The sequence below is a fragment of the Macaca nemestrina genome, chromosome Y, assembly GCF_043159975.1.
Source record: "Macaca nemestrina isolate mMacNem1 chromosome Y, mMacNem.hap1, whole genome shotgun sequence".
In the NCBI taxonomy this organism is placed as follows: Eukaryota; Metazoa; Chordata; class Mammalia; order Primates; family Cercopithecidae; genus Macaca; species Macaca nemestrina.
The window spans coordinates 7,501-65,000 of record NC_092146.1 but is presented as its reverse complement, the minus strand read 5'-3'; the positions used below and the strand labels follow the sequence as shown (position 1 = coordinate 65,000).

General features: G+C 46.5%; 1 pseudogene; it reads left to right on the top strand.

Moving 5' to 3' along the window:
- Positions 1-8,399: 8,399 nt before the first annotated feature.
- LOC105466258 (large ribosomal subunit protein uL23 pseudogene) lies at positions 8,400-25,428 on the top strand (annotated as a pseudogene).
- The last annotated feature ends 32,072 nt before the right edge of the window (positions 25,429-57,500 follow it).

The following is a 57,500-nucleotide window of genomic DNA, read 5'->3' as shown; positions in this document are numbered from 1 at the left end:
TTTGCTCTGTCATCCTGGCTGGTCTTGAACTCCTGGACTCAAGTGATCCTCCTGCCTCTGCCTCCCAAAGTGCTCGGATTGCAGGCGTGAACCACAGTGCACAGCCAACTTACTTGATAATGTCTTCTGATGCATAGTTGTTAATTTTGAGGAAATTATTTCTTTTGTGGCTAGTGCTTTTGGTTTCAGATCTGTAACACCTTTGCCAAATCCAAGGTCATGAAGATATATCCCTGTTTTCTTCTAGAGTTTCTATTTGTAACTCTTATATGTAGGGCTTTGAACCATTTTTAGTTACTTTTTCTGTGTGGTGAGGTAAGTGTACAGTTTGTTACCTCTGACTCTAGGTAGTCAGATGCTAGCAGCGTTTGTTGAGTTTAGTGGTCTTGGCTCGTGTCAAAACTCAGTTTGCTGTAGAGGTATAGTTTTATTTCTGGACTGGACATTCAGTTCCATTGATTTATATTTGTCTCCTTATGCCAGTATTATGTTGTCTTGATTACTATTCCTTTGCAGTAATATTTGACAATGAGAAATGTGAGCCACTAAGTGGGCTTTTCGTTTTCAGGAGTGTTTTGTCTATTCAAGATCACTTGATATTTATACAAAGGGTTACGGTCAGGGGTCAGGGTTACAGTTGTTAGGTTTAGGGTTGCTAACATTAGGTTTGTTAGTGTTGTTAGGGTTAGGGTTGTTAGATTTAGGGTTGTTAGGATTTTAGGGTTATGGTTTTAGAGATGGGGTTGGGTTAGTGTTAGCATTAGGGTTGTGGTTGGGTTTGGGGTTGGATTTAGGGTTTGGGTTGGGGTTCTGTTAAGTTTAGGGCTAGAGTTAGGGTTAGGGTTTAGGGTTAGGGTTTAGGTTTAGGGTTAGGGTTAGGGTTTAGTGGTAGGGGTTAGGGTTAGGGTTTAGCAGTAGGGGTGAGGGTTTGGTTCAGGGGTTAGGGTCAAAAGAAAAATCTTGAAAATCGTAAAAAATCTCCAAAAATATTGGTGAGAAAAAAGCTTTAGCCCTCATATGAAGAAGATAAAAACTTGTTCCATTTTTTCCGGAAACACAGTTATAATACAAATATAAAATGGGGTAAAGACAAAACCCAAGTCCTCTATATAAGCTGGTGAATTTTGTATTATTATAATCACATTAGTCAGGGTTCCCCAGAAAGGCACAATCCGTCGGATTTATGTAGATAGACAGATGAGAAAAGATTCATTAGGGAAACTGGTTCACATAATTATTGAGGCTGAGAAAGTCCACAATAGGCTGTCTCCAAGTTGGGGAACTAGGAAAGCTGGTAGCATTGCTCAGTCCATGTCCAAAGGGCTCAGAATCAGTTCAGCCAATGGTGTAACTCTCATTCTGAGGCCAAAGGCCTGAGACCCTGAAGTTCTGATGTCAAAGACAAGAGAAGGATGTTTCAGCTTCAGAAGGAGATAATTCACCTTTCCTCTTCCTTTTTGTTCTATCTGGGCTCTCAAGCAATTGGATGGTGCCTTTATTAGTCCATTTTTGTACTGCTATGAAGAAGTACCTGAGGCTGAGCAATTTATAAAGAACAAAGAGGTTTAATGGGCTGACAGTTCCACATGGCTGGATGGGCCTCACAATCATGATGGAAGGGGAAGCAAAGATGTCTTTCTTCACATGGCAGCAGCAAGAAGTGCTAAGTCAAAAGGGAAAAGCCCCTTATAAAACCATCAGATCATAAGAACAGCATGGCAGTAACCACCACCATGATTCAATCGTCCCCCAGTGGGTCCCTCCCACAACATGTAAGGATTATAGGAGCTACAATTCAAGATGAGATCTGGGTGGGGACACAGTCAAACCATATCAGTGCCCATCCACATTGGGTCAGAGTGGATCTTCCTTATCTCAGTGTCTTCCAGAAACACCCTCACACTTATGCCCAGAAACTGTGCTTTACCAGCTATGTTAGTATCTCTTAATCCAACGAAGCAGACATCTAAAATTAACCATCAGAATATTTATGCCTGATTCGTGGCTAAAATTTCAGGATGAAAGCTATGAGATCTCTATTTGTGTTTGTATGTCTATTAATGTATGTTTTGTATATTTGATTTTTCTTAACTCTGGATAGCATTGCAAATTTCATTTATAAAATCCTCTAAAAGTGCTCTATTCTAACTTGGCTTGGAAAAAAAAATCATTCATAAATAAATATTCCCAAACTCCTAGAAATATAGGAACTGATCCAAATGTTTTTCAGGTTAATGTGATTTGGATAAAACTTAAATAAAATAAAGGCCGGGCGCGGTGGCTCAAGCCTGTAATCCCAGCACTTTGGGAGGCCGAGGCGGGCGGATCACAAGGTCAGGAGATCGAGACCACAGTGAAACCCCGTCTCTACTAAAAAAAAAAAAAAAAAAAAAAAAAAAATACAAAAAAAAAAAATTAGCCGGGCGCGGTGGCGGGCGCCTGTAGTCCCAGCTACTCAGGAGGCTGAGGCAGGAGAATGGCGGGAACCCGGGGGGCGGAGCTTGCAGTGAGCCGAGATCGCGCCACTGCACTCCAGCCTGGGCAACAGCGTGAGACTCCGTCTCAAAAAAAAAAAAAAAAAAAAAAAAAAAAAAAACTTAAATAAAATAAATTTAATATTTTTTGTGTAATAAAACAACTATGTCTTCAGAGTTATCACTATTAAATATAAAACAAACAAGTTTTTTTTTTTTTCCTTGAGATGTAGTCTCTCTCTGTCACCCAGGCTGGAGTGCAGTGGTGCGATCTTGGCTCACTGCAAGCTCCGCCTCCCAGATTTATGCCATTCTCCTGCCTCAGCCTCCCGAGTAACTGGGGCTACAGCTGCTCACCACTACATCCAGCTAATTTTTTTTGTATTTTTTTTAGTAGAGACAGGGTTCCACAGTGTTAGCCAGTATGGTCTTGATCTCCTGACCTTGTGATCCACCTGCCTCAGCCTCCCAAAGTGCTGGGATTACAAGAGCGAGCCACCGTGCCTGGCCCCTATAACAACTCTTGATGTCTGAGTGGGTTCCCACACAGTCATCTGTTGTAAGACTTTCTGATTCCTTTTTTTCCTTTGGTCATTATGAATAGAGCTTCTGTACATAATTGCATGGTAGCTTTTGTTTGGAAATAATATCAAAGTAGCGGTCAAAATACTTACGAATATGATTTTTGGATTGTAAGGTGAGACTTGTTTAGCTTTGGGAAAAACTGCCCAACTAGTAATAGGGGAGGAAAAATAATTTTCTCTCTACCTTTACGGAATTCTTAGATGGGACCCTCTGTAACAAATTACAGATTAAAATGAGAAAAAAGTAGATGAGTTTAAAAACATGTATACCTTATGGATACATGGGAGATACTTAGGGAAAAATGAGTAAATCCCCAGTAGGTGGCTTTCAATTCAAGTGTAAATGCTATCTTCAACTTAAAGAAAGAAGATTTGAGGCTCAGTAGTGGGGACATAGCAAGCAAAAGCACAGTAGAAAAGGGTAAGTTTTCTTATGCAGACTTAACTCCATGCGTTCTCTGTTGATAAGACTCTTTTAATGATTTAGTTATCCTCTTCTTGGTTAGTGCTGAGAGAGAGAGAGAGAGAGAGAGAGATCTTTTAAACGGGGATTTCCTTTATAGATGTAAATTTTCCTTACACAAGGGTAACTTCTCTGTTTTCAGAACTTCCTTTTTTAGCATTTTTTCAAAGTAATCAGCTCAGAATAATTCTTATGCCAAAAGGGACATATTTTTGGGTGGCATATTCTGGTCTTACACACTGTCTTCTACCAGCAATGAAAAGAGTTCTTGTTTTTCCTCCAGCAATTTGTCATTTTTTTAGAGTTTAGCAGTTCTAACAGATACAGACCAACTGTGCTATCTCATTGTGGTTTTCAGTTATCTACTATGTTGAGCATCTTTTTGTATGTTTACTTACCATCTGTAGATCGTCTTTGGTGAGGTGTCCAGATCTGTGTGCATTTTTAATTGGGCTGTTTAACTTACTGTTTAGTTTTAAGAATTTTGTATGTATTTTGAATACAAATTCTTTCTCAGATCTGTATTTTGCAAATTTTTTTTTCAATATGTGGCTTGTCTTTTTGTTCCCTTAACAAGGTCTTTCCCAGAGTATAAACTTTAAATATTAATAAATCCACATTGTCATTTCTTCTGTGTATATAAACCTTTTGTGTCATTTGTTAAAATTCATTACCAAATCCAAAGGCACATAGCTTTTCTTCCATAGTTTCTTCTAGAAATTGTATAGTTTTGCATTTTTAGTATAAGGATGATTTTGAGTGATTATTTGTGTAAGTTGTAAAGTTTTCATCTACATGCATATCATTTCCTATGGTTTCCCATTAATCTTTCCCTCACTATTTTTGGGAAAGACACAGGATAGTGGGCTCTGTTAGAGCACATAGATAGCTAGACATGAACAGGAGGGGGAGCTCCTGGAATAGGGAAAGTCTGGGAAGGCTCACCTAGAGGGACCACCGAAAATTCACATATTAGGGGCATCTCTAATGCTGGAGTGGATGGGCACTTGTCAATTGTGAGTTGGAGGGAGAAGAGGTACCTATGCATAAAGAAACACCCTACAACTCCTCTTAAGATGCCCCAGTCATCATTCACTCTGCAGTAATAATGTCACAATACTGCTGGCTACATGCTGATAAGGACAAAGGGGACATTCTTAAAAGAAACCTGGCACCATAAGTACAGATTAGGGCAGAGAAGGACATTCAAAAGAGATAGGCACAGTAGATGCAAATGTGACTGCTGTCAGCCTGCCTGGGATGGCGGGAAGGAGCCTGGTGCCAGAGTGAGTTCAGATTGATCACCACACATGTGCCTCAACCAACAGTGAGGAGGTCCCACAAGCCTAAGTGGGGCAAGTTGGGGACCCAAGGCAGTAGCAGGAAATCCAGACAAATAAAACAGGTGGAGACTTGAGACAGAGGCAGGAATGTGAAGAAGTCCAAAATAAAATTCCCTGCACAGGACTCTTAGGCTGCTTTCCTGCACGATCAGCCTACTCCTTCCTATTTTTCTACAATAAGCTCTTCACACTGTATTTTTTTCAGTGAAGTTATCTGCCATCTTTGTACTGCCTCTTGGTGAAAATACTTCTTCCAAGTTAGACAAGAACCGGGACATCAGCTCTCCCCAGTAATAGCTCCGTTTCAGTTTGAATTTCCAGAACTGATGGCGCTTAATAACTGGCGCTCCAACGTTAAGTGGTGCAGAAGGTGGCCAGTAGGGGGCGCCAGCCATCACACCTGGAGCAAGAGGGCCCTGCATAGTCCCCATCTGCCTGCAGGTGTTGTGCTGCGACGACACTGCCAGCAAGAGGGCCCGGCAGTGTCCCCAGCTGCCAGCAGGGGGCGTACGACGACTACATTGTGAGCAAGTGGATCCTGCAGTGTACTTAGCTGCCAGCAGGTGGCGCACGGACACCACACTATGAGCAAGAGGACCCTGCAGCGTCCTGGTTGGCAGCAGGGGGCGTGCTGCCACCACACTGAGCAAGAGGATCCTGTAGTACCCCCAGCGGCCAGAAGGGGGCGTGCCCCCACTACAAGGCAAGCAAGAGGGCCCGGCAGTGTCCCCAGCTGCCAGCTGGGGAGCCAGCCGCCACTTCACTTGGAGCAAGAGGGCCGGGCAGTGTCCCTAGTTGCCAGCATCGGGAGTGCTGCCACTACACTGTGAGCAAGAGAGCCCTGCAACGTCCCCAACTGCCAGCAGGTGGCGTGCCATCACTATACTGCGAGCAAGAGGGCCCTGCAGTGCCCCGGCGCCAGCAGGGGGCGCTGGCCACCACTGCAAGAAAGAGGGCCCTGCAGTTGCTGTAGTCGCCAGCAAGGGGCGCACTGGCACAGCACTGTGAGCAAGGGGGCCCTGTAGTGCGCGGCTGCAAGCAGAGGTCACCGGAGCCCGGCTTTTCAGATTACTGATGTTTCGCCCGTCTCCGCCGCTCCCCTCGCAGCATGCGTCTCTGCGCCTGCGCCGCGACCCTCCCCTCCCTCCCCCCCACCGCGCAGGCGTGCGACTCTGCGCTTGCGCCGCGCTGGCCTGCGACTCTGCGCCGGCCTGCGCCGCGCCTGGCGCGCGACTCTGGGCCTGCGCCGCGCCAGCCTGCGACTCTGTGCCTGGGCCAGCCTGCGCCGCGCCTGGCGTGCGACTCTGTGCCTGCCCCTCGCCTGCCTCTGACTCTGCGCCTGCGTCGGCCTGCGCCCGCGCCTGGCGTGCGACTCTGCGCCAGCGCCGGTGCTGCACGTTTGTGAGGGCGGAGCTGAATTCTCCTCAGCCCAGACACTGAGAGCATCGCGAGGGCGGAGCTGTGTTCTCCTCTGCACAGACCTCGGGGGTACCGTGAAGACAGAGCAGCGTTCTACCCTGCCCAGACCCTGGCGTGGGGGGCACCGCGAGGGCGGAGCTGCGTTGTGCTCAGCACAGACGTTGGCGGCACCGCCTCGCTTTGGGACAACTCGGGGCCGCATCCACAGTGAATAAAATACTTCCTGTTTCTAGCCCTGAATAACGAAGGTCAGAGACTACTTAGAATGGTTCAGTGTGGAAAACGGGAAACCGAAATCCCCTCTGAATCCTGCGCACAGAGGTTCTCTCCACCCAAGGGTTAGGGTTAGGATTTTAGGGTTAGGGTTTTAGGGCTAGGGCGAGGGCGAGGGTGAGGGTTAGAAGGTTAGAGGTTAGGGGTTAGGGTCAGGGTCAGTTTCGGAGTCGGGGTCGGGTTAGGGGTTAGGGTTGGGGTTGGGTTAGGGTTAGGGTTTGGTTCCATGTTAGGATTAAGATTCGAGTTAGGGTTCGGGTTCTGTTTTGGGTTAGGTTTAGGGTTAGGGTTCGTGTTCGGGTTAGGGTTCAAGCCGTTCTCTTGCCTCAGCCTCCCGAGTAGCTGGGGTTATAGGCACCCACCACCATGCCCAGCTAATTTTTTTATTTTTGGTAGCGACAGGGTTTCACCATGTTTCCCAGGCTTCTCTCGAACTCCTGACATCAAGTAATCCACCTGCCTCCGCCTCCCAAAGTGCTGGGATTACAGGCATGAGCCACCGTGCCCAGCCTTCACTTTCTTCTCTGAGTCAGAGATCTCTAGCAAGATAGCCTTTTCACAACTTTTATTGCAACGGAAGTATTTCAGAACTTGTCAGGTTAAACTGTTAAGGGTATGTCTGTTTTTCTATGATACACTGAATTTAGGAATATATGACTCAGTAATGAAAGTTGATCTGGCATCACCCTTGGCATTTGAGTTCCTAGATGGAGAAGGGTCTGTTTTTCTGGCATGATCATGTCTTACAGGAATGCAGCACCCCAAGAGGACCCTAGCAATTGGGAGAATTTTGTTTACATGACACTAAACCCCAAATAACCTTAAATTCTAAATAAAAGTTCCAAGGGTAATTTGTATAAGGGTCTTGTTTTTTGTTTTTTGTTTTGAGATGGAGTCTCACTCTGTCACCCAGGCTGAAGTGCTGTGGCATGATCTTGGCTCACTGTTACCTCCACCTCCCGAGTTCAAGTGATTCTCCTGCCTTAGCCTCCAAAGTAACTGAAATTACAGGTGCCTGCCACTATGCCCAGCTAATTTTTTGTATTTTTAGTAGAGACGGGGTTTCACCATGTTGGCCAGGTTGGTCTCAAACTCCTGACCTCGTGATTTGCCCGTCCCAGCCTCCCAAAGTGCTGGGATTACAGGCGTGAGCCACTGCACCCAGCCAGTGCCTTGTTTTTAAAGAAAATAAATTATATGACAGGTTTGTTTCATATACATCTATATATATAAACTATACTCGTGAACATTTTACTCAACATTTAAAAATCTTTAAGACCTTTCAATACATAAATCTTACATAACAAAATCTAGCAAAAGTGTATAAAATCTAAACACATTTCTAAAAGAAAGGGTGAGGCTTTCAGGGTGGCTATGCTGTGTTGGATATGGGCAGTGTTCCCTCTCTCTTGTGGTTCTGCTTATATGGCAGTTCCAGCTCACAAGAGCCCTCGGAGCCTGTCTGTTGGCCTGCATCCTGTGGCATTTGGCAAGTGAGATCTATTTAATATAAGGTGTCCATAAAGCCAAGATTATGATATCTAAAAATAATCAACACTAATTCCCCAGAAATTTTGTCTTTTTTGACCAAGCCACTGGTGCAATGTGGAGTCACTGCATTATATGCAAAAAGAATAATGCCCTCACTCCAGAACTGACCCTTGGTGGTGATTCCCCCTTTATTCTAGGAGATGTTAACATTAGCTATGGCAATGTAAAAACGGTGTTTCTGGACCTCCCGGGTTCACGCCATTCCCCTACCTCAGCCTCCCGAGTAGCTGGGACTACAGGCGCCCGCCACCTCGTCCGGCTGGTTTTTTGTATTTTTTTAGTAGAGACGGGGTTTCACCGTGTTAGCCAGGATGGTCTCGATCTCCTGACCTCGTGATCCGCCCGTCTTGGCCTCCCAAAGTGCTAGGATTACAGGCTTGAGCCACCGCGCCTGGCCTTGCTTATTTCTTTTATAATAACTAAGTCATATAAATTGAGCTCACAAAAATATTTATATTAATAAAATTATAATTTATCATTTGTAATGTTTGAGTTTTTCTTGTACATTTTTATATAGCAAGAAAAACAGTTTTTACTGTTAAAAATGGTTTTTAAAAAATCAGAGCAAGCCTAAACCCCTTCATTTTATAAATACAATAACCTGAGGCTCTTCATTGCTGGTGACTCACACAGGCACACACTCAGCATTGCTGGATGTCAGCTCAGGATCCAGAATGCATTTGAACAATTCATGCTAAATTAATAAATGCACTTTAATATAGGCCCATATTAATCCCAAAATAACTAAACCTGTGGAATTTGTAAAATAAGATGTTTATGAATGAGGACATGGCATTTTGACTTAGTTCTGATTCCCACCTTTCTGAAAGCAGAATCTACAGTCTATTTTCCCATTGCTAGATTTCAGAGGAGAGCCTGGTGTCACTTACAGCAGACATTGCAGATGCCTCAGCATTTCGGATGAAGACGGTAAAGACCTTCTTTGTTTCAAAAAAACCTTTGTTTTCCAGGGGAGAAAACACAGGTTGGATCTAAACTCAATCCTCCTATTGAAATATTTTAATGACACTGAAAGAGGTTGTTGCATTTGGCAGGTGCAGGTGGAGCTGTGCAGTCCTGCACTGAAGCCCTGCAGTCCTGACTTCTCAGTGGAGCTAGAGGAGAATTATATTAATGTGTTTGCACTACTTGCTCAATTGTAAAGCATAACAAATATATTTAAGGCATGTTTTTAAAATGAGAATAAAATAGTTTAACAATGTTTATACACCTATTTTAGTTATTACATTCTCTAATCTATTTTTATCCTCACAACCATGGAAGCGCTCCACCATCTCCATTTCAGAAAGTAGACAGTAACTGAACAACACTATCTTCTTTTAAAAAACATTTATTTCATTATGAAAGTTTATGGCTTATGTAATTAATACCTTTTTGTGGTCTGCATTCAATGGGTGTGGGCATCTGCACACTGTCGTGGGTCCACCATTGTGAAATCGCACACAGTGGTCTCACTGCCCTAAACAGCCAAGGCTCTCTGCCCATCCATCCTTTCCTCTCCCCAACCCCTGTCAACCACTGATCATTTTGCTATCTATGTAATTTTCCCTTTTCCAAAATGTCACATAATGCCCACAGCAATGAATGCGAGTTTCTTTTGCTCCACATCCTCACCAGCATTTGGTGTTTTTGGTCTTGTGGATTTTGGCCATTCTAATAGGTATGTAGTGGTATCTTACTGTTGTCTTAATTGGCAATTCCTAATAAGACATTATACAGAGCATCTTTTCATATACTTAATTTCCATCTGCATAAATGTTCAGCTTTTACCCATTTTTAATTGGGTTGTTTGTTTTCTTATTGAGTTTTAAGAGTTCTTTGCATATTTCAGATATGAATCCTTAGATATAGTTTGCAAATATTTTCTCACAGTCTCTGTTTTGTCTTTTTATTCTCTTAACAGTATCTTTCACAAAACTAAAGTTTTTTTGTTAAAGTTCAAGTTCCCAATATTTTTCTTCGTGAATAATGCTTTTGGTGTTGTATCTAAAAGAATTACCAAATCCGAGGTTATCTAGAGTTTTTCCTTATGTTATCTTCTAGGAGTTTGAAAATTTTGCATTTCATATATTGATCTAATATCTACTTTGCATCAACTTTTGTAAAAGGTGTAAGGTCTGTTTATAGATTCTTTTTTTTTTTTTTTTTTGCACATGGATGTCCATTTGTTCCAGCATCATTTGTTAAAAAGACTCTCCTCTCTCCATTGAATTGCCTTTGCTCCTTTGTCAGAGATCAGCTGGCTGTATTTCAGTCTGTTTCTGGGCTCTTTGTTTTGTTTCACTGACGTATGTGTATATGTCTTCTGTTTTGCCTTCAGTTTAAAAAAATGTAATTGCTACCTCAATTTGCTTATGAATTCTCATTTGTAAACAGAAGAGCGTAAATTAATGCCTGAGTATATTTTAGGGTAGATGTTGCCTTGAATACAATGAGCAGAATGAGTTATAATTTTAAAGTGAATATAAAAATTTGACCATAGTGGTAACAGATTTGCGACTAGTGATATCAATGACAGAGTCCATTGCAATATTGCTTCATCCTTTGGCTCAGCTCTGCTTCACACCAGGTAACTACCAATCCCTATTGTGATTAGTTCAAGGATTTCTGTGGGGTGGAAAGTAGAAATACGATATCAGTGGAGGGAGAGAAGGCAGTTTCCCAGACTGGGAGCAGTCAGATCTCCAGTGGGTCCCAACACTGCTCTGTGACAATATCTAGAGGGTGATGGAAACAGAGACAGGGTGCAAATGAGGTGGGTGCTGGCCCTAGGGTTCCCAGTGTTTCCTGGTTCCCATGGTCTATAAGACGTCTGAAATGAGACCTTCCGGGCTTTGGGGGGCCCCTGTGGAATTGGAAAATGAGGAAGTGAGCAGTGACAATCTAGACTGATTATTAGAGGGACGTCTCTCATTTTTCAGTAACCAAGGAGCCTTTGATTAGTAGTGAAATTGTGGCACCCCAACAATGGTGGAGTGGAATATCCTGCTACTCTGGAGGGGTGATGGCTCAGGGTCAAGACTGAACTAATTAGAAAAAGAAATGCACTCCAGGAATATCAAGTCCAAAACGAAGCTCTTCAAACCATCTGGGAAGAGAAAACAGCATGACAAGGAAAGGTATATTTGTCTGATCCCAGGAATCAATATAAACATCCATGATAACCCCACCTATTTTTTAAATATATGATTTGGATGAAACAAGAGAAAGAGACTGATTGTTGCTGAGTCCCTGCTGCAGTCCCGACACAGCTGGAGATGCCCTGCTCCCCTGCTCCCCTGCTCCCCTGCTCCCCCGCTCCCCCGCTCCCCCGCTCCCCCACTCCCCCGCTCTCCTGCTCTCCTGCTCTCTTTATTTTGTTGATGCTCATGAGGACCCTGATGTCTGAGGAAGAAGGTTCCCGTCCAGCTCTGCCCCTGGTGTGTCACGTGCCGGCCTTGTCAACGCACACGAGAACCTGACAGGGTGAGTGTTATAACCCCAATCATAGAAAAGGAAACGTCTCTAAAGTCTTTAGCATCTTGCCCGAGTTCGGACACTTAGCAGAGGCCTGAGTTTAGATGCAGCCCCGTCTTGCTCTTTGACAGCCTCAGCACCACGTGCCCTGGGTGACCCACGCAGAGTCACTGACAACCCTCTTGGTTGGCTCATGGCACAGCGTGGAGCGAAATGGCCCACTGACTTTTCCAGACACTTTGACAATTCGTGATATAGTTTATGTGGTCACTCCCAGTGAGTTCTATTGTTCAGTTTAATAGAATACCTAATTCTGTGTTTATTATGAATAAAGGGAGATTTCTTGTGGTTTTTAAGAATATGAAGGATATCTACTTTGTATACAAGTTGGAAGTTCCAATACTATAGGAAGCATAAGTGCAGGTTTTAATGATGGGTCTTTTATAAGACTGAATTCACATCAAACTGAATCAGTAACTCCGGCTGTATGAACAGGGTGAGACATTAAACATTTAATGAAAAGAATTCCTTTCTTAGGTTACAGCAAGGACTAAATATGTCTAATTATCATTCCCGCTAAGAAGATGTATTGTGATATTTGCAGTTAATCACTCATTCAGTTCCAAGGGTATTTATTAATTGTCTGCTCTGGGCATAACCACAATTGGAAGCAGTATGTTCACATGAAAAAAAAACTTACCTGAGGCTCTAAGTCACAACTTTCCATGACCAGCACACATTTCTGATTTGAAATACATATCTAAAGCTTCAAATGCATAAATAGATATCCCAATCTAGAACTAAGTTAATAGTTGCTTAGAATTAATTGTTTAAATTATCCTGGGAACCAGAAAGATATGTCTACATGAAACAATAAAGGTTATATTAGAATTAATAAACTTTAGAAGACCATTTTAATCTTAATATATAAGCATACTACCTAGGCACACTGTTTAAATACATCTGCAACCTACTATTTTTAGATTTAGGTAAATCATTAATCCTTAAATTTGGAAGATTCCAGTGTTAGAGCTCTAGACTATGAAACTTGGAAGTTTTTCTAAAATTTTTGAGTTTTTATCCAGAAATACATATTTTCCTGGCACTGAGAACTGCAAGAAATTTCACTTGGAGTCTCCAAATAGTCAGCCATGTGTGATGTCAACATCAGTGTAATAGATACTATCATAAACATCCTGTGACTTTTATTTTTTTTTTATACTTTAAGTTCTGGGATACATGAGCAGAACGTGCAGGTTTGTTACACAGGTATACACGTGCCATGGTGGTTTGCTACACATGTCAACCTTTCATCTATGTTAGGTATTTCTTCTAATGCCATCCTTCCCCTAGGCCCCGACCCTGCAACAGGCCCCCGTGTGTGATGTTCCCCTCCCTGTGTCCATGTGTTCTCATTGTTCAACTCCCACTTATGAGTGAGAACATGCGGTGTTTGCTTTTCTGTTCCTGTGTTAGTTTGCCAAGAATGATGGTTTCCAGCTTCATCATGTCCCTGCAAAGGACATGAACTCATCCTTTTTTATGACTGCATAGTATTCCATGATGTATATGTGCCACATTTTCTTTATTCAGTCTATCATTGATGGGCATTTGGGTTGGTTCCCAGTCTTTGCTATTGTGAATAGTGCTGCAGTAAACATACGTGTGCATGTGTCTTTATAGTAGAATGATTTATAACCCTTTGGGTATATACCCAGTAATGGGATTGCTGGAGCAAATGGTATTTCTGGTTCTAGATCCTTGAGGAATTGCCACACTGTCTTCCACAATGGTTGAACTAATTTACAGTCTCACCAACAGTGTAAAAGTGTTCCTATTTCTCCACATCCTCTCCAGCATCTGTTGTTTCCTGACTTTTTAACGATCGCCATTCTAACTAACATGAGTTGGTATCTCATGGTGGTTTTGATTTGCATTTCTCTAATGACCAGTAATGATGAGCCTTTGTTCATATGTTTCTTGGCCACATAAATGTCTTCTTTTGAGAAGTGTCTGTTCATATCCTTCACCCACTTCTTGATGGTTTTTTTTTCTCCTTGTAAATTTGTTTAAGTTCCTTGTAGATTGTGGATATTAGCCCTTTCTCTGATGGATAGATTGCAAACATTTTCTCCCATTCTGTAGGTTGCCTGTTCACTCTGATGAGAGTTTCTTTTGCTGTGCACAAGCTTTTTCGTTTAATTAGATCCCATTTGTAAATTTTGGCTTTTGTTGTCGTTGCTTTTGGCGTTTTAGTCATGAAGTCTTTGGCCATGCCTATGTCCTGAATGATATTGCCTAGGTTTTCTTCTAGGGTTTTTATGGTTTTAGGTCTTATGTTTAAGTCTTTAATCCATCTTGAGTTAATTTTTGTATAAGGTGTAAGGAAGGGGTCTAGTTTCAGTTTTCTGCATATGGCTAGCCAGTTTTCCCAACACCATTTATTAAATAGGAAATCCTTTCCCCATTGCTTGTTTTTGTCAGGGTAGTCAGGCATCCTAAACTTTAAAATTTAAGAACTTACATTTTTTTTTAAAGTAACTGGCAACTGACAATCATTTAAAAATCCATAACCTAAAAAAATAATAATTCCTCCTAAGTTTTCAACCAAGAGAAGTGAAAATCTGTTGACACAAAGGTCTGAATATAAGTATTCATAACAACTTTCTTCTTAATAGCCAAATATTTTTAAAATAGTCTATCACTGAAGAGTAGATAAGCTGTAATATATTCCTACAACGGTTACTGCCCAACATAAGAATGACATATACACTGGAAATCACATGGACGTATCTCAAAGGCATTAGAATACCTGAAAGAAACTAGGTATAAGAGAATATTCTATATGATTCCATTTATATCAAATACTTCTTTTTTGAGATAACATCTCACTCTGTCACCAAGGCTGGAGTGCAGTGATATGATCACAGATCACCGCAGCCTTGACTTCCCAGGCTCAGGTGATTCTTCAGCCTCCTGAGTATCTGGGACCAAAGGGGTTGGGACCAAAGGGGTGTGCCACCACACCTGGCTAATTTGTGTGTGTGTATGTGTGTGTGTTTTAAGAGATGGGGTTTTGCCATGTTGCCCAGGCTGGTCTCAAGTTCCTGGGCTCAAGTGATCCCCACTTCTCAATCTAGTGCTAGGATTACAGACCTGAGTCATTGCATGTGGCCTGTATCATATTCTAAGACAAACAAAACTAGAGTGAAAGAAAGCAACTGCCGGAAGCTGTGGTGTGGGGCAGGGGTCACTGACTACAGCAGCATGCAAGAGAATTTTGGGGGTAATGAAATGTATTTTAATGGTACTGTTGTGTACATGACTATATGTATATTTGTCAAAATGCATTGATTTGTACACTTAAAATTACTAAATTTTGTTATATGTAAATTAAACTAAATGAGATAATAAAAAATAAACTTTTGATCCTGAAAAAATACCTACCTACATACAAACTACCTCTGAAACAAACTACTTTTTCAGAATTTCTAATTTAAATATTCAGAAATATGAATGATGATGATGAATTTTAACAAGGCTTACATAATTCAATTCTGTTTTGGATCATGTCTGAGAGGCATATTAGCTGCTGGACTTATTTGGATTTCCTTACCTCCTTTGCATATGAAAAAATAAGAGGTTGAGACAGAAACAAGATATGTAATTTATGTACAATGAAACTTTCTACTGCCCAGGAGATGAGGCTTTCTATTGTCCAATGAATTGTGCCTGGCAGCACAATTCACTGCTTCACAATTCATCGTTCTTTTTACCCTCAGAGCATCCTTGAAATGATTGACTCAACCATGAGAGAAACACTGTAAATATTCTCAGATGCAAACTCACAGTACCAGCTTCACAGAACACCTGCAGGTGCAAGTAACTAAAAATCCAGCTCAATTTTACTTTAAATACAAGGGAATTTATTGACTCAGGTGGGTAGTTCAGAAGGAGGCCAGGCTTCAGGGTGAATCTGAGCACAGAAGCTCATGGATGCTACCAGGACTCAGTCTCTTCCCAATTTTCTGCTCTGCCTTCAGTGAAGCCAGAATAATTCTGCATGTGGCAAAATCTCCAGGAACAATTTCTGAGGTTGCATTCTTCACCAAAGAGGGAGCATGAACAAGCACACTCTTGTTCCTAACAACCTAGCGCAACTTGTATTTGACTCTAGTTGGAACAACTCAGACCCCGCCCATCCCAAAGTCCATTAGGGGGACCAAGGGAGTGCTGTGTGGCACCTGGCATGAGCCTCAGTTATACACTCACTTTGGAACCAGTAACTGTGACACAGGGTGAGACAGTGCTGGTTAAGTCAACCGGGACCCACCCCACGTTTCAAACCACGTGACTGAATAATTCAGGGCTCTGTTAGGAAGGAGAAAGGGGGATGCTTCTTAAATAGCACCCACCACTCAACTACAATTTAATTTGACAGGAACCCGGAGGCCCTGCCATAGAAATCTCTCACAGTTGCTTGGAATGAGAGCACTCAATACAAAAATCCTATGGTAGCAACCCTATGGCCTCAAGGGCGCCACGCAGTTGGTGTGGAGGGTGGGGCAAGGAGGGTGGGGAAGGGCTCAGGGTCTTCTGAAGATGAAGCCAAAGAACAGATGGCACTGACTTAGCAGAGTGGAAAATGTTTAACCCCAAGAGATTCCTACAGAGGCAGCTAAGCCACACCACAGACTCCTAGAAGGGCTTGTGTTAGGGTTCCCAAGTATCTAGGTAAGCTGAGGAGATGGTGAGGCAGACACAGAGGGTCGGTTCAAAGCACATTGGGAAGACTGATCCCAAGACCCCTCAGTCCACACTGGCAGTCAAATGCTCCTCCCTGACATCAGAAAAAGAAACAATTTATTTTCTTCAGATACTGAAACAGAACTTTTCTAAGCTCCAGGATAATGCTGCTTATGCAAAGACAGTATTTAGTGAAAGCCAATTTACTGAGCAGGGAGATCAGCGGATTCTTTCTCCCTCTTGGCTCCCAGAATGCTGGGATCAGCTTGTAGTCTTAGGAGATTGGCGACCTCTTTTTGGAGAGGATCTGCAGATACCAACATTTTCAGGGTTTCCTCAGGTCCAGGAGTGCCAGGCTCCTGTGGACTCTTCCTTTGGGGAAGCAAAAGAAGACTCCATCTGTACACACAGAATGCATTACTTATATTTTCTTATTTTCTGTTTTCTTGACGCTCTAGCATCTAGTGTATACTGGGAAAAGATTGTCTTTCCCAGGACCAGCCAATTAAACTACCAATTCAGAACCCATACTCCTAACCACCTACTTTATCTAGCTCTGATACTGTAGGAGACAATACCGCCCTTCCTTAATCACCACAGGGTGAGGTACTAGACAACTAGAAATGGCCCCTATGCCCCAGAGCCTGCTGAAGCTATTAACGCTGTGCAGCCTAAGCCTGCCTGCCCTACCTGCCCTTGCTGTCCCACAGAGACTACAGCAGAGGATCCTGCCCGTGCCTTCCCCTCTCCTGCCTCTGCCTGGGGCGTCCCTGTGCCTCCTATTTCTAGGGATCTATGAGTTTGAATGGGACAGTCACTTCCATGTCTGCAGGTCTTAACATCCCTGGTTAAAACAAATTCTGAGTACATTTTAAAACATAAGGCTTCCAATGGAATCTTTAAAACCCTTATATGGACAATTTTAAACATATATGTAAATAAACATGAATATAACCAACCCCTGTATATCTATAACCCTTCAGAACAACAAGAAACACATGGGCAATTCTTTTGTATTATGGCTAAAAGGTAGCCATGGACACGAAATGAAGACAGGAAGTCTTTGGAATAAGTGATCCCATCACAATGAATCAATTTTCCATTGGAACATATTTTTACAAAGTCACTGTTTTGAAAATATTTAGCCATGAATTGAAACAGAGTCTGTAAGGTTTTTTTTCCCGGTCTAAGGCGAACAGCATTTTAGAGAATGAACCAGGACACAACTACAGCACAAGAAAAAAGTATGATAATTAAGTTTACACATATGTGTGACTACTCTAACAGAAAACATGTAAAGAGCATTTGATTTATATATCAATCTGTACTGTTTAATTTTTTGTGTCATAAATGCTCTTATTTAAAAAAACAGGACTAGTTAACAGTGTCAATTACTAGTCATTCGTGGTATAAATAATTAAACAAAGAAGTATTCAAAAATTATAACTGTTTTCAATAAAGTTTTATTTTACATCTTTTTTTTACTTACTCAGAAATTGCCCCCCCAAAAATGCAGAGATTTCCCATGTAGCTGCAACCTAGTTTCATCTCTTATTAACATATTCTATCAGTGTGTCTCACATGGCTTATTAATATCTTACATAATTTGTCATAGTTAATGAACCAATACTGATAGACTATTATTAACTAAAGTTCATATTTCATTTGGATGCCCTTGGTTCTGTCTTACTCTGACCCAGGATCCCATCCAGGATCACGCATGACATGTGGTCATCACGTCCCTGTGGGCTCTTCCTGGCTGTGACAGTGTGTCAGGCTTTCCATGTCATGATGACCTTGATAGTACTGAGGAGGATTGGTCAGGAATTTTGTAGAATGTCCCCCATTGTCACTGCATGTTCTCAAGGTGAACTGTCACCTTTGATGTTCACTTGAATCATTTGGAAGAGCTACTGTTTGTCAGGTTTCTCCACTGTGAAGTTATTTTTCCTCCTTGCCCATACTGCATGTGTTCTTTTGGAGCAAGTCACTGTGCAGAGCCCACACTTACGGAGTGAGGAGTTGGCTCCACATTATTGATGGCTGAGTGTCTACATCAATTACTTGGAATTCTTTTGCAAAGGAGATTTCTATGCAACTCTGTTTTCTTATTCACCTGTGTATACAAATACAGACACCTAGATAATTACTTTCAGCTTTAATTATTATTCAACACTACAATTCATTCCTGTGTTGGCCATCAGTAGCTGTTTTTATTGGCTATTATTTTTCTTTGATATATTTTAATTTTTTTTAGTACTTACTTTCTGATACTTCAAGATTATCCCGACTCCTATATTTACTGTCCCAGTTCTAGTATCAGACACTTCTTCAAAGAGCCTCATTCCTTTCAGAATGGTAGGAAAACTTACATCTGGCTGCCGAATGAGCACATTGTTGAATGAGCACTTGTTCCTCATTAGCAATGCTAGGAAGTATATGTGTGTGTGTAACCTACCTATACACACCTAATTATAAAGTTTTCTATGTAGAACTGTGTGTATCTATATTAAACTAAACATAAGTTTACGTTCAATAGCACATGAATCATTCTAGCCTTCTCCCCTTGCTAATTTGTAACCTCCCACTTCAACAGTGAGAAACCTGGTTACTACCATCTGCGACTTATGTAAGTCATTGTTTTATTCCAGATACAGATACTGTGGTTTTACAATTGTTCACAATTGCTTCTGTTGGAAAGAATTTTATAAAATAGAATCCAGTGATGAAGTATAGTTTGTTTGCCTTCAGCATACGGATTCTATTAATTTTCAAAGTGACTTAGGTCAACACCATTTTCCCTACACCTTCAGTGAGTTTTTTCCTACATTTGTGTCTTAGTCTGTTTTGTGCTTCTGTAACAGAATACCTGAGGCTGGGTAATTTATAAATAAAAAAGGTCCTTTTGGCTCACAATACTGGTGGCTGGAATGTCTGAGATTGGGCAGTTGCATCTGGTGGAGTCTCAGTCTTTTTCACCTCATGGTGGAAAGTGGAAGGGGAGCAAGGGGTGCACCAGAGATCACATAGCAAGAACGAAAGCAAGAGGGAAGCCAAGGAACCCAGACTCTTGTTAACTACCTACTCCTGCAGGAATTAATCCATTCCTGTGAGAGCAGAACTCACTCATCCCCATGGAGAACATTAATCTATTCATGAGGGATCCGTCCCCATGACCCAAACACCTTCCACTAGGCCCCACTGCCCCACACTGCCACATTGGGGGTCAAATTTCAACACGAGTTTTTGCAGGGACAAACCACATCCAAACCACAGTAATTTGTAGCATAGTTAAATTATTTTTCACATGATGTATTCTGTCCTGGGATACTCCACATCCTGAGTAATTTTGTTTAATTTGAATAGAGTTTGATTTACCCATTTGGTTGTAAAATTCTGTGTATTTTGACCAGTGCATTGTGGTAGGTATCCCACTATTAAAGTATCATATGAAATGCTTGAAACCCCCACCCCATGGAGCCAATGGTTTCCCATCTGTGTAGTTTGCTTTCTGCAGTGTCTCATTAAATGAGGTCACACTGTGTGTATTCTCCTCAGACTGTCTTCTTCCACTTAGCAATGTGCATACAAGATTCACTCATGTCTTTGTGTGAGTTGATAGCTTGTTCCTTTCTATGGCTAAATAGTATTCCATTGCATGAATGTACCACAGTTTGGTTATGCATTTTGGGGAGCAAAACCTACCTCTTCTAACTTTGTTCCAGGGTTGGAGACCTTCAAATTAACTGACAATAGATATATTAGTAGGAGAGACAATACTTGGCTTCTTATTCCACAAGTATCATTGTGGGACAAAATTCATCAGATGGCAGGATCCAGTTTACAAAGAGGTAAAAATAGCCCCAAAACAAGAAACAAGACTAGAATCTGATAACCCACAATAACTATAGCTTTCCTTAAAAAAAAAAAAAAATTTTCAAGACAGGGTCTGGCTCTGTCACCCAGGCTGGAGTGCAAAGGTGCAACAATCTCGGCTCACTGTAACCTCTACCTCCTTGGTGCAAGTGATCCTCCCTCCTCAGCCTCCTGATTAGCTGGGACTACAGGCACATATCATCGTGCCCATCTAATTTTTATATTTTTGGTAGAGACGGGGTTTCCAACATGTTGCCTCGGCTGATCTAGAACTCCTGGCCTCCCAAAGTGCTGGAAATATAGGCATGTGCCACCATGCCCGGCCAAGTTATAGTTTTCCATTGAAACATAAAATTATTCTCTGTAGTAACCATCATTTTTGACCATAATCAAAGTAAGACTATTCTTGTTTTAAATTCAAGTATAGTTTTGTTAGATTTTGCTTGATTATTTACGTAAGTGCAGCAAGAACAGGAGATGAGCACATAGGTGCTTTAAAGTTTCTTTGCTGGAAGTTTTCATACAGAATCTCAGATTTGACTTTTAAAGGCCTCATTCAGGCTAAAAGCCAAGCTAAGAACATACTATCAAATTTCAGCTGCAGTCCTTATAGCTTTGTGTGAATTCCTCTCTTCTTGAGTCCCCCCAAATATCCCTAAATTCCTGGGCCTACCAGGAAATGACCTTCTTTACTAACCTGTAACGCTGTGATCCCTGTAATGTAAGTATCAGGCTGACTTTTCTCAGAGTGCTGTTGGGAATGAAGTTTTTGGTGTTCTAAAAAAAAAAAAAAAAAAAAAGAATTAACATGGGAACAAATAATCTCTTAGCAAGGCGAGCTTTACTTTCTGCAGAAAGGGTGCTACTCAATAGCTGTCCAGCCACAAGAGCACACCGAACAAAGGAGACAGAGTTACTTATAACCTGATGTGTCTACCCTACTGCTGTGTCCAGTTACCATTGGCTGGAATAGGACCTCACATTTTACACTTTACCCAATTGGCTATTAGTTTAAAACTTTCTCAATTAGGTAAGGGGAATAGAACAAAGAAAGAAAAGGAAGTTGCCAGGGATAGTTAAGGAAGCATCTCCAAATAAGGAATGGCATACACTATGGGCTGGGGCTTGTCTAGTTCTGTCCAGGCATGCCGGAGCAAGCTAGGACAACTGATTTGGAACACACACACACACACACACACACACACACACACACACACACACTGTGGATAGCAATCTTATAGTAAGAAATTGTGACTTTTTACAATCTTTGAAGAAGAACTTTCCCATTTCTCACAGTGTTTTGTAAGCATTGTCTCCATAATAGTCAACCTTACTTCCTTAAAATTGCTGGTCGTAACTGATCTTAGGTACACTTCTAAAATATGATGTTCCAGTAAAAATCTTGATAATATAACCAAATTTTCCAATTATGTCCTGTTATAAGGTGAACAGATTCTTACTGGACTTTTGCTAATAACTATATCATCATGAAAAAAAGAGTATTCAGTAAGAATTTCAAAATTCTGGAGAGATTAGGCAGGGAAAAAAATGTAAACGCTTCATTTCTGTTTACAAAAGTATAATCTACCAAATTGTTGTAAGTTACAGTTAAATTAAGAGAAAGAGATTTCTTAAATTCAGAAACTAGAATATTAAAGAACTAGCAATGCTCTAAAAAGCTATAAAATTATAATCAATTTTCATCAGTTCATTCAGTGCCACGTAATCAATTCCAGTCTTGCTGGATCTTGGGTTAGCAGTCTCATGACCCCATCAATTTCTCCACCAGGCTTCTGGAGATCTTCACTGAGTCAAGTGTATGGTCTTAAAGTTATTTAAGCAATATCATCAGAAGTCTTTAACCAGAGTACCTGTCATACTCTTTTCCATGAGTCTCAGAGGGAGTCCTGTATTGGAGATGAACATTCTGACCTGTAGCTGATCGCAGGAGCTTTCAGGAAAGCATCAGGGAGAAATAATATCTAAATGACAAAGAGTATGAAATGTCTGTGATTATACCACAGTTGACAAGGATATTTGATTTTTTCTGTGGCATACAACATTTATTTATTTATTTATTTAGAAACAGAGTCTCGCTCTGTCACCCAGGCTTGAGTACAATGGCGTGATCTCAGCACACTGCAAGCTCCGCCTCCCAGGTTCACGCCATTCTCCTCCCTCAGCCTCCCGAGTAGCTGTGACTACAGGTGTCTGCCACCACGCCCAGCTAATTTTTTGTATTTTTAGTAGAGATGGGGTTTCACCGTGTTAGCCAGGATGGTCTTGATCTCCTGACCTTGTGATCCACCCACCTCGGCCTCCCAAAGTGCTGGGATTACAGGCATAAGCCACTGCACCCGGCACAACATTTAAAATAATAATTGGAATTATGACTCATAACTCTATACTGGCACATAGCATGGATAAGGAGGACATTGACAAATTTCCAGGAATTTTATATAATTTCTGAAAACAACATTTTACTGATACAAATATAACACAGGGAAGGTTAGATATCTCTTTTTATTTGTATTTTTTGTAAGGTTTTCCTTATAAAAAATACATCCTACTTTACTTGTGAATCATGCCCTACTTTTCTTGCATGCTTTGCATAGAGTTGTTTCTAGTTATTCTATTGCTTCTAGTAGTTTTATTTACACATATTGATTATAATTTTAATACTTAGTAATCTTTTATTTTCCAGAGAAAACTAACAAGTAAACAGTTATAAACTGTCATATATTAGCATTCCATAGTAGGTTAGAAAATGTATGAGTATACCATCTCCCAACATCTACATCTCCCAACATCTACAACATCTACATATACCATCTCCCAACATCTACATGAATAGTTTCCTCATCGTACAATTTCTCATTGTGGTAGACAAAAACATGTTTATTAATGGTCCAAAATATCTTTAGTCTCTCTGTAAAAATAAGAAGCAAAAATTATATAAACTTGAATTATTTATGTTCAGTAAGTAATGTTTTAGTATTGTATCTTATTTATAAATGGTCTAGATATTTAATGCAAATCTTTTACTTAGCTTAACTTTAAGGTTAAAAATTACCAAAAGTATTTTGGAAACTACTATTAAGCAGATTTACAATAAACAAATTATTTTTGAAATAATGTTTTTCGCTTTTCACAAGATGGCACCGAAAGTGAAGAAGGAAGTTCCTGCCCCTCCTAAAGCCAAAGCCAAAGCCAAAGCTTTAAAGGCCAAGAAGGCAGTGTTGAAAGGTGTCCACAGCAACATACAGAAAAGAAGATCCACATGTCATTCACCTTGAGGTGGCCCAAGACACTGCGACTCCGGAGGCAGCCCACATATCCTCGGAAGATCACCCCCAGGAGAAACAAGCTTGACCACTATGCTATCATCAAGTTTCCACTGACCACTGAGTCGGCCATGAAGAAGATAGAAGAAAACAACGTACTTGTGTTCATTGTGGATGTTAAAGCCAGCAAGCACCAGATTAAACAGTCTGTGAAGAAGCTCTGGGACATGGATGTGGCCACAGTCAACATCCTGATTCGACCTGATAAAGAGAAGAAGGCATATGTTCGACTCGCTCCTGATTATGATGCTTTGGATGTTGCAACAAAATTGGGATCATCTAAACCGAGTCCAACTGACTAACTCTAAATATATGTATATCTTTTCACCATAAAAAAGAAATAATGTTTTTCATAAGAATGACAACTTAATTAGAATCAAATTTAAAAGCTTTAAGATTTTACGTTTCTAGTAAGTATAATATTAGCTTATTTGAGTAGAACTCAAGCAGAATAGGAATTTATGTTTGTTTTATATTCGATAGTGGTAACTTTGAAGACATAGTTGTTTTATTACACCAAAAATATTATATTAACCTTATTTAACTAAGTTTTATCCAAATCGTGTTAACTTAAAAAACATTTGACCAGTTCCTATATTTCTAGGAGTTTGGTGAATATTTATTTATAAATGCTTATGTTTTTCCAAGCCAAGTTAGAATAGAACACTTTTAAAGAATTTTATAAATGAATTTTGCAACGCTAACCTGAGTTAAGAAAATATCACATATACATAACACACATTAATAGACATACAAACACAAATAGAGATTTCATAGCTTTCATCCTGAAATTTCAGCCATGAATCAGGCATAAATATTCTGATGGTTAATTTTAGACATCTACTTGATTGGATTAAGAGACACACAGCTGGTAAAACACAATTTCTGGGCATATGTGTGAGGGTATTTCTGGAAGACACTGAGATAACCCTGACCCAATGTAGATGGGCACAGATATGGTTTTGCTGTGTCCCCACTCAGATCTCATCTTGAATTGTAGTTCTTATAATTCCTACATGTCGTGGGAGGGACCCAGTTGGAGGTGATTGAATCATGGTGGTGGTTACTGCCATGCTGTTCTCATGATAGTGAGTGAGTTCTCATGATCTGATGTTTTTATAAGGAGCTTTTCCCATTTGGCTCAGCACTTCTCCTTGTTGCTGCCATGTGAAGAAGCACGTCTTTGCTTCCCCTTCCACCATGGTTGTGAGGCCCCTCCAGCCATGTGGAACTGTCAGCGCATTAAACCTCTTTGTTCTTTATAAATTGCTCAGACTCGGGTATTTCTTCATAGCAGTGTATAAATGGATGAATACAGGCACCATCCAATTGGTTGAGAACACAGATAGAACGAAAAGGAAGAGGAAAGGGGAATTATCTCCTTCTGAAATGGAAACATCCTTCTTCTCCTGCCCTTGACATCAGAACTTTAGGGTCTCAGGCCTTTGGCCTCAGAATGAGAGTTACACCATTGGCTTCCCTCATTCTGAGTCCTTTTGACCTGGACTGAGCCATGCTACGCTTTCCTAGTTCTCCAACTTGGCGATAGGCTATCGTGGAACTTCTCAGCCTCCATAATTATGTGAACCAATTCCCCTAATGAGTCTTCTCTCATCTATCTATCTACATATATCACATTGATTCTGCCTTTCGGGAGAACCCTGACTAATGTGATTACAATAATACAAAATTTACTAGTTTATACAGAAGACTTGGTTTTTGTCTTTGCCCCATTTTTTATTTGTATTATAACTGTGTTTCTGGAAAATGGAACAAGTTTTTACCTTCTTCATATGAGGGCTAAAGCTTTTTTCTCGCTAATAATTTTGGAGATATGTAAGATTTTCTTTTGTTTTGACATACAATCTTACAAAGGCTGAGAAATAATTTTTTTTTCTGTTTTATTTTTCAGCCCCAGGTGTTTGCTTTTGCAGATTCTTGAGCATGTTGAGAGCCTCCAAGGCATGGAGCAGGGTGCCTAAAGTTTCAGTGATTGTAGGGAGTTGAGAGACTCAAATGGGAAGGGAAAGATCTAAAAGGAGGCAGTTGGGAAGATAAAAATTTTCTCAAAGGAGCCATTAAAGTTCTAAATAATTCTTATTCTTAGTAAAGTCATGCAAACAGGAAAGGAAGTAGAATTAGCTCCATATTGGTGGAACACATAGTCAGCAGAGGTTTGAGAAGGGAGAATTTAGTCAACTGAAAAGTTCCCATGAAAAGAGCAAGATCAAGATCACAGAGACACCATGAAACAAAAAGCCAGGATTAACTTCCAACCCAAGAGGAGAACACAGAGGCCTCAAAACCAAAGCTAGGATAAGAAACTTGTATCCCAAGAGTTACCTTCCAGACAGAGACGCCTGAGATTCCAACCCAGCTTCACAGAGTACTCACTCAAAATGTTACTGAAACTGTAGGCTTTTCAATGACTTAGCCATGCATGCAAAAGGCATTCCTTAAGGTGGTACAGAAGATGGAGCCCCCCTATCCAAAGATAGCCAAGGAGAAAGAAAGACCCCTGTTGGCAGAGCCAGTGGGCAAAGGCAACAGAAAAGGAGACAAGAATCCTAATGGGATGAGATTCTTTCAGATTAAGGATCATACAAACTCCTCAGAATTGGCAGGTTGACAGCCATAAATGGGCTACCAACATTTCTACTCATTGGATTACAAGTTCTTCAGCATCCAAAATGATTAACAAAATGACAATTTCATAAATTTGGAAAGGAGACATTTCTTATTTTTATGGTTTTGTTTGTTTGTTTGTTTGTTTTTTTTTAGAGTTTCACTCTTGTTACCGAGGCTGGAGTGCAATGGTGCGATCTCGGCTCACTGCAACCTCCACCTTCTGGGTTCAAGCGATTCTCCTGCCTCAGCCTCCCAATTAGCTGGGATTACAGATGCCCACCACCAAGCCTGACTAATTTTTTGTATTTTTAGTAGAGACAGGGTTTCATCATGTTGGCCAGGCTGGTCTCAAACGCCTGACCTCAGGTGATCCACCTGCCTTGGCCTCCCAAAGTGCTGGGATCACAGGCATGAGCCACCACACCCAATGAGAGATTTATTTCCTATAAAGAGTTGCAGCCTGCAGGATTGTCCTTCTCACAGACTGGGAAGCATAGCCTCCAGCCAGAAGCCAGAAACAGATGCTTCAAGGGAGATGTAAAGGAAATAGTAATTTATGCTGAGTGGAATTGGCAAAAACATATATTTAATAAACTCTAGGAGGAGTCATGAATATTTATGAAAGGAGAAATGCATGCTTGTGCAATTGAGTTTCTTGCTTCTTCATGGGTCCCATGTACAAAAGATGGCAGTGTTAGCACGATCCCAGGGTAGAGTTTTCAGCCCTCTGACATTAAAAGGTGAAGCAGAGGACATGAAAACTTGCTCTGTGCATCCTCTGTACACAGGCCAGAACCTCTCCATCATGGGTGGTCTCTTATTAGGCAGGAAAGGAGAGGTTGATATCAGTGGTGGCACCTTTGAAAGGGCTGGTTTCTGTTTAATCCTTAGGGAAGAAAGCCTCATCATGGTTAGCAAACGAGGGGGAATAACGCGGTGTATCTGACCCCCATCATCCCATCCTGGACAAGCTGAGAACTCAGTTTTGAAAGTTACTCTGGGGTTCCGTCAGCCAAGAGTTGGTCTGTTCAGTCAGTTGAGAGCTTAGGATTTCATTTTCATTTACCAATGCTAATGGGAAAGAGTACACTGTCTTCATGGCAGCTGAATTTGCAAGAAACTCCTTGGATGGAGTTAATGGCAGCTGTATTTTTCTGGGAGCTCTGCTTTAATTGGATAAAGTAAGTTCTGGTAAGATTTCTTCCTTTATCTTCAGTATCTCAAATGTTTTCGTTTAAATAATCTTTATAAGAACTCTTGATGTCTGAGTGGATTCCCACACAGTCATCTACTATAAGATTTTCTGATTCTTTTTTTCGTTTGGTCATTATGAATAGAGCTTCTGTAAATAACTGCATGGTAGCTTTTATTTAGAAATAACATCAAAGTAGTTGTCAAAATACTTAGGAATGTGATTTTTGGATTGTAAGGTGAGAGTTGTTTAGCTTTGGAAAAAACTGCCCAACTTGTAATAGGGGAGGACAAATAATTTTCTGTGTTTTTGGAATTCTTAGATAGGACCCTCTGTAACAAACAACAGATTAAAATGAGAAAAACAGAAAAGTTTTAAAAACATGTATACCTTATTGATAAGACTCTTTAGTGATTTAGTTACCTTTCTCTTCTTGGTGCTGAGAGAGAGAGGTAGCTCTTAAATGGGGATTTCCTTTATAGATGTAAATTTTCCTTACACAAGGGTAACTTCTACTCTGTTTTCAGAACTTCCTTTGTTGGCTTTTTTTTTTTTTTCAAAATAATCAGCTTGGAATAATTCTTAAGCCAAAGGGACATATTTTTGGGTGGCATATTCTGGTTTCCTGCCATTATATTTTAGGGTGGCATATTTTGGTCTTATACACAGTGTCCCACCAGCAATGAAAAGAGTTCTTGTTTTTCCTCCAGCAATTTGTCATTTTTTAAAGAGTTTAGCAGTTGTAAGAGGTATAGACCAGCTGTGCTATCTCATTGTGGTTTTCAGTTATGTACTATGTTGAGCATCTTTTGGTATGTTTACTTGCCTTCTGTAGATCATCTTTGGTGAGGTGTTCGTTCAGATCTGTGTGCATTTTTAATTGGGCTGTTTAACTTATTGTTCAGTTTTAAGAATTTTGTATGTATTTTGAATACAAAGTCTTTCTCAGATCTGTATTTTGCAAATATTTTCTTTCAATATGTGACATGTCTTTTTGTTCCCTTCACAAGGTATTTTCCAGAGTATAAACTTTAAATATTTATAAATATTAAGAAATTCACATTGTCATTTCTTCTGGGTATATCAACCTTTTTTGCCATTTGTTAAAATTCATTACCAAACCCAAAGGCACATAGCTTTTCTTCTATAGTTTCTTCTAGAAATTGTATAGTCTTGCATTTTTAGTGTAAGGATGATTTTGAGTGATTATTTGTGTAAGTTGTAAAGTTTTCATCTACATGTATATCATTTGCTATGGTTTCCAATTCATTGTTCCCTCACTATTTTTGGGAAAGACACAGGATAGTGGGCTCTGTTAGAGTAGATAGACAGCTAGACATGAACAGGAGGTTGAGCTCCTGGAAAAGGGAAAGTCTGGGAAGGCTCACCTGGAGGGACCACCAAAAATTCACATATTAGTAGCATCTCTAATGCTGGAGTGGATGGGCACTTGTCAATTGCGGGTAGGAGGGAGAAGAGGTACCTATGCAGAAAGAAACACCCTACAACTCCTCTTAAGATGCCCCAGTCATCATTCACTCTGCAGTAAAAATGTCACAATATTGCTAGCTACATGGTGATAAGGACAAAGGGGACATTCACCCCCAGCGATGGGGCTCCCAGAAGCCAGGAGTGCGGGCCGGGGGTGGCAGCTGGGAGCCCGATCGCGGGGGGTGCCTGCATCCCCAGCGACGGGGCTCCCAGAAGCCAGGGGGGCGGGCCGGGGGTGGCGGCTGGGAGCCCGATCGCGGGGGATACCTGCACCCCTGGCAATGGGGCTCCCAGAAGCCGGGGGGGCGGGCTGGGGGTGGCTGCTGGGAACCTGATCTGGATATTTGGAAGAGTATCACAAGGGGTTGTACAGTGTCTGTGATACTGAGATTAATATCAGTCTCTCGGCCTTGGAATATTGAGAAGGATGAAACAGGGTGAATGTCCACCCTGTGCCACATTGCGAGTAATATCAGCCTGTCCCCTCCATGGATATTAGGAACAATATCCCAGACTGGGTGTACGCCTCCTGCTGTACAGAGTGCAATATCATCCTCTCCCTCCCAGGATAGTAATTACAATATCACTGGGCGGGAGCACACAGCCTGCGAATTATTATCATCCTCTACCCCTCCGCATACTAGGAACACTATCTCAGAAGAGCTGTACCCTCAGTGCCATATTCGGACTAATAGCATAGGCTTCTTCCGGGAATATTAGGAGCAATATTACCGGGTAGCTATCCATTCATTGCTATGTTTGGAGTCATGTGATACTCTACCCCGCTTTATATTCGAATCAGCATCACGTGGTGAGCGTACACCTACTGTGATATTAAAACTAAAATCCGGCCGGGCACGGTGGCTCAAGCCTGTAATCCCAGCACTTTGGGAGGCCGAGACGGGCGGATCACGAGGTCAGGAGATCGAGACCATCCTGGCTAATATGGGGAAACCCCGTCTTTACTAAAAAATACAAAAAAATAGCCGGGCGAGGTGGCGGGCGCCTGTAGTCCCAGCTACTCGGGAGGCTGCTGAGGCAGGACAATGGCGTGAACCCGGGAGGCGGAGCTTGCAGTGAGCTGAGATCCGGCCACTGCACTCCAGCCTGGCCGACAGAGCGAGACTCCATCTCAAAAAAAAAAAAAAAAAAACTAAAATCCTGCTTTCCGTCCCTGGATATTAAGAACAGCATCACAAGTAGGTTTACATTTCCTGTGGAATGAGGAATAATAATATGATTATTAATCATCAATGATCGATTTTAATAATTATCAATGATACTAAAAATTCATAAGATACCATTATTAATTATGGATAATGATTTTCAATAGATGATTATGCCTGCTTTCAATTAATTATTAATATTAATGTCATCAAATAATATTATTAGTTCCTAAAACTAATTATTATTTGATTCCCAGCATCACTGGGTATTCATTTAAGTCACATTAATTGCTAATATCGTTATATTATTATTAATAGTGATATTACTAATAATTATTGTTACAAATCATTAACATTTTAAACCAGTATTAATGTTTACTCTCTTTATTGTGATCATTAATATCAATAATTATTATTAATATTAATATAATTACTAATATTAATGATTAATAGACTTGTTCCTGATATCCACCGGGGAGAGGACGATGTTAATTTCTATATCACAGACGGTGTACACCCCCCGTAATAGTGTTTCGAACTTCTGCTTGGGAGAGGAGGATATGACAATCAGTACCACTGGAAGTAGAAACAACCCTGGGATACTGTTCTGAATATTCAGGGAGGAAAAGGCTGATATGACTCCTAATACAGAGGGGGTTACTCCCTCTGAGTATGTGCACACTGGGGGTGTACAATCGTCTGAGAAGGAGATGAAAATTTTCAGATGGGGAGATGATATTACTCACAATATCAGAAAGAGGCTGTGAGTCCACAAGGCTCCCAGAAGCCAGAGGGGCGGGACGGGGGTGGCAGCTGGGAGCCCGATCAAGGGGGGTGCCTGCACCCCTGAGGATGGGGCTCCCAGAAGCCAGGGGGGCTGGCCGGTGGTGGCGGCTGGGAGCCCGATCGCGCGGGGTGCCTAGGCGATGGGGCTCCCAGAAGCCAGGGGGCCGGGCCGGGGTAGGCGGCTGGGAGCCCGATCTTGGGGGGTGCCTGCACCCCCGGCGATGGGGCTCCCAGAAGCCAGGGCGGCGGGCAGGTGGTGGCGGCTGTGTCGAACCAGTTTTGACCAGAACAAACCAGATCAGACCGGATGGATCCGGTTTTGACCGGATCAAACCGATTTTGACCGGATCAGACTGGATCAAACCGGATCGAACCGGACCAGACAGGATGAAACCGGATCAGACAGGTTCAAACCGGTTTTGACCGGAACAAACCAGATCAGATCAGAACGGATCAAACTGGATGGACCGGTTTCAAATGGTTTTGACCGGATCAAACCTGTTTTGACTGGATGAAACCGGATCAGAACGGAAGAAACCGGTTCAGACCGGATCAAACCGGATGGAACCAGATCAAACCGGCTCAAACTGGTTGAAACCGGATCAATCCGGTTCAGACCGGATGAAACCGGTTAGGCCGGGTCAAACCGGATGGAACCAGATCAAACCAGCTGAAACCGGTTGAAACCGGCTCAAACAGGTTCAAACCAGCTCAAACCGGTTCAAACCGGATCAGACCGGATCAAACCGGATGGAACCGAATCAAACCAGCTCAAACTGGTTCAAACAGGATAAATCCGGTTCAGACCGGATGAAACTGGATGGAACCGGATCAAACGGCTCAAACCGGTTCCAACCGGATCAGACCGGATGAAACCGGTTCAGACCGGATCAAACGGGATGGAACCGGATGAAACCAGGTGAAACCGGTTCAGTCCGGATCAAACCGGCTCAAACCGGGTCAAACGGGATCAGACCCGATGAAACCGGTTCAGACCAGATCAAACTAGATGGAACTGGATCAAACCAGCTGAAACCGGTTCAAACCGGATCAAACCGGATGAAACCGGATCATACCGGCTCAAACTGGTTCAAACCGGATCAAACCGGTTCAGACAGGATCAAACCGGATGGAACCGGATCAAACCAGCTGAAACCGGTTCAAACCGGCTGAAACCGGATCAAACCGGATCAGACCGAATGAAACCGGTTCAGACCGGATGGAACCGGATGAAACTGGCTCAAACCGGTTCAAACTGGATCAAACCGGTTCAGACCGGGTCAAACCGGATGGAACCGGATGAAACTGGCTCAAACCGGTTCAAACTGGATCAAACCGGTTCAGACCAGGTCAAACCGGATGGAACAGGATCAAACCAGCTGAAACCGTTTCAAACCGGCTTAAACTGGATCAAACCGGCTCAAACCGGTTCAGACCGGATCAAACCGGATGGAACCGGATGAAACTGGCTCAAACTGGTTCAAACTGGATCAAACCGGTTCAGACCGGATCAAACCAGCTGAAACCGGTTGAAACCGGCTGAAACCGGATCAAACCGGCTCAAACCGGTTCAAACCAGATCAGACCGGATGAAACCGGTTCAGAACGGATCAAACCGGATGGAACCGGATCAAACCAGCTGAAACCGGTTCAAACCGGCTGAAACCGGATCAAACCGGCTCAAACCGGTTCAAACCGGATCGAACCGGTTCAGACCGGATCAAACCAGATGGAACCGGATCAAACCAGCTGAAACCGGTTCAAACCGGCTGAAACCGGATCAAACCGGATGGAACCGGTTGAAACCGGCTGAAACCGGATCAAACCGGCTCAAACCGGTTCAAACCGGATCAGACCGGATGAAACCGGTTCAGACCGGATCAAACCGGATGGAACAGGATCAAACCAGCTGAAACCGGTTGAAACCGGCTGAAACCCGATCAAACCGGCTCAAACCGGTTCAGACCGGATCAAACCGGATGGAACCGGATGAAACTGGCTCAAACTGGTTCAAACCGGATCAAACCGGTTCAGACCGGATCAAACCGGATGGAACCGGATCAAACCAGCTGAAACCGGTTCAAACCGGCTGAAACCGGATCAAACCGGCTCAAACCGGTTCAAACCGGATCGAACCGGTTCAGACAGGATCAAACCGGATGGAAGCGGATCAAACCAGCTGAAACCGGTTCAAACCGGCTGAAACCGGATCAAACCGGCTCAAACCGGTTCAGACCGGATCAAACCGGATGGAACCGGATGAAACTGGCTCAAACTGGTTCAAACTGGATCAAACCGGTTCAGACCGGATCAAACCAGCTGAAACCGGTTGAAACCGGCTGAAACCGGGTGAAACCGGCTCAAACCGGTTCAAACCAGATCAGACCGGATGAAAGCGGTTCAGAACGGATCAAACCGGATGGAACCGGATCAAACCAGCTGAAACCGGTTCAAACCGGCTGAAAGCGGATCAAACCGGCTCAAACCGGTTCAAACTGGATCAAACCGGTTCAGACCGGATCAAACCGGCTCAAACCGGTTAAAACTGGATCGAACCGGTTCAGACCGGATCAAACCGGATGGAACCGGAGCAAACCAGCTGAAACCGGTTCAAACCGGCTGAAACCGGATCAAACCGGATCAGACCAGATGAAACCGGTTCAGACCGGATCAAACCGGATGGAACCGGATGAAACTGGCTCAAACCGGTTCAAACTGGATCAAACCGGTTCAGACCGGGTCAAACCGGATGGAACCGGATCAAACCACCTGAAACCGGTTCAAACCGTCTGAAACCGGATCAAACCGGATCAGACCCGATGAAACCGGTTCAGACCGGATCAAACGGGATGGAACCGGATGAAACTGGCTCAAACCGGTTCAAACTGGATCAAACCGGTTCAGACCAGGTCAAACTGGATGGAACCGGATCAAACCAGCTGAAACCGGTTCAAACCGGCTTGAACTGGATCAAACCGCCTGAAACCGGTTCAGAGCGGATCAAACCGGATGGAACCGGATGAAACTGGCTCAAACTGGTTCAAACTGGATCAAACCGGTTCAGACCGGATCAAACCAGCTGAAACCGGTTCAAACCGGCTGAAACTGGATCAAACCGGCTCAAACCGGTTCAGACCGGATCAAACCGGATGGAACCGGATGAAACTGGCTCAAACCGGTTCAAACTGGATCAAACCGGTTCAGACCGGGTCAAACCGGATGGAACCGGATCAAACCAGCTGAAACCGGTTCAAACCGGCTGAAACCGGATCAAACCGGCTCAAACCGGTTCAAACTGGATCGAACCGGTTCAGACGTGATCAAACCGGATGGAACCTGATAAAACTGGCTCAAACTGGTTCAAACCGGATCAAAACGGTTCAGACCGGATCAAACCGGATGGAAGCGGATCAAACCAGCTGAAACCGGATCAAACCGGCTCAAACCGGTTCAAACCGGATCGAAACGGTTCAGACCGGATCAAACCGGATGGAAGCGGATCAAACCAGCTGAAACCGGTTCAAACCGGCTGAAACCGGATCAAACCGGCTCAAACCGGTTCAAACCGGATCAGACCGGATGAAACCGGTTCAGACCGGATCAAACCGGATGGAAGCGGATGAAACCAGCTGAAACCGGTTCAAACCGGCTGAAACCGGATCAAACCGGCTCAAACCGGTTCAAACCGGATCGAACCGGTTCAGAACGGATCGAACCAGATGGAACCGGATCAAACCAGCTGAAACCGGTTCAAACCGGCTGAAACCGGATCAAACCGGATCAGACCGGATGAAACCGGTTCAGACCGGATCGAACTGGATGAAACTGGCTCAAACCGGTTCAAACTGGATCAAACCGGTTCAGACCGGGTCAAACCGGATGGAACCGGATCAAACTGGCTCAAACCGGTTCAAACTGGATCAAACCGGTTCAGACCGGATCAAACCGGATGGAACCGGATCAAACCAGCTGAAACCGGTTCAAACCGGCTGAAACCGGATCAAACTGGATGGAACCGGTTGAAACCGGCTGAAACCGGATCAAACCGGCTCAAACCGGTTCAAACCGGATCAGACCGGATGAAACCGGTTCAGACCGGATCAAACCGGATGGAACAGGATCAAACCAGCTGAAACCGGTTGAAACCGGCTGAAACCGGATCAAACCGGATCAGACCGGATGAAACCGGTTCAGACCGGATCAAACCGGATGGAACCGGATGAAACTGGCTCAAACTGGTTCAAACTGGATCCAACCGGTTCAGACCGGGTCAAACCGGATGGAACTGGATCAAACCAGCTGAAACCGGTTCAAACCGGCTGAAACTGGATCAAACCGGCTCAAACCGGTTCAGACCGGATCAAACCGGATGGAACCGGATGAAACTGGCTCAAACTGGTTCAAACTGGATCAAACCGGTTCAGACCGGGTCAAACCGAATGGAACCGGATGAAACTGGCTCAAACTGGTTCAAACCGGATCAAACCGGTTCAGACCGGATCAAACCGGATGGAACCGGATCAAACCAGCTGAAACCGGTTCAAACCGGCTGAAACCGGATCAAACCGGATCAGACCGGATGAAACCGGTTCAGACCGGATCAAACCGGAAGGAACCGGATGAAACTGGCTCAAACCGGTTCAAACTGGATCAAACCGGTTCAGACCGGATCAAACCGGATGGAACCGGATCAAACCAGCTGAAACCGGTTCAAACCGGCTGAAACCGGATCAAACCGGATCAGACCGGTTCAGACCGGATCAAACCGGATGGAACCGGATCTAACCACCTGAAACCGGTTGAAACCGGCTGAAACCGGATCAAACCAGCTGAAACCGGCTCAAAACGGCTGAAACTGGATCAAACTGGCTCAAACCGGATCAGACCGGATGAAACCGGTTCAGACCGGATCAAACCGGATGGAACCGGATGAAACTGGCTCAAACTGGTTCAAACTGGATCAAACCGGTTCAGACCGGATCAAACCGGATGGAACCGGATCAAACCAGCTGAAACCTGTTGAAACCGGCTGAAACCGGATCAAACCGGCTCAAACCGATTCAAACCGGATCAGACCGGATGAAACCGGTTCAGACCGGATCAAACCGGATGGAACCGGATGAACCTGGCTCAAACTGGATCAAACAGGATCAGACCGGATCAAACCGGATGGAACCGGATCAAACCAGCTGAAACCGGTTGAAACGGGCTGAAACCGGATCAAACCGGCTTATACCGGATCAGACCGGATGAAACCGGTTCAGACCGGATCAAACCGGATGGAACCGGATGAAACTGGCTCAAACTGGTTCAAACCGGATCAAACTGGTTCAGACCGGATCAAACCGGATGGAACCGGATCAAACGGGCTGAAACCGGTTCAAACCGGCTGAAACCGGATCAAACCGGCTCAAACCGGATCAGACCGGATGAAACCGGTTCTCAAACCGGATGGAACCGGATCAAACCAGCTGAAACCGGTTCAAACCGGCTGAAACCGGATCAAACCGGATGGAACCGGTTGAAACCGGCTGAAACCGAATCAAACCGGCTCAAACCGGTTCAAACCGGATCAGACCGGATGAAACCGGTTCAGACCGGATCAAACCGGATGCAACAGGATCAAACCAGCTGAAACCGGTTGAAACCGGCTGAAACCGGATCAAACCGGATCAAACCGGTTCAAACCGGATCAGACCGGATGAAACCGGTTCAGACAGGATCAAACCGGATGGAACCGGATGAAACTGGCTCAAACTGGTTCAAACCGGATCAAACCGCTTCAGACCGAATCAAACCGGGTGGAACCGGATCAAACCAGCTGAAACCGGTTCAAACCGGCTGAAACCAGAACAAACCAGCTCAAACCGGATCAGACCGGATGAAACCGGTTCAGACCGGATCGAACCGGTTCAGACCGGATCAAACCGGATGGAACCGGATCAAACCAGCTGAAACCGGTTGAAACCGGCTGAAACCGGATCAAACCGGCTCAAACCGGTTCAAACCGGATCAGACCGGATGAAACCGGTTCAGACCGGACCAAACCGGATGGACCCGGATCAAACCAGCGGAAACCGGTTGAAACCGGCTGAAACCGGATCAAACCGGATGGAACCGGATGAAACCGGATCAGACCGGATGGAACCGGTTCAGACCGGATCAAACCGGATGGAACCGGATGAAACTGGCTCAAACTGGTTCAAACCGGATCAAACCGCTTCAGACCGGTTCAAACCGGGTGGAACCGGATCAAACCAGCTGAAACCGGTTGAAACCGGCTGAAACCAGATCAAACCAGCTCAAACCGGATCAGACCGGATGAAACCGGTTCAGACCGGATCAAACCGGATGGAACCGGATCAAACCAGCTGAAACCGGTTGAAACCGGCTGAAACAGGATCAAACCGGATGGAACCGGATGAAACCGGATCAGACCGGATGAAACCGGTTCAGACCGGATCAAACCGGATGGAACCGGATCAAACCAGCTGAAACCGGTTCAAACCGGATGAAACCGGATCAAACTGGCTCAAACCGGTTCAAACCGGATCAGACCGGAAGAAACCGGTTGAAACCGGATGGAACCGGATCAAACTGGTTCAAACCGGATCAAACCGGTTCAGACCGGATCAAACCGGATGTAACCGGATCAAACCAGCTGAAACCGGTTCAAACCGGATGAAACCGGATCAAACCGGCTCAAACCGGTTCTAACCTGATCAGACCGGATGAAACCGGTTCAGACCGTATCAAACCGGATGGAACCGGATGAAACTGGCTCAAACTGGTTCAAACTGGATCAAACCGGTTCAGACCGGATCAAACCGGATGGAACCGGATCAAACCAGCTGAAACCGGTTCAAACCGGTTGAAACTGGATCAAACTGGCTCAAACTGGTTCAGACCAGATGAAACCGGTTCAGACCGGATCAAACCGGATGAAACCGGATCAAACCAGCTCAAAACGGTTGAAACCGGCTGAAACCGGATCAAACCGGCTCAAACCGGATCAGACCGGATGAAACCAGTTCAGACCGGATCAAACCGGATGGAACCGGATGAAACTGGCTCAAACTGGTTCAAACTGGATCAAACCGGTTCAGACCGGATCAAACCGGATGGAACCGGATCAAACAAGCTGAAACCGGTTGAAACCGGCTGAAACCGGATCAAACCGGATGGAACCGGATGAAACCGGATCAGACCGGATGAAACCGGTTCAGACCGGATCAAACCGGATGGAACCGGATCAAACCGGTTCGAACCGGTTCAAACCGGATGAAACCGGTTCAGACCGGATCAAACCGGATGGAACCGCATCAAACCAGCTGAAACCGGTTCAAACCGGCTGAAACCGGATCAAACCGGCTCAAACCGGATCAGACCGGATGAAACCGGTTCAGACCGGATCAAACCGGCTGGAACCGGATCAAACCAGCTGAAACCGGTACAAACCGGCTGAAACCGGATCAAACCAGCTCAAACCGGTTCAAACCGGATCAGACCGGATGAAACCGGTTCAGACCGGATCCAACCGGATGGAACCGGATCAAACCGGCTCAAACTGGTTCAAACCGGATCAAACCGGTTCAGACCGGATCAAACCGGATGGAACCGGATGAAACTGGCTCAAACTGGATCAAACCGGATCAAACCGGTTCAGACCGGATCAAACCGGCTGGAGCCGGATCAAACCAGCTGAAACCGGTACAAACCGGCTGAAACCGTATCAAACCAGCTCAAACCGGTTCAAACCGGATCAGACCGGATGAAACCGGTTCAGACCGGATCAAACCGGATGGAACCGGATCAAACCGGCTCAAACTGGTTCAAACCGGATCAAACCGGTTCAGACCGGATCAAACCGGATGGAACCGGATGAAACTGGCTCAAACTGGTTCAAACCGGATCAAACCGGTTCAGACCGGATCAAACCGGATGGAACCGGATCAAACCAGCTGAAACCGGTTGAAACCGGCTGAAACCGGATCAAACCGGCTCAAACCGGTTCACACCGGATCAAACCGGTTCAGACCGGATCAAACCGGATGGAACCGGATCAAACCAGCTGAAACCGGTTATAACCGGCTGAAACCGGATCAAACCGGCTCAAACCGGTTCAAACAGGATCAGACCGGATGAAACCGGTTCAGACCGGATCAAACCGGATCAAACCGGCTGAAACCGGATCAAACCGGATGGAACCGGATCAAACCAGCTGAAACCGGCTGAAACCGGATCAAACCGGATGGAACCGGATCAAACCAGCTGAAACCGGTTGAAACCGGCTGAAACCGGTTCAAACCGGATCAATCCGGTTCAGACCAATGAAAACGGCTTGGACCGGATCAAACCGGATGGAACCGGATCAAACCAGCTGAAACCGGTTGAAACCGGCTGAAACCGGATCAAACCGGATGGAATCGGATGAAACCGGATCAGACCGGATGAAACCGGTTCAGACCGGATCAAACCGGATGGAACCGGATGAAACCGGTTCGAACCGGTTCAAACCGGATGAAACCGGTTCAGACCGGATCAAACCGGATGGAACCGGATCGAACCAGCTGAAACCGGTTCAAACCGGCTGAAAGCGGATCAAACCGGCTCAAACCGGATCAGACCGGATGAAACCGGTTCAGACCACATCAAACCGGCTGGAACCGGATCAAACCAGCTGAAACCGGTACAAACCGGCTGAAACCGAATCAAACCAGCTCAAACCAGTTCAAACCGGATCAGACCGGATGAAACCGGTTCAGACCGGATCAAACCGGATGGAACCGGATCAAACCGGCTAAAACCGGTTGAAACCGGCTGAAACCGGATCAAACCGGCTCAAACCGGATCAGACCGGATGAAACCGGTTCAGACCGGATCAAACCGGATGGAACCGGATGAAACTGGCTCAAACTGGTTCAAACTGGATCAAACCGGTTCAGACCGGATCAAACCGGATGGAACCGGATCAAACCAGCTGAAACCGGTTGAAACCGGCTGAAACCGGATCAAACCGGATGGAACCGGATGAAACCGGATCAGACCGGATGAAACCGGTTCAGACCGGATCAAACCGGATGGAACCGCATCAAACCAGCTGAAACCGGTTCAAACCGGCTGAAACCGGATCAAACCGGCTCAAACCGGTTCAAACCGAATCAGACCGGATGAAACCGGTTCAGACCGGATCAAACCGGATGGAACCGGATCAAACCAGCTGAAACCGGTTCAAACCGGCTGAAACCGGATCAAACTGGCTCAAACCGGTTCAAACCGGATCAGACCGGAAGAAACCGGTTGAAACCGGATGGAACCGGATCAAACCGGATCAAACCGGTTCAGACCGGATCAAACCGGATGTAACCGGATGAAACTGGCTCAAACCGGTTCAAACTGGATCAAACCGGTTCAGACCGGGTCAAACCGGATGGAACCGGATCAAACCAGCTGAAACCGGTTCAAACCGGCTGAAACCGGATCAAACCGGCTCAAACCGGTTCAAACTGGATCGAACCGGTTCAGACGTGATCAAACCGGATGGAACCTGATGAAACTGGCTCAAACTGGTTCAAACCGGATCAAAACGGTTCAGACCGGATCAAACCGGATGGAAGCGGATCAAACCAGCTGAAACCGGTTCAAACCGGCTGAAACCGGATCAAACCGGCTCAAACCGGTTCAAACCGGATCAGACCGGATGAAACCGGTTCAGACCGGATCAAACCGGATGGAAGCGGATCAAACCAGCTGAAACCGGTTCAAACCGGCTGAAACCGGATCAAACCGGCTCAAACCGGTTCAAACCGGATCGAACCGGTTCAGAACGGATCAAACCACATGGAACCGGATCAAACCAGCTGAAACCGGTTCAAACCGGCTGAAACTGGATCAAACCGGATCAGACCGGATGAAACCGGTTCAGACCGGATCGAACCGGATGGAACTGGATGAAACTGGCTCAAACCGGTTCAAACTGGATCAAACCGGTTCAGACCGGGTCAAACCGGATGGAACCGGATCAAACTGGCTCAAACCGGTTCAAACTGGATCAAACCGGTTCAGACCGGATCAAACCGGATGGAACCGGATCAAACCAGCTGAAACCGGTTCAAACCGGCTGAAACCGGATCAAACCGGATGGAACCGGTTGAAACCGGCTGAAACCGGATCAAACCGGCTCAAACCGGTTCAAACCGGATCAGACCGGATGAAACCGGTTCAGACCGGATCAAACCGGATGGAACAGGATCAAACCAGCTGAAACCGGTTGAAACCGGCTGAAACCGGATCAAACCGGATCAGACCGGATGAAACCGGTTCAGACCGGATCAAACCGGATGGAACCGGATGAAACTGGCTCAAACTGGTTCAAACTGGATCAAACCGGTTCAGACCGGGTCAAACCGGATGGAACTGGATCAAACCAGCTGAAACCGGTTCAAACCGGCTGAAACTGGATCAAACCGGCTCAAACCGGTTCAGACCGGATCAAACCGGATGGAACCGGATGAAACTGGCTCAAACTGGTTCAAACTGGATCAAACCGGTTCAGACCGGGTCAAACCGAATGGAACCGGATGAAACTGGCTCAAACTGGTTCAAACCGGATCAAACCGGTTCAGACCGGATCAAACCGGATGGAACCGGATCAAACCAGCTGAAACCGGTTCAAACCGGCTGAAACCGGATCAAACCGGATCAGACCGGATGAAACCGGTTCAGACCGGATCAAACCGGATGGAACCGGATGAAACTGGCTCAAACCGGTTCAAACTGGATCAAACCGGTTCAGACCGGATCAAACCGGATGGAACCGGATCAAACCAGCTGAAACCGGTTCAAACCGGCTGAAACCGGATCAAACCGGATCAGACCGGTTCAGACCGGATCAAACCGGATGGAACCGGATCTAACCACCTGAAACCGGTTGAAACCGGCTGAAACCGGATCAAACCAGCTGAAACCGGTTCAAAACGGCTGAAACTGGATCAAACTGGCTCAAACCGGATCAGACCGGATGAAACCGGTTCAGACCTGATCAAACCGGATGGAACCGGATGAAACTGGCTCAAACTGGTTCAAACTGGATCAAACCGGTTCAGACCGGATCAAACCGGATGGAACCGGATCAAACCAGCTGAAACCTGTTGAAACCGGCTGAAACCGGATCAAACCGGCTCAAACCGATTCAAACCGGATCAGACCGGATGAAACCGGTTCAGACCGGATCAAACCGGATGGAACCGGATGAACCTGGCTCAAACTGGATCAAACAGGATCAGACCGGATCAAACCGGATGGAACCGGATCAAACCAGCTGAAACCGGTTGAAACGGGCTGAAACCGGATCAAACCGGCTTATACCGGATCAGACCGGATGAAACCGGTTCAGACCGGATCAAACCGGATGGAACCGGATGAAACTGGCTCAAACTGGTTCAAACCGGATCAAACTGGTTCAGACCGGATCAAACCGGATGGAACCGGATCAAACGGGCTGAAACCGGTTCAAACCGGCTGAAACCGGATCAAACCGGCTCAAACCGGTTCAAACCGGATGAAACCGGTTCTCAAACCGGATGGAACCGGATCAAACCAGCTGAAACCGGTTCAAACCGGCTGAAACCGGATCAAACCGGATGGAACCGGTTGAAACCGGCTGAAACCGAATCAAACCGGCTCAAACCGGTTCAAACCGGATCAGACCGGATGAAACCGGTTCAGACCGGATCAAACCGGATGCAACAGGATCAAACCAGCTGAAACCGGTTGAAACCGGCTGAAACCGGATCAAACCGGATCAAACCGGTTCAAACCGGATCAGACCGGATGAAACCGGTTCAGACAGGATCAAACCGGATGGAACCGGATGAAACTGGCTCAAACTGGTTCAAACCGGATCAAACCGCTTCAGACCGAATCAAACCGGGTGGAACCGGATCAAACCAGCTGAAACCGGTTCAAACCGGCTGAAACCAGAACAAACCAGCTCAAACCGGATCAGACCGGATGAAACCGGTTCAGACCGGATCGAACCGGTTCAGACCGGATCAAACCGGATGGAACCGGATCAAACCAGCTGAAACCGGTTGAAACCGGCTGAAACCGGATCAAACCGGCTCAAACCGGTTCAAACCGGATCAGACCGGATGAAACCGGTTCAGACCGGACCAAACCGGATGGACCCGGATCAAACCAGCGGAAACCGGTTGAAACCGGCTGAAACCGGATCAAACCGGATGGAACCGGATGAAACCGGATCAGACCGGATGGAACCGGTTCAGACCGGATCAAACCGGATGGAACCGGATGAAACTGGCTCAAACTGGTTCAAACCGGATCAAACCGCTTCAGACCGGTTCAAACCGGGTGGAACCGGATCAAACCAGCTGAAACCGGTTGAAACCGGCTGAAACCAGATCAAACCAGCTCAAACCGGATCAGACCGGATGAAACCGGTTCAGACCGGATCAAACCGGATGGAACCGGATCAAACCAGCTGAAACCGGTTGAAACCGGCTGAAACAGGATCAAACCGGATGGAACCGGATGAAACCGGATCAGACCGGATGAAACCGGTTCAGACCGGATCAAACCGGATGGAACCGGATCAAACCAGCTGAAACCGGTTCAAACCGGATGAAACCGGATCAAACTGGCTCAAACCGGTTCAAACCGGATCAGACCGGAAGAAACCGGTTGAAACCGGATGGAACCGGATCAAACTGGTTCAAACCGGATCAAACCGGTTCAGACCGGATCAAACCGGATGTAACCGGATCAAACCAGCTGAAACCGGTTCAAACCGGATGAAACCGGATCAAACCGGCTCAAACCGGTTCTAACCTGATCAGACCGGATGAAACCGGTTCAGACCGTATCAAACCGGATGGAACCGGATGAAACTGGCTCAAACTGGTTCAAACTGGATCAAACCGGTTCAGACCGGATCAAACCGGATGGAACCGGATCAAACCAGCTGAAACCGGTTCAAACCGGTTGAAACTGGATCAAACTGGCTCAAACTGGTTCAGACCAGATGAAACCGGTTCAGACCGGATCAAACCGGATGAAACCGGATCAAACCAGCTCAAAACGGTTGAAACCGGCTGAAACCGGATCAAACCGGCTCAAACCGGATCAAACCGGTTCAGACCGGATCAAACCGGATGGAACCGGATCAAACAAGCTGAAACCGGTTGAAACCGGCTGAAACCGGATCAAACCGGATGGAACCGGATGAAACCGGATCAGACCGGATGAAACCGGTTCAGACCGGATCAAACCGGATGGAACCGGATCAAACCGGTTCGAACCGGTTCAAACCGGATGAAACCGGTTCAGACCGGATCAAACCGGATGGAACCGCATCAAACCAGCTGAAACCGGTTCAAACCGGCTGAAACCGGATCAAACCGGCTCAAACCGGATCAGACCGGATGAAACCGGTTCAGACCGGATCAAACCGGCTGGAACCGGATCAAACCAGCTGAAACCGGTACAAACCGGCTGAAACCGGATCAAACCAGCTCAAACCGGTTCAAACCGGATCAGACCGGATGAAACCGGTTCAGACCGGATCCAACCGGATGGAACCGGATCAAACCGGCTCAAACTGGTTCAAACCGGATCAAACCGGTTCAGACCGGATCAAACCGGATGGAACCGGATGAAACTGGCTCAAACTGGATCAAACCGGATCAAACCGGTTCAGACCGGATCAAACCGGCTGGAACCGGATCAAACCAGCTGAAACCGGTACAAACCGGCTGAAACCGTATCAAACCAGCTCAAACCGGTTCAAACCGGATCAGACCGGATGAAACCGGTTCAGATCGGATCAAACCGGATGGAACCGGATCAAACCGGCTCAAACTGGTTCAAACCGGATCAAACCGGTTCAGACCGGATCAAACCGGATGGAACCGGATGAAACTGGCTCAAACTGGTTCAAACCGGATCAAACCGGTTCAGACCGGATCAAACCGGATGGAACCGGATCAAACCAGCTGAAACCGGTTGAAACCGGCTGAAACCGGATCAAACCGGCTCAAACCGGTTCACACCGGATCAAACCGGTTCAGACCGGATGAAACCGGATGGAACCGGATCAAACCAGCTGAAACCGGTTATAACCGGCTGAAACCGGATCAAACCGGCTCAAACCGGTTCAAACAGGATCAGACCGGATGAAACCGGTTCAGACCGGATCAAACCGGATCAAACCGGCTGAAACCGGATCAAACCGGATGGAACCGGATCAAACCAGCTGAAACCGGCTGAAACCGGATCAAACCGGATGGAACCGGATCAAACCAGCTGAAACCGGTTGAAACCGGCTGAAACCGGTTCAAACCGGATCAATCCGGTTCAGACCAATGAAAACGGCTTGGACCGGATCAAACCGGATGGAACCGGATCAAACCAGCTGAAACCGGTTGAAACCGGCTGAAACCGGATCAAACCGGATGGAATCGGATGAAACCGGATCAGACCGGGTGAAACCGGTTCAGACCGGATCAAACCGGATGGAACCGGATGAAACCGGTTCGAACCGGTTCAAACCGGATGAAACCGGTTCAGACTGGATCAAACCGGATGGAACCGGATCGAACCAGCTGAAACCGGTTCAAACCGGCTGAAAGCGGATCAAACCGGCTCAAACCGGATCAGACCGGATGAAACCGGTTCAGACCACATCAAACCGGCTGGAACCGGATCAAACCAGCTGAAACCGGTACAAACCGGCTGAAACCGAATCAAACCAGCTCAAACCAGTTCAAACCGGATCAGACCGGATGAAACCGGTTCAGACCGGATCAAACCGGATGGAACCGGATCAAACCGGCTAAAACCGGTTGAAACCGGCTGAAACCGGATCAAACCGGCTCAAACCGGATCAGACCGGATGAAACCGGTTCAGACCGGATCAAACCGGATGGAACCGGATGAAACTGGCTCAAACTGGTTCAAACTGGATCAAACCGGTTCAGACCGGATCAAACCGGATGGAACCGGATCAAACCAGCTGAAACCGGTTGAAACCGGCTGAAACCGGATCAAACCGGATGGAACCGGATGAAACCGGATCAGACCGGATGAAACCGGTTCAGACCGGATCAAACCGGATGGAACCGCATCAAACCAGCTGAAACCGGTTCAAACCGGCTGAAACCGGATCAAACCGGCTCAAACCGGTTCAAACCGAATCAGACCGGATGAAACCGGTTCAGACCGGATCAAACCGGATGGAACCGGATCAAACCAGCTGAAACCGGTTCAAACCGGCTGAAACCGGATCAAACTGGCTCAAACCGGTTCAAACCGGATCAGACCGGAAGAAACCGGTTGAAACCGGATGGAACCGGATCAAACTGGTTCAAACCGGATCAAACCGGTTCAGACCGGATCAAACCGGATGGAACCGGATGAAACTGGCTCAAACTGGTTCAAACTGGATCAAACCGGTTCAGACCGGATCAAACCGGATGGAACCGGATCAAACCAGCTGAAACCGGTTCAAAACGGCTGAAACTGGATCAAACTGGCTCAAACCGGATCAGACCGGATGAAACCGGTTCAGACCGGATCAAACCGGATGGAACCGGATGAAACTGGCTCAAACTGGTTCAAACTGGATCAAACCGGTTCAGACCGGATCAAACCGGATGGAACCGGATCAAACCAGCTGAAACCTGTTGAAACCGGCTGAAACCGGATCAAACCGGCTCAAACCGATTCAAACCGGATCAGACCGGATGAAACCGGTTCAGACCGGATCAAACCGGATGGAACCGGATGAACCTGGCTCAAACTGGATCAAACAGGATCAGACCGGATCAAACCGGATGGAACCGGATCAAACCAGCTGAAACCGGTTGAAACGGGCTGAAACCGGATCAAACCGGCTTATACCGGATCAGACCGGATGAAACCGGTTCAGACCGGATCAAACCGGATGGAACCGGATGAAACTGGCTCAAACTGGTTCAAACCGGATCAAACTGGTTCAGACCGGATCAAACCGGATGGAACCGGATCAAACGGGCTGAAACCGGTTCAAACCGGCTGAAACCGGATCAAACCGGCTCAAACCGGATCAGACCAGATGAAACCGGTTCTCAAACCGGATGGAACCGGATCAAACCAGCTGAAACCGGTTCAAACCGGCTGAAACCGGATCAAACCGGATGGAACCGGTTGAAACCGGCTGAAACCGAATCAAACCGGCTCAAACCGGTTCAAACCGTATCAGACCGGATGAAACCGGTTCAGACCGGATCAAACCGGATGCAACAGGATCAAACCAGCTGAAACCGGTTGAAACCGGCTGAAACCGGATCAAACCGGATCAAACCGGTTCAAACCGGATCAGACCGGATGAAACCGGTTCAGACAGGATCAAACCGGATGGAACCGGATGAAACTGGCTCAAACTGGTTCAAACCGGATCAAACCGCTTCAGACCGAATCAAACCGGGTGGAACCGGATCAAACCAGCTGAAACCGGTTCAAACCGGCTGAAACCAGAACAAACCAGCTCAAACCGGATCAGACCGGATGAAACCGGTTCAGACCGGATCGAACCGGTTCAGACCGGATCAAACCGGATGGAACCGGATCAAACCAGCTGAAACCGGTTGAAACCGGCTGAAACCGGATCAAACCGGCTCAAACCGGTTCAAACCGGATCAGACCGGATGAAACCGGTTCAGACCGGACCAAACCGGATGGACCCGGATCAAACCAGCGGAAACCGGTTGAAACCGGCTGAAACCGGATCAAACCGGATGGAACCGGATGAAACCGGATCAGACCGGATGGAACCGGTTCAGACCGGATCAAACCGGATGGAACCGGATGAAACTGGCTCAAACTGGTTCAAACCGGATCAAACCGCTTCAGACCGGTTCAAACCGGGTGGAACCGGATCAAACCAGCTGAAACCGGTTGAAACCGGCTGAAACCAGATCAAACCAGCTCAAACCGGATCAGACCGGATGAAACCGGTTCAGACCGGATCAAACCGGATGGAACCGGATCAAACCAGCTGAAACCGGTTGAAACCGGCTGAAACAGGATCAAACCGGATGGAACCGGATGAAACCGGATCAGACCGGATGAAACCGGTTCAGACCGGATCAAACCGGATGGAACCGGATCAAACCAGCTGAAACCGGTTCAAACCGGATGAAACCGGATCAAACTGGCTCAAACCGGTTCAAACCGGATCAGACCGGAAGAAACCGGTTGAAACCGGATGGAACCGGATCAAACTGGTTCAAACCGGATCAAACCGGTTCAGACCGGATCAAACCGGATGTAACCGGATCAAACCAGCTGAAACCGGTTCAAACCGGATGAAACCGGATCAAACCGGCTCAAACCGGTTCTAACCTGATCAGACCGGATGAAACCGGTTCAGACCGTATCAAACCGGATGGAACCGGATGAAACTGGCTCAAACTGGTTCAAACTGGATCAAACCGGTTCAGACCGGATCAAACCGGATGGAACCGGATCAAACCAGCTGAAACCGGTTCAAACCGGTTGAAACTGGATCAAACTGGCTCAAACTGGTTCAGACCAGATGAAACCGGTTCAGACCGGATCAAACCGGATGAAACCGGATCAAACCAGCTCAAAACGGTTGAAACCGGCTGAAACCGGATCAAACCGGCTCAAACCGGATCAGACCGGATGAAACCAGTTCAGACCGGATCAAACCGGATGGAACCGGATGAAACTGGCTCAAACTGGTTCAAACTGGATCAAACCGGTTCAGACCGGATCAAACCGGATGGAACCGGATCAAACAAGCTGAAACCGGTTGAAACCGGCTGAAACCGGATCAAACCGGATGGAACCGGATGAAACCGGATCAGACCGGATGAAACCGGTTCAGACCGGATCAAACCGGATGGAACCGGATCAAACCGGTTCGAACCGGTTCAAACCGGATGAAACCGGTTCAGACCGGATCAAACCGGATGGAACCGCATCAAACCAGCTGAAACCGGTTCAAACCGGCTGAAACCGGATCAAACCGGCTCAAACCGGATCAGACCGGATGAAACCGGTTCAGACCGGATCAAACCGGCTGGAACCGGATCAAACCAGCTGAAACCGGTACAAACCGGCTGAAACCGGATCAAACCAGCTCAAACCGGTTCAAACCGGATCAGACCGGATGAAACCGGTTCAGACCGGATCCAACCGGATGGAACCGGATCAAACCGGCTCAAACTGGTTCAAACCGGATCAAACCGGTTCAGACCGGATCAAACCGGATGGAACCGGATGAAACTGGCTCAAACTGGATCAAACCGGATCAAACCGGTTCAGACTGGATCAAACCGGCTGGAACCGGATCAAACCAGCTGAAACCGGTACAAACCGGCTGAAACCGTATCAAACCAGCTCAAACCGGTTCAAACCGGATCAGACCGGATGAAACCGGTTCAGACCGGATCAAACCGGATGGAACCGGATCAAACCGGCTCAAACTGGTTCAAACCGGATCAAACCGGTTCAGACCGGATCAAACCGGATGGAACCGGATGAAACTGGCTCAAACTGGTTCAAACCGGATCAAACCGGTTCAGACCGGATCAAACCGGATGGAACCGGATCAAACCAGCTGAAACCGGTTGAAACCGGCTGAAACCGGATCAAACCGGCTCAAACCGGTTCACACCGGATCAAACCGGTTCAGACCGGATCAAACCGGATGGAACCGGATCAAACCAGCTGAAACCGGTTATAACCGGCTGAAACCGGATCAAACCGGCTCAAACCGGTTCAAACCGGATCAGACCGGATGAAACCGGTTCAGACCGGATCAAACCGGATCAAACCGGCTGAAACCGGATCAAACCGGATGGAACCGGATCAAACCAGCTGAAACCGGCTGAAACCGGATCAAACCGGATGGAACCGGATCAAACCAGCTGAAACCGGTTGAAACCGGCTGAAACCGGTTCAAACCGGATGAATCCGGTTCAGACCAGATGAAAACGGCTTGGACCGGATCAAACCGGATGGAACCGGATCAAACCAGCTGAAACCGGTTGAAACCGGCTGAAACCGGATCAAACCGGATGGAATCGGATGAAACCGGATCAGACCGGATGAAACCGGTTCAGACCGGATCAAACCGGATGGAACCGGATGAAACCGGTTCGAACCGGTTCAAACCGGATGAAACCGGTTCAGACCGGATCAAACCGGATGGAACCGGATCGAACCAGCTGAAACCGGTTCAAACCGGCTGAAAGCGGATCAAACCGGCTCAAACCGGATCAGACCGGATGAAACCGGTTCAGACCACATCAAACCGGCTGGAACCGGATCAAACCAGCTGAAACCGGTACAAACCGGCTGAAACCGAATCAAACCAGCTCAAACCAGTTCAAACCGGATCAGACCGGATGAAACCGGTTCAGACCGGATCAAACCGGATGGAACCGGATCAAACCGGCTAAAACCGGTTGAAACCGGCTGAAACCGGATCAAACCGGCTCAAACCGGATCAGACCGGATGAAACCGGTTCAGACCGGATCAAACCGGATGGAACCGGATGAAACTGGCTCAAACTGGTTCAAACTGGATCAAACCGGTTCAGACCGGATCAAACCGGATGGAACTGGATCAAACCAGCTGAAACCGGTTGAAACCGGCTGAAACCGGATCAAACCGGATGGAACCGGATGAAACCGGATCAGACCGGATGAAACCGGTTCAGACCGGATCAAACCGGATGGAACCGCATCAAACCAGCTGAAACCGGTTCAAACCGGCTGAAACCGGATCAAACCGGCTCAAACCGGTTCAAACCGAATCAGACCGGATGAAACCGGTTCAGACCGGATCAAACCGGATGGAACCGGATCAAACCAGCTGAAACCGGTTCAAACCGGCTGAAACCGGATCAAACTGGCTCAAACCGGTTCAAACCGGATCAGACCGGATGAAACCGGTTCAGACCGGATCAAACCGGATGGAACCGGATCAAACTGGCTCAAACTGGTTCAAACTGGATCAAACCGGTTCAGACCGGATCAAACCGGATGGAACTGGATCAAACCAGCTGAAACCGGTTGAAACCGGCTGAAACCGGATCAAACCGGATGGAACCGGATGAAACCGGATCAGACCGGATGAAACCGGTTCAGACCGGATCAAACCGGATGGAACCGCATCAAACCAGCTGAAACCGGTTCAAACCGGCTGAAACCGGATCAAACCGGCTCAAACCGGTTCAAACCGAATCAGACCGGATGAAACCGGTTCAGACCGGATCAAACCGGATGGAACCGGATCAAACCAGCTGAAACCGGTTCAAACCGGCTGAAACCGGATCAAACTGGCTCAAACCGGTTCAAACCGGATCAGACCGGATGAAACCGGTTCAGACCGGATCAAACCGGATGGAACCGGATCAAACCAGCTGAAACCGGTTCAAACCGGCTGAAACCGGATCAAACCGGCTCAAACCGGTTCAAACCGGATCAGACCGGAAGAAACCGGTTGAAACCGGATGGAACCGGATCAAACTGGTTCAAACCGGATCAAACCGGTTCAGACCGGATCAAACCGGATGTAACCGGATCAAACCAGCTGAAACCGGTTGAAACCGGCTGAAACCGCATCAAACCGGCTCAAACCGGATCAGACCGGATGAAACCGGTTCAGACCGGATCAAACCGGATGGAACCGGATGAAACTGGCTCAAACTGGTTCAAACTGGATCAAACCGGTTCAGACCGGATCAAACCGGATGGAACCGGATCAAACCAGCTGAAACCGGTTCAAACCGGTTGAAACTGGATCAAACTGGCTCAAACTGGTTCAGACCAGATGAAACCGGTTCAGACCGGATCAAACCGGATGGAACCGGATCAAACTAGCTGAAACCGGTTGAAACCGGCTGAAACCGGATCAAACCGGCTCAAACCGGTTCAAACCGGATCAGACCGGATGAAACCGGTTCACACCGGATCAAACCGGATGGAACCGGATCAAACCAGCTGAAACCGGTTATAACCGGCTGAAACCGGATCAAACCGGCTCAAACAGGTTCAAACCGGATCAGACCGGATGAAACCGGTTCAGACCGGATCAAACCGGATCAAACCGGCTGAAACCGGATCAAACCGGATGGAACCGGATCAAACCAGCTGAAACCGGCTGAAACCGGATCAAACCGGATGGAACCGAATCAAACCAGCTGAAACCGGTTGAAATCGGCTGAAACCGGATCAAACCGGCTCAAACCGGTTCAAACCGGATCAATCCGGTTCAGACCGGATGAAAACGGCTCAGACCGGATCAAACCGGATGGAACCGGATCAAACCAGCTGAAACCGGTTCAAACCGGCTGAAACCGGATCAAACCAGCTCAAACCGGTTCAAACCGGATCAGACCGGATGAAACCGGTTCAGACCGGATCAAACCGGATGGAACCGGATCAAACCAGCTGAAACCGGTTCAAACCGGCTGAAACCGGATCAAACCGGCTCTAACCGGTTCAAACCGGATCAGACCGGAAGAAACCGGTTGAAACCGGATGGAACCGGATCAAACTGGTTCAAACCGGATCAAACCGGTTCAGACCGGATCAAACCGGATGTAACCGGATCAAACCAGCTGAAACCGGTTGAAACCGGCTGAAACCGCATCAAACCGGCTCAAACCGGATCAGACCGGATGAAACCGGTTCAGACCGGATCAAACCGGATGGAACCGGATGAAACTGGCTCAAACTGGTTCAAACTGGATCAAACCGGTTCAGACCGGATCAAACCGGATGGAACCGGATCAAACCAGCTGAAACCGGTTCAAACCGGTTGAAACTGGATCAAACTGGCTCAAACTGGTTCAGACCAGATGAAACCGGTTCAGACCGGATCAAACCGGATGGAACCGGATCAAACTAGCTGAAACCGGTTGAAACCGGCTGAAACCGGATCAAACCGGCTCAAACCGGTTCAAACCGGATCAGACCGGATGAAACCGGTTCACACCGGATCAAACCGGATGGAACCGGATCAAACCGGTTCGAACCGGTTCAGACCGGATCAAACCGGATGGAACCGGATCGAACCAGCTGAAACCGGTTCAAACCGGCTGAAAGCGGATCAAACCGGCTCAAACCGGATCAGACCGGATGAAACCGGTTCAGACCGCATCAAACCGGATGGAACCGGATCAAACCGGTTCAAACCGGATGAAACCGGTTCAGACCGGATCAAACCGGATGGAACTGGATCAAACCAGCTGAAACCGGTTCAAACCGGCTGAAACGGGATCAAACCGGCTCAAACCGGATCAGACCGGATGAAACCGGTTCAGACCGGATCAAACCGGCTGGAACCGGATCAAACCAGCTGAAACCGGTACAAACCGGCTGAAACCGGATCAAACCAGCTCAAACCGGTTCAAACCGGATCAGACCGGATGAAACCGGTTCAGACCGGATCAAACCGGATGGAACCGGATCAAACCGGCTCAAACTGGTTCAAACCGGATCAAACCGGTTCAGACCGGATCAAACCGGATGGAACCGGATCAAACCACCTGAAACCGGTTGAAACCGGCTGAAACCGGATCAAACCGGCTCAAACTGGTTCAAACCGGATCAAACCGGTTCAGACCGCATCAAACCGGATGGAACCGGATCAAACCAGCTGAAACCGGTTATTACTGGCTGAAACCGGATCAAACCGGCTCAAACCGGTTCAAACCGGATCAGACCGGATGAAACCGGTTCAGACCGGATCAAACCGGATCAAACCGGATGGAACCGGATCGAACCAGCTGAAACCGGTTCAAACCGGCTGAAAGCGGATCAAACCGGCTCAAACCGGATCAGACCAGATGAAACCGGTTCAGACCGGATCAAACCGGATTGAACCGGATCAAACCGGCTAAAACTGGTTCAAACCGGATGAAACCGGTTCAGACCGAATCAAACCGGATGGAACCGGATAAAACCAGCTGAAACCGGTTCAAACCGGCTGAAACCGGATCAAACCGGCTCAAACCGGTTCTAACCGGATCAGACCGGATGAAACAGGTTCAGGCCGGATCAAACCGGATGGAACCGGATGAAACTGGCTCAAACTGGTTCAAACTGGATCAAATCGGTTCAGACCGGATCAAACCGGATGGAACCGGATCAAACCAGCTGAAACCGGTTCAAACCGGCTGAAACTGGATCAAACCGGCTCAAACCGGATCGGACCGGATGAAACCGGTTCAGACCGGATCAAACCGGATGGAACCGGATGCAACTGGCTCAAACTGGTTCAAACCGCATCAAACCGGTTCAGACCGGATCAAACCGGATGGAACCGGATCAAACCAGCTGAAACCGGCTGAAACCGGATCAAACCGGATGGAACCGTATCAAACCAGCTGAAACCGGTTGAAACCGGCTGAAACCGGATCAAACCGGCTCAAACCGGCTCAAACCGGATGGAACCGGATCAAACCAGCTGAAACCGGTTCAAACCGGCTGAAACCGGATCAAACCGGCTCAAACTGGTTCAAACCGGATCAAACCGGTTCAGACCGGATCAAACCGGATGGAACCGGATCAAACCAGCTGAAACCGGCTCAAACCGGCTGAAACCGGATCAAACCGGCTCAAACCGGTTCTAACCGGATCAGACCGAATGAAACAGGTTCAGACCGGATCAAAGCGGATGGAACCGCATGAAAGTGGCTCAAACTGGTTCAAACTGGATCAAATCGGTTCAGACCGGATCAAACCGGATGGAACCGGATCAAACCAGCTGAAACCGGTTGAAACCGGGTGAAACCGGATCAAACCGGCTCAAACCGGATCAGACCGGATGAAACCGGTTCAGACCGGGTCAAACCGGATGGAACCGCATCAAACCAGCTGAAACCGGTTCAAACCGGCTGAAACCGGATCAAACCGGCTCAAACTGGTTCAAACCGGATCAAACCGGTTCAGACCGGATCAAACCGGATGGAGCCGGATCAAACCAGCTGAAACTGGTTGAAACCAGCTGAAACCGGATCAAACCGGATGGAACAGGATCAAACAAGCTGAAACCGGTTCAAACCGGCTGAAACAGGTTCAAACCGGTTCAAACCGGATCAGACCGGATGAAACCGGTTCAGACCGGATCAAACCGGATGGAACCGGATGAAACTGGCTCAAACTGGTTCAAACCGGATGAAACCGGTTCAGACCGGATCAAACCGGATGGAACCGGATCAAACTAGCTGAAACCGGTTGAAACCGGCTGAAACCGGATCAAACCGGCTCAAACCGGTTCAAACCGGATCAGACCGGATGAAACCGGTTCAGACTGGATCAAACCTGATGTAAACGGATCAAACCAGCTGAAACAGGTTCAAACCGGCTGAAACCGGATCAAACCGCCTCAAACCGGTTCAAACCGGATCAAACCTGCTGAAAGTGCTTCAAACCGGATCAAACCGGTTCAGACCGTATCAAACCGGATGGAACCGGATCAAACCGGCTCAAACCGGTTGAAACCGGATCAAACTGGTTCAGACCAGATCAAACTGCCTCAAACCGGTTCAGTCCGGATCAAACCGGTTCAGACCGGATCAAACCTGATGGAACAGGATCAAACCGGATCGGACCGGATGAAACCGGTTCAGACCGCATCAAACCGGTTAGAACCGGATCAAACAAGCTGAAACCGGTTCAAACCGGCTCAAGCCCGTTCAAACTGGATCAGACCGGATCAAACCGGTTCAGACCGGATCAAACCGGACGGAACCGGATGAAACCGGCTCAAACTGGTTCAAACCGGATCAATCTGGTTCAGACCGGATGAAAACGGCTCAGACCGGATCAAACCGGATGGAACCGGATCAAACCAGCTGAAACCGGTTCAAACCGGCTGAAACAGGTTCAAACCGGCTCAAACCGGTTCACACCGGATCAGACCGGATGAAACCGGTTCAGACCGCATCAAACCGGATGGAACCGGATCAAACCGGCTCAAACTGGTTCAAACCGGATCAAACCGGTTCAAACTGAATCAGACCGGTTCAGACCGGATCAAACCGGTTCAGACCGGATCAAACCGGATGGAACCGGTTCAAACCGGCTCAAACTGGTTCAAACCGGATCAAACCGGTTCAGACCAGATGAAATCGGATGGAACCGGATCAAATCGCCTCAAACTGGTTCGAACCGGATAAATCCGGTTCAGACCAAATGAAACCGGATGGAACCGGATCAAACCGGATGGAACCGTATCAAACGGGCTCAAAACGGTTCAAACCGGATCAGACCGGATGAAACCGGCTCAGACCGGATCAAACCGGATTGAACCGGATCAAACCAGCTGAAACCGGCTCAAACCGGCTGAAACAGGTTCAAACCGGATCAGACCGGATGAAACCGGTTCAGACCGGATTAAATCCGATGGAACCCGATCAAACCAGCTGAAACCGGTTCAAACCGGATGGAACCGGATCAAACCGGCACAAACTGGTTCCAACCGGATCAAACCGGTTGAAACTGGATCAGACCGGATCAAACCGGCTCTGACCGGATCAAACCGGATGGAACCGCATGAAACCGGCTCAAACTGTTTGAAACCGGATCAATCCGGTTCAGACCGAATGAAAACGGCTCAGACCGGATCAAACCGGTTGGAACCGGATCAAACTAGCTGAAACCGGTTCAAACCGGCTGAAACAGATTCAAACCGGCTCAAACCGGATCAAACCGGATCAGACCGGATGAAACCGGTTCAGACCGGATCAAACCGGATGGAACCGGATCAAACCGGGTCAAACTGGTTCAAACCGGATCAAACCGGTTCAGACCGGATCAAACCGGATGGAACCGGATCAAACTAGCTGAAACAGGTAGAAACCGGCTGAAAGCGGATCAAACCGGCTGAAATCGGTTCAAACCGGATCAGACCGGATGAAACCGGTTCAGACCGGATCAAACCGAATTGAACCGGTTGAAACCGGCTGAAACCGGATCAAACCGGTTCAAACCGTATCAGACCGGATGAAACCGGTTCAGACCGGATCAAACCGGATGGAACCGGATCAAACCAGCTGAAACCGGCTCAAACCGGCTCAAACCGGTTCCAACCGGATCATTCCGGTTCAAACCGGCTCAAACCGGCTCAAACCGATTCAAACCGTATCAGACCCAATGAAACCGGTTGAGACCGGATCAAACGGGATAGAACCGGATGAAACTGGCTCAAACTGGTTCAAACCGTATCAAACCGGTTCACACCGGATCAAACCGGATGGAACCGGATCAAACCGGCTCAAACTGGTTCAAACGGATCAAACCGGATGGAACCGGATCAAACCAGCTGCAACCGGTTCAAACTGCCTCAAACCGGTTCAGTCCGGATGAAACCGGCTCAAAACGGATCAAACCGGCTCAAACCGGTTGAAACCGGATCAAACCGGCTCAGACCGGATCAAACCGGATGGAACCGGATCAACCTAGCTGAAACCGGTTGAAACTGGGTCAAGCCATTTCAAACCGGCTCAAACCGGCTCAAACCGGATGGAACCGGATCAAACCAGCTGAAACCGGTTCAAACCGGCTGAAACCGGCTGAAACCGGCTCAAACCGGTTCCAACCAGATCAGACCGGATGAAACCGGCTCAGACCGGATCAAACCGAATGGA